At 40.9% G+C, this 62,379-nt stretch overlaps 2 protein-coding genes across 7 annotated transcripts; one reads left to right on the top strand and one right to left on the bottom strand.

The window, feature by feature from the left end:
* Positions 1-7,341: 7,341 nt before the first annotated feature.
* On the top strand, positions 7,342-12,127 carry LOC104247786 (uncharacterized). 6 transcript variants are annotated; one of them, XM_070167853.1, is made up of 9 exons: positions 7,342-7,703; positions 8,419-8,572; positions 8,991-9,144; positions 9,243-9,672; positions 10,386-10,462; positions 10,556-10,592; positions 10,799-11,006; positions 11,237-11,555; positions 11,681-12,127. In XM_070167853.1, exons 4-9 carry the CDS (start codon positions 9,306-9,308, stop codon positions 11,867-11,869), a joined length of 1,197 nt encoding a protein of 398 aa, XP_070023954.1. In that variant the 5' UTR covers positions 7,342-7,703; positions 8,419-8,572; positions 8,991-9,144; positions 9,243-9,305; the 3' UTR covers positions 11,870-12,127. The 6 variants fall into 6 exon arrangements, with proteins under 6 accessions (XP_070023954.1, XP_009802187.1, XP_009802189.1 ...); XM_009803885.2 differs by having other exon boundaries at positions 8,988-9,144; XM_009803887.2 differs by lacking the exon at positions 8,419-8,572.
* Positions 12,128-14,882: 2,755 nt separating this feature from the next.
* Positions 14,883-15,316, bottom strand: LOC138884490 (uncharacterized mitochondrial protein AtMg01250-like). Its single transcript, XM_070165626.1, has 2 exons — positions 15,311-15,316; positions 14,883-15,251 (listed from the first exon to the last, which is right to left on the bottom strand). The coding sequence occupies exons 1-2, from the start codon at positions 15,314-15,316 to the stop codon at positions 14,883-14,885; spliced, it is 375 nt and encodes a 124-aa protein (XP_070021727.1).
* Between the last annotated feature and the right edge of the window lie 47,063 nt (positions 15,317-62,379).

The following is a 62,379-nucleotide window of genomic DNA, read 5'->3' as shown; positions in this document are numbered from 1 at the left end:
AATAGCAGAAATAGATATTCAGAGGCAAAGCAATACTTATGTTTCATGTTCTATTTTTAGGAAACGACATGTCCTCAGCAGGAACCAGGTCCGAAGTCTTTATTCGGACAAACCGACCCATTGAACCACAATCTCGAGTCTCGTCTATGCTCGAGAATGGAAGTTTGGTGGCTCTGCGGTAAAGCTTGATCATGCCCACACGATAAAGTCGGGGGCCGTAGAGGCGCTTGAGATGCGAGGGTAAAAAGATGTCCCTCAATCTTGCTTGCAAAAAATCGAAGGAGGATCACAATCCTCCAGAACGACGGAAAAATTTGGCCTAGAGTGAAATTGTACATCTTGCAAAAGGCAACGATGATAGGGTCTAAGGGACCTATCGTGAAGGGGTAAGTATAAACACTCAAATACCCCTCTACATGAGTTGTGATGAATTCCTCGGGGGTAGGAACTACTACATCTTTGCCTATCCAGTTGCACTCCTCTTTTACCTTTTTGAGGAGATCTTTCGTAATCGCACATATGTACCTCGACATCGGTTAACATCGACCCGGAGTCAAGGGTGTATTCTCCACCTTAAAATCAGCAGCAGTGGTGCCCTTTTTAGGAACAAAGTCCTCTAGAGGAGGATCCGCCACCGGTTGCTCGCCGACCGGCCCAGAGGAAGAAATATTTTCTTTCTGTGGAACAGTTTTAGATGTTTTGGCTATTTTTATAAGCAAGGGAGGGTAAAGATTGAAATTTTGGTGATTTGAAAAGAATAAGCAAGAAATTCAGAGATCCAAAAATATAAAGCTCTGAAAAAGGCAAAGATTTTGGAAATTAGAGGGAAGAGAATTTGTAAGTAAAGTTTGAAAGATGAAGAAAGATGCATTTATAGGTTGAAGGCGACGGTTCAGTACCGGTGGTGGCCGACCATCGACTGACAAGCATTAAATTCCTAGAGAACTGTACCGACAAGACGTTTTAGTCACCTCTATTATTTACGTCACGATGCCTACGTCATGATAAATCGAGGGGTAGCTCGAAAACTCAATTCATTTCTTGTCATTGCACTCCAAAAAATGAGGGGACTATCTGTATTTGGTCAAAATCGAGCTTGCCTAATTTTGTATGACTAACCAAAATCGGGGTGGCAGATTGAGGCTCGGCCTCGGTTATATCGGACCATGGTACGGAGATGGATTTGTAAGCTTGTAGATCAATGGCTGATCAAGATTGAGACCAACCGTGCTCGAGACCGAAGCGAGAAAGAGATGGAGCAAGATCGAATAACAAAAGCGAAGATATCCGTGATTGGGCAAGAATTGTGGCGGAAATCTCGGCATGTGTCAAGTCAAGACCGGACATTTATCCAATCATGGGATTTCCTTCTGTAATTAGAATTATACCACAAATAGGATTCCTCTACTATATAAAAAAGGTCCTAATCATTTTGTAATCATATATTCACACATAACCAAGCAATACATTACATTTTTTCTCTCGCAAGCTCTGTTGTTCGGTTCATACTTTTCGATAGCATACTCAATTAGTTCGAGGGCGGTTTAGATCGAGGATTATAGTTGTTTATCACATTGGTTTGCTTTATTTTACTATTAATCTCTAACATTAATTCTCATATTTATCAGTTTGTGCCAAGTGAAATCACATATCCTTAAAACTACATATAAGTTTAATTGTTATCCAATTTTAAGGGTAGACAAAAGGGTTTATGGAAATAAGTCACGTGACCTGCACTATAGGAGAAGAAAGAATTGTTATTTGTTTAATTAAGTCGGTTAGTGATAGTTAGTTTTAACAGTAAGATGACAAATGTCATAGGAGTTAGTTTTTATTGTATATATGTAGCTAAGATGTAAAGATACATATTCGGTACATTCTATACAAAATATGTTTTCTCTCTGAAAAGTTCTCTTCTTTGCTCCTTCATCTTTAATGGCAAATTCTGTTTAAGCTCAAATCTTCACATCGTATCAGAGCTATCAACTGCATTTGCGAGTTAGCTTTGTAGATTTTAAGAAGATTTTGCTTCACTTATTTCGATTTCCAATTGAGTCGCAGAATTGGAAAATTCAACAATGGCGAAAACATATTTAGATCACAATCATCCATTATTCCTTCATCCCTCGAACACAACTGGAGCTCCGATAATATCGATTCAATTGACCGGCTTAGAGAATTATACCACCTGGAGTCGAGCGATGGAAATCCAACTGCTTGGGAAAAATAAGCTAGGGTTAGTCGACGGAACTCTAAAAAAGGAGATTTTGATATAAAGATAGGTCACTAGTGGGATCGATGTAACGCAATAGTTTTAGGGTGGATTATGAGCTCGGTGTCGAGGGATTTGATAATAGGGATACTATATGCGAAGAATGCTAGGGTAGCTTGGAAAGATTTGAGAGAAAAGTTTGATGAAGTGAATACTTGACGAGTGTATCAATTGCACAAAGCAATAACAACAATTACATAGGGAAATTGCACAAAGCAATAACAACAATTACATAGGGAAATGATATTGTGTCAGTGTATTTCTCAAAGCTTAAGAACCTATGTGATGAATTTGATAACATGGTTCCACCACCCTGTGACTGTGCTAAATCGAAAAAGTTTATAGAGTTCATGGAATTTCAAAAGGTTCTGCATTTTCTGATGGGATTGAATGAAAGCTAGGAACAAGCTATAAGACATATTCTAATGACTAGCCCTACACCAAGTATAAACAAGGCATATTCAATGCTTGTTGAAAGAGAGAGTCAAAGATCTGTTGTGAATTCCTCTATCATTGGAGAAGGAAGTGAACCAACATCTCTGTTAGCTGGAAAAGCAGTTGGCTATCACCAAAGAAAAACTGGAACTACAATGTGATTTCTGCAAGATAAAAGGTCACACTAAACAAGGATGCTACAAGATAATTGGATACCCACAACACTTTAAAGGAAGAAGGAAAGGGCCTATGAATACAGCTTACAATGCTCAGACTGAAAACATGAATCCAAATTTGGTAGGAAATAATACAAGAAAGAATGAGACACGGGAGAAAGTAGGAGCTGTGCCTATTCCTATGGCACCACAGCTTATTGCAGAATAATACAATCAAATCATTAGGCTGCTCAATCAAGGATCACCACAGACACAAGATTTCATGGCAAATGTAGCAAGTATAGTACATTTCTTTCTAGCTTGCATAGAAGAGGGAAACTGGATAATTGATACAGGAGCTACCAGTCATATGGTAGCAAATCTAAACATATTGACTAATGTAAAGATAGTGAGTTCTGATTGTAGCAGCAAAGTACACTTGCCAAATAGAAATGTCACTAGTGTATCACACATTGGCAGCTATAAGCTCACATAAACAGGGGAGATAAAAATGTGTTGTTTGTCCCGAATTTTCAATATAACCTTCTGTACATTTCAAAGGTAACTAGAGAGTGTCACTGTTTTATAGCCTTTTATCCTAACTTCTGTTTATTCTAGGACCTCTCCAGTGGGAAGGTGAAGGAGATTGGTAGAAGAAAGAAAGGCTTCTAACTACTAGTCCCACAAGCCACTATTAGGTCTGGAAGTGAGAAGAGGATAATAGCTAAAGGTTTTGTTGTGGAAGAAGGAGATGGGCATGTCTCATTGTGGCATAAGAGACTAGCACATGCCTCAGGAAACTCACTAAAGGGATTGCTTGGATATAAAGTTGAAAGTTCCAAGAATGTAATAGATAGTTGTGACATTTGTCCGTTAGCTAAGCATACTAGATTACCTCTTCCTTCTAGTACAAATAAATCAAGAAGAATTTTTTAAATTGCTTCACTTGGATTTATGGGGACCATATAACACACAGACTTTTGATGGCATAGATTATTCTTGACTGTTGTAGATGATTTCTCTCGAGTAATATGGATATTCTTGTTGAAATTTAAGAGTGATGTGTTCTTTGTGCTCAAAAATTTCTTCAAAATGATACATACTCAATTTGGTGCCATAGTGCAAACTATAAGAACTGATAATGGTGGTAAACTAGTAAGTTCGGATATGTAGGATTTAGTCAAGGATTAGGAAATGTGCATCAGACAACTTGTGTATACACACCTCAGCATAATGGAGTGGCTGAGAGGAATCACAGACATCTCCTTGAGGCTGCTAGAGCAATCAGGTTTCAAGGGCATATACAAATCCAGTTCTGGGGTCACTGTGTTCTGGGGGCAACATACATCATCAATAGATTACCATCTGCAGTGTTAAATGGGAAATCTCTCTATGAGATGTCCTTAAAAAAAAGCCTAATATCAAGCATTTAAGAACAATTGGATGCTTATGCTATGCTAGCACACTACCGAGACTTAACAAATTTGACAACATGTCCATCAAGTCAGTCTTTATGGGATACTCAATAGTCACCAAGGGGTATGTTCTATATGACTTAACAAAGTAGAAATTCTTTGTCAATCGAGATGTGATATTTAAGGGAAATATTTTTCCTTTTAAAGACATTCAGGAGCAAACATTACAACATGAGGATCAGTGATCACCTTTCCTTTTTACAGATATTCCATTACCTTCTAATGAGGTAGATCCTAATTCTTCTAGTCTTGTGGATTATTTTTTAAAGGAAGATTTAGCAGGACATGCTGAACCTGCAGAGGATAATAATCCTTCTTTAATTCTTGAAGCAATTGTAGCTGACACTTCCTTAGAGTCACCACCGGATATACTTGATACTACAGATGTCCCAAGCTCTTCAGCAACACCAGAAGTTTCTCTAAGGAAGTCTCAAAGGCAGACCAAAGAGCCTATTTGGCTATCTGATTATGTTACACCTCATAGAAAGACTCATGTAGCACTGTATCCTATTGAGAACTACTTGTCCTATGCAAAATTATCTGCAACCTATCAAGCTTACCTGGGAGATTTTTCTTCTATTGTTGAACCAAGTTCTTTTCAAGAGGCATGCAAGGATCCCAGACGGGTAGAAACTATGAAAGCTGAAATCCAAGCACTACAGGATAACAAGACTTGGGAATTAGTCAAGGTGCACATGGAAAGTCTATAATTAGCTGTAGATGTGTATACAAGGTGAAGTTGAAAGCTAATGGGAGGTTGAAGGTTCAAGACAAGGTTGGAAGCCAAAGGCTACAACCAGAAAGAAGGCCTTAACAATCAAGAAACCTTTTCTCCAGTAGTTAAAGTAGCAATTATCAGGACTGTGCTTTCACTAGCAGCAGGGCATAACTGGATCATACTTTAACTAGATGTATACAATGCTTTCTTACAAAGGGACCTTCTTGATGAAGTGTACATGGAACTTCCTTTGGGATTTCGAGTCAGGGGGAGAATCCTATGGTTTACAGACTTATCAAATGCCTTTATAGGTTGAAACAAGCTGGCAGACAGTGGAATCTAAAATTGATAGAGGCACTCTTATAGTATGGTTTTACCCAAAGTAGTCTAGATCATTCCCTATTCATCAAACAACAGGATAAGGACATTGTCATTCTATTAGTCTATGTAGATGATATGTTGATGACAGTAAACAACTTGATATTGATTTAGGAAACCAAAAATTCATTACACAAAGCATTCAAGATCAAAGATTTGGGTGACTTAAAGTTTTTTCTGGGAATGGAGTTCAGCAAGTCAAAGAAGGAGATTGTAGTTAATCAAAGAAAATATGTTTTGGAGATAATTTCAGAACTAGGCCTAGGAAGTGCAAAGCCAACATGGACACCTCTTGAGGCAAATGTCAAACTAATAGTTTCAGAATATGACAAGCTAATTGGCAGAGAGGATGATCAGCTCTTAGAAGATAAAGGACAGTATCAAAGGTTAGTAGGAAAGTTATTATACCTTACATTGACAAGGCCAGATATTGCATTCTCAGTACAGACTCTTAGCCAATTCCTGCAAGAACCAAAAAAATCTCATTCGGAAGCTGCAGTGAGAGTTGTGAAGTATGTCAAGAGGGGACCAGGTTTAGGGATCATGCTAAGTAGAACCAAATCAAACAATTTGAGTGTCTTCTGTGATGTAGACTGGGCAATGTGTCCCAACACAAGGAAGTCAGTGTCTGGTTTTCTAATCAAATATGAAGAGTCATTGATTTTATGGAAATCAAAGAAACAAAGTATTGTGTCTAAAAGCTCAACTGAGGTAGAGTATAGGAGCATGGCAAGTGATATATCAGAATTGGTATGGGTTGCAGCACTGTTGAAGGAATAAGGAGCAGAAGTTACATTACTAGTTGATGTATACAGTGACAGTAAAACAGCAATACAAATAGCAGCAAATCTTGTATTCCATGAGAGGACGAAGCATATAGAGATAGATTGTCATTTCATTCGGCAAAAAATTCAAGAAGGACTGGTGAAAACTCATCATATAGGCACGAGGGATCAAGAAGCATATATTCAAACAAAGGGGTTACCAAGAGCTCAGCATGGACATCTAGTTGGCAAGCTGGGAGTGTTGAATATCTTTGCACCCACCAGGTTGAGGGAGAGTGTGGAAATAGGAGTCACGTGACCTGCACTGTATAGAAGAAGAAAGAATTGTTATTTATTTAAATAAGTCGATTAGTGATAGTTAGTTTTAATAGTAAGACGACAACTGTCATAGGAGTTAGTTTTTACTGTATACATGTAACTAAGATGTAAAAATACATATTCGATACATTCTATACAGAGTACTTTTTCTCTCTGAAAAGTTTTCTTCTATGCTCCTTCGTCTCTAATGGCGGATTCTATTTAAGCTCAAATCTTCACAGGATTAATGTAGTAAGTCTGAATTCTTAGAGTTCGCAGGAGGATGATGAACACACACAAGAGACACCCATTATGTCCAAAAAATACCCATTATAATTTTTGGACAATGGCCATATGAATAAGACTTTTGGTTACGGCCGACTCCTTTGGATTTTATTATCATTAAAAAAGAAGAAGATTTATTTATTATATATACATGATACATCAATGGGAAAGTCTTCAACAAAGGTCAAAGTATAAGATAATCACATGAGAAAGGAAGAATGAGGTAAAGAAGGTTGGGGGTGGGATGGGACAACTGTCAAAAAAATAGATGGAAAATTGGTTTTACAGAGGTTAAAATTACATTTCGGGTAAGTCACATGATACTAAAATTCAACCAAAAGGAGGACCAGTCTCATCATCTGTATCCTCAATAATGCTAGAATTATTACATTATAATGAGCACCAAGTGGACTGTCTGACCATATATTGTTCACTTTGTAATTTTCCTGTTAAAATAAATGTTTCCTTTAATCTAAGTCTAGAAAAAAAAAAAAGAATTCCATAGAAAAGTCATATCAACATTTGCATTGAAAATAAATTCCATTGTTGAATGAAATAAAAACATCCCAACGCCCAAAGGAAAAACAGCACCACCTTCTCCTTTACCCTTTCCTCTCTCACTCCCCCCACCCTCAACCAAAAGGAAATTCTTTTTTCTTCTCATATACTATTTTCAATCTGAATTTTGTGCGGGCATAGAGAGTAATGATTCATAAAGGGAACTCTTTCGATGCTTGGAATTGAGACGTAGCTATTGTTGTTGTAAATATTCAAGCCAAATTATGTGTGTTTGAGTCATCTGCAGCAAGTGATCGTCTATAGAAGGTCTGGACTAAGCAAAGCAGCTGATACTTTTGATACAAATTCTTGAAAGAAGAAGCACAGAGGAGTTTACTGATCATGGTTTGTATTTAGAAAAACAAACCATGCTTTTTAACTTCTTTATATTCTTTCAGTTTTAAAAACTTTTGTTTTTACATGAATATAGATGATCCAATAATAGAATCCTCTATTATTTTTTTTCTTTTCTTTTTTCTTAATTTCCAGCTAGGAACAAATAGTTTGGTTTTTCTTATTTCCCCTTCTCCCTTTTTCTTTCTTTTGAACAAATTTTTCTTTACTTGTTATCTTGGACTAAGTAGGATGTTAAGACCATTTTCCAATGAATATTTCTTTTTATTTTCAGACTACTTGATGCAAGAGATATATGGTCTTATAAAGATGTTGTTAGGGTCTTCCAAAATTTTCAGTATCCATTATTAAATCTATCAGTTTTACAGAATTTCCAGGAACGAGATTTTATTTTATGGAGTATTATATATGGTTCTCCCCGTACCTAATCAAGTTTTTTTTCTTCTTGGCGTTTTAAAGAAAAATGAAGTACACACTACACAGTAAAGTTTCGTACTAGTAGAGGACATAAAACAAGAATAAATGTTGCAGGATTTTAAATCAAGAAAACTTCTGCAATTTTTGTTACTCCCATCTTTATACCTGCCAGCTTCAACAGTCTTTATTTGACTATTAACATTTCTTTAAGTCATATATCTACTTACATTTATATTGGAGTAGGAAAATGATAAACCACGCACTAAGAATTACCATTAAATTCCAACAGACTTGTGCCGGTTACAATTAGTTTCTCCCATCTGGCTTCTGCAAATTCCCGACTAGCAGCTGATACTGTCAGAAATGTTTTTTCGTACCATTAAGGGCAGGAGAATACAATGTTAATGCTGCAGGCAGAACAACAGACTGTAACTAAGTACATGGTAAAACTGAATTTGTGTTAGGGTTTGCCCTGATTATCTAATTAAAATTGCTCTTTCATATTTTACTAATTCTTTTCTTGGAAGAATTTTTTTTGTACTTTTATAAATTAAGGATATTTCCTTCATGCAACATAACAATAGCATTTATCTATAATCTGGTCCTTATGAAAATCTTGTTTAGGAGGAGAATTTATTCTCTAAATAAGCTTTTTTAATATGTATTAAAGTAGTTTTCTTATATGTAGGTCAATTGACCAAATCATATTAAATAGTATACATCTTTTAGTATATTTTCTTTTGTATTCTGACTTATCGTCATTCAAGGTTTGCTTGTTAATTTTCACTGGTTCTTTGTTATTTTGATTCCAACAATATATATATATATATATGTTGATTCCATAGTTGTTATATGTAGAAGTGTTGTGGCATCTTGTACATAAGTTACCATTAGAGGGTTAGAACAAGATCAAGAAAAAGCTTTACAAGGTAGCTACTAGCTAGTTATGTGCCCTCACACTAATGGCTTTGGGCACACAAGTTGAGAGACTCAATGGTTCACGGGATTCTGCATGGTAGCCAATTCAATTATCTATTTTACCATGAATAATCTCTTTAGTTCTATTCTCTTCAAGTCTAATTTTATTAACTTATTTATTCATACACAATCCAGGCTTGTTTCTTTCACTGAAGACCTCTTTGCCTGCCTAACTTGCTCAGAAAGTTAGAGGTAGCCATGACAGAAAATTCAATGAAACAAGCCAATGAAGAGATGATGACAAATACTATGGAATACATTATGGAAAAAACATCTTCAGATTCTTCCTCTCAAAGCAAATTGGTCTCATTCGTTGATCTGAACGAAGACAACAAAGGGGAAAGTGATGAAGAAGAAGAAGTCATTGAGATAAGTGTGGAAAACAGTAGTGAGAAAACAACGGATGAAGGAAACTCAGAAAATAATAACAATAGCTCCGGCAATGGACGTGTTGAAAAGAAAAACGTAAGGCATTATGTTCGATCAAAAATGCCAAGGCTCCGTTGGACTCCTGAACTCCATCGCTCCTTTGTTCATGCCATTGAAAGGCTAGGTGGTCAAGAAAGTAAGTCTCTACCTAATGCTTGAAGATCAAGTTCTATTCACATTTACTCAACATGTATTTTATTGAGTTTAACTTCAGCACAATAACAATGTAAAAGTATTCTTACACTATATATCTTTTACATTGTAAAATAATTACATGTAATAATAACTAAAAAGTAAGATTTATATATAATCCTGAATATAATGATTACTACATAATAAAATAAATAACTGAGTGTTCTCTTTAACGATATAAGACTTTAGATAATACGATCACACAATCCATTTATAAAGCAAGTTATCTACTTCAATATATTAAAAAATACAATAGTGGAAAAGTTATTTATTGTACCTATGTGTATAAGTTACCTCCTTATTTTATGAAGGGCTTTTAAGAGTCAAGGAATTATTGAATTAGATGCTTTCCTTTATTAACTAGCTATAAATGGAGATATTGTCGCAAGTATGTTTAAAAATTTGACCATTGTGTATCTTCCCCCCTACAGATGTCAAACTTTATTATAAACTGGTAAAAGAAAAATAACAAAAAATATATATACTATCCGTTTTAATTACATTTCTTTAGGTGACCTCGTCTGTTTCTTAGTTTATGTACATTGTTATAACAAAAATTATTGTTGCCACATTTGTTGTTTATGATATTGTAAAATAAGATTCTTCCTAGTTTCCAGAAATATTTGTTTAATGTTTAAGGTCAACATGGGTTGGCAGGAGCCACACCAAAGTTGGTGCTCCAGCTGATGAACGTGAGAGGTCTCAGTATTGCCCATGTAAAAAGTCATTTGCAGGTATTGTGAGTTGAAATACTTATATTCATCAAGTATGTTTGTTAATAATTTTTTCTTAATAATGAGTTAACTCATTACTTTTATTTGATCCAGATGTATCGAAGCAAGAAACTTGATGAATCTGGACAAGGTACTTATATCATCAAATTTGAAACTTCTTTCCTTTCAACCAAGTATACATGTTAATTATGATCATTTATCCTCCTTAAGTTACCAGTTAATTGTCCTTATCTACAATTGGCATGTAACTTTAGGCTGACAAAATGCTCTTAACCCATTTTCTTCATGTGTTATACTAACTATGAATATTGATGGTGCTTCATTTTGGTATTATAGTGTTAGGTCGTAATTATAGAGCAATGCAAGGAAGAAGCTATTTCTATGGAAACGTAGGCCAACGATATAACCCTCGACAAGATTTCAAGATGAAGAATGGTGCCATTGTGTTAGCAAGGAATTTTAATTATGATCATGACCATGTTAAAGGCCATTTTCGAAATTCCTTTTCGAGACCCCCATATCAGGCCAAAGACATCTTTTCCAGGTACAATTTCACCTAGTCAATGATAAGCTTCTACTTGACTTGCTTAACTATTCTTAATAATTTGTGATTTCACATATATACAGGTAATGGTCTACATTGTTTCCTAGGTTACTAATCCCACTTTTTTTTTGAATATTACCTACAGTTATCTTTTAATAACGACATGATACAGTAACAAAAAACCTATATTTTCATTATTTGGAAATTAAACTCAATAAACAAATGTACAGGTACTTGCAGTGGTCTTCCAATCAGGGAAGCGTACTTAACACCACTCGAGAAAAGCTATGTACACCAAGACAATTTCAGAAAAATGGAGGCCATGAAATTGGCCCCGTCAGGTCAAGCCAATTTCTTGAAGAGAAAAGGTGGCCTCCGAGTGAATTCACTGCCAATCAGTTGGAGGAGAAAATTGCTGATTTTTCCAATATTTGTTCAGCTAAAAACTCCCAATATTTGCTTCAACAAAATGTAGCGCAACCATATTCCAAATGGAATTGCAGATACAATACCCTTGAGCAAAATTTGGAGACACCAACAAGGCTTGAGGTAAATATATACAAGCACACACATATATATATAGCTCCTCATATGGAGTACTATTATTTATTGGGATTTCATCTTTCCTTGTTTCCTTGTTGTTGCATTACTTCATTGGTAATTTGACTTTGCAGATGAAAGAAGACAAAAGTTTCATGACCGGAAAAGATTGGTTACCTGATTTGCAACTAAGATTGAGCAGAAGCACAGAAAACAAGAATGAGAAGAATACTCATCATCATAGCAAGAGGATGGATCATCAGTCAGAAATTAACACAATGCTTTCTCTTTCTCTGCCTACTTATTCATTAAGTGAAACCTAAGAGAAAGTAGAGTTTTAAACCATACAAAAGTTTTATATTAGCTTGTTACTTTAATATGTTCAGACATAGTAGAACCGCCTATGTACGTAGGGGGTGAGTACTTGAGATCTGACCATGCAATTAGCATAGCAGGAAATTAATGCATTGGAGTGAGATCTCCTAAGTACTTGCCTTATATGCCGTAAACATACCGTTTGAGTTGCCACTTATCCCTCTTATTGTTATTTTTCTTTGTTTAAGAAAGCCAATTTTTAGTTTTGTCTATGAGTATACTGCAACTATATTTTGGATAGACTGGTACAACTATTTAAAGATTACCTTGTTATTTGTATTTAGTCTTAGTTGGATATTCCCTTAATTTCTTAGGATATAAGACAAATTTTTGCTCTTTGTTCTGGACCCCTCCAGAACAAATCATGTCAATTTCATTAGCAGCAGGTCATTAAGACAAAATGAGAATATAAAGATAAAAATTTTTAAATATAGTAAGTGGTAATTTTTTCGACGTAAAAAATAATAGTGTTTGTAAAGATGGCATTTGGGCCTAACTCAATTTTAGGGGTGGCAAATGAGCGGGTTGGGCTGAATTTGGGAGGGTCCAAATGGGTTGAGTCATTAAATGGGTTATTGCCCAACCCAGCCCAAAATATATTTGGGCTAAGATGGGCTGGGTCAAGATGAGCTAAACAATGGGTCATAGCCCAACCCGCCTAACTTGACCCATATTTTAAAACTATGCTCTATCTTGCATAAAGCCTTTTACCTTTTGTACACCTATGTTTTTTTTTAACTAAAATTTCCAGACAGAGGTCTAGGTTGTGTTGTATTCAAAAAAACGCAAGAAGGGGACTAGACCTTACCTCAGAAAATACAACAACGATGATTCCATCACCCTAAAAATAACAGGAAAGGAGGTTCATATATAAGCCCTCCTTCCTGAGAATCTATGAACATATTTTTCGTACTTCGTCCTTATACTAGGAAGTTGTCATTTATCTAAAAGGAAAGGTCCTTTAACACTATTAGGCAGTTTTTGGAATGAGTGGAACACTCTCCTCTAATTTTTGGTAGTAGCCAACTTTGCAAGACAATCTGCTACCTGGTTACCTTCTCTAAAGCAATGCTTGACATAAATTCTAGCATGTTGAACAATGTTGGAGGTTCTATCAATCGCCATCTTGATCTTCAAGTTGTTAGTATCTCTTTCTGTAAGCACCTCAGCAATAATCATAGAGTCAAGTTCAAGAGAAAAATTAGTGTATCCATTTTGGCTACACCATTTCCCTCCAAACTCAGTCGCTTTTGCCTCTGCCATATTGTTACTATCACACTTGATGGGAAAAGAAAAGGCCATAATGAGATTACCATGACAGTCCCTGACCATCCCACAAATGCTTGCTTTTTCACTTTTCTTGCTAAAGCTACCATCAGTATTAACCTTGATAGTTCCCAGTAAAGGAGGTTCCCATATAACTTGCATCCATTTTTGTGATGGACTGAGTCTCTCAATTTTTTCACATAATGAAGGCCAATCTAGTTGAGTAAAGTCACCTGGTATGTATTTGGAGATTGCTGCTTTTAAGGTCCAAATGCTTTGATGTCTCATGATATTTAGTTGAAACTTCTTTTGCTTTCCATATCTACACGTATTTCTCTGCTTCAAAAGTTCCCAACATATGACCATGGGAGCTATCTGAAGGATTTGTTTATGCACTTTATTATTGGCGCTTGTCTCCCATTATCTCTTGAAGGTACACATGTTTTTGTTGGTGTTTGATTCCAAGTGCATTTTCAATAGAATTCCAAATGAAGTTGGCTACATCACTATTGTCAAAAACATGTTGCATTATCTCCCACCTGCGCAGAAAAATAACAGGAACATTTTGAAATGATATTAGTGCCAAATCTGCCTATAACATCATCAAAAGGCAATCTAATTTTAAAAAGTCTCCAAGTGATAAAAGAAATTTTAAAGGGGATAGAGCTATGCCAGATTTTATTTATAAAATCATTTTTTTTAAATCTAATAGATTGCTATGCTGAATTAGAAGAGAAATGTCCATTATTAGAATATTCCAAATAGGAAAGTCTTCTTCATTAGGATCACCAATATCCAATTGAACAATGAAGTCAATAAGATGACCAGGGAGAACTTCACTAAGCTTGTCGATATTCCATCCTCCATTATGCAAAAACTGCTTCACTTGTACTTTAGCAGACCTACCACCACCTTGTAAGAGATTGGTTAAGGCACTTTTACCGGTCCAATTGTCCCACCAGAAGCTACAGTTACCTTTTTGAACTTCCCATCTAATGTTATGCTCTGCATTGTCTCTAATCTTTAACATACTTTTCCATATATGAGAATCAGCTGGACTGAATCTTTTGTTCACCGAATGAGCATTTTTGCAGTATTTATTCTTGATGAAAGTGGCCTAAAGGGAAGGTTGAGTTCTGAATCTCCACCACCTTTTGATGCTAAGTGTGTCAATGATGTCCTCCATTTTCCTGACATCAACTCCTCCCTCATCTTTAGGGAGACAAAGATTGTTCCATGAAGGCTAATGATATTTATTTCTACCTTCGTTGGAGCCCCAAAAGAAATTAGCAAAGTATTTCTCCATGAGCTTAGTAATTCCTGTGAATGCTATTCTGATCTAAGTGGTCTTATTCTTTGTCCCCTGCTAGGAAGCATTACTCCTCTTTTCATTCAAATTCAAGAATATGACCGATACAATTAATTGGTCTGTGCGCCTCTCTTATTACTTTTTTGTATCCCCCTGTTTTTCGGACATAGCAGATAATATATAAGTGAAAAAAGACTGCATGACATGTTTGATCAAGATCATTCTCCCCCAGTAGACATCATATTGGCCTTCCATCCATTGAGCTTTTTGATAATTTTGGAGAGCATACCATCAAAGAGATTGCTTGTCTTTCTCCCATAATATATAGGGCATCCCAGGTAAGTAAATGGGAAAGATTTATCCATAAAACCAGTGGCATTTCTAATTCAGTTGATTCTATTGGCACAAGTGTGAGGAGCTATGATAAAGAAATTCTTGTCATTGTTAACTTTCTGCCCAGATGCCTTTTCATATTTGTCAATAACCTTCTTGATGAGCCTGATGGTGATATTGTTACGTCTACAAATAATAACAATACCATCCACATAAGCTAGATGGTTAATGATTGTCCCTCTGTGATCCATACTAAAAGGAGTAAAGCTAATAAAGTCATTCAGCTCATTGAGAGATCTGGAAAGAACCTCAGCTCCAATAACAAACAAAGAAGGGGATAACGGGTCCCCTTGTTTGAGGCCCTGTGTAGATGTGAAGAAACTAGTTCTTGCCCCATTGATAATGATGGAGTACCAGACTCCCTGTAGAAACCCCAGATAAGGTCAATCCAATTTTTAGAGAAGCCAAACTTCCTCATTACTGCCATTAGGAGGTCCATGAAATTCTGTCATAGGCTTTTTCCATGCCAAGCTTTATAATAGCATTGTGTCCTTTGTTCTTCTTGTTCACACCTTGTGTAATCTTTTGTGCTAGAAGGATGTTTTCAGTGATCAATCTTCCTTTGACAAAGTCACTCTGATTCTCAGAGATGAGCTTCTCTAGAATAAGATTCAGTCTTCTAGATGGGATTTTGAAAATAATCTTGGTCGTAAAGTTACTCAAACTAATAGGTCTCAAATTCGAGAAACTACTAGGAGAGTCCACTTTAGGTATAAGAGCAAGGCAGGTATGAGAGAAGAACTTAGTAAGTCTTCTACCATTGAAGACATCTTGAAAAAATTATGTAATGTCATCCTTAATGATATCCCAGCATGTTTGAAAGAATTTCCCATTATAACCATCCGACTCAGCTGTACTAGTAGGGCTCATGCTGAATACAACATCTTTAATCTCTTCAATATCAAGAATGACTGTAAGAATTTCATTATCATCATCATTAATACACTGAGGGATATAATTGATGATATCTTGATCCCTAAAATGATGTTTGATATTAAAGAACTGTTGAAAGTGGTGAACAGTTGCTTTGCCAATGTTAGCATCTCCTTCAATACACTTACCTTTGTGGTCCTTAATTCTATGAAGTTACAGTCTTCTCCTTCTACCTCTAATGGTGCTATGAAAATATTTAGTGTTGGAGTCACCTTCTTCAAACCAATTCATCTTAGCTTTCTGCCTGAGAATGGCATCATGCATCCCCATTCATTTAATGTATTCTGCTTGGCCTCTGTTCAATTTAGCCCTAGAATGATCATTACTGTTATTGAGATTGATTTTCTCAAGGTCTTGCATTTTGTTTTTCCAAAACTGGACTTGATCAAAGACATTGCCAATGTCTTCTTCAGACCATTGAGTCAGCCTTCTACTAAGCATTTTAAGCTTTTGTTGTAACCTCCACAAAGGGTTGCCATGAACTTGATTACTCCATACTTCTTCTACTACTTGCAAAAAATATGGTTGATTAGTCCAGAAATCAAGAAACTTAAAATAGTTAATCCCCTGTTGATTAAGATCATGACATTGAATTAGAATAGGCCTATGATCAGACCCAATTCTAGCCAAGTGATTGACTAAATTATTTTGAAAAATCTGAGACCATCAATCATTAATAAACATTCTGTTGAGCCTCTTTCAGATTCTTCTTCTAGGTTCCCAATTGTTACACAATGTATATTTTGTCCCAACAAACCCCAAATCCATCACACCATAGTTATTCATACAAGTATTGAATTCAAGACTTTTATTCATTTTATGAGGTCTGTCACATTTTTTCTCGTCGGGGCCTAGAATGATAAATCACCGCCGACGCACCACGGACCATTCACCTGGAGATGAGTGCTCTCTAAGCTACTTCATAAATCTCTCCTTTCTTCAGGAGTGCACTTAGCATAAACTATTGTGAGATAGAGATCACTATTAGCAGTCCCATAATGCAATTTAATAGTGATTTGCTGATCATTGTTGTTCAAAATAGTGGCCATATTGTTACCTGACCACATGATCCAAATCTGACCATTAGTATTGGAGATACAGTGTTGATAGCCAAGGAATTTCCTGTACCTCTCAATTTGATTGATGCTGGCAAAAGGTTCCAAAATTGCAACAAGTTCCACCTTATAAATGGTAATCAGTTTTTTTAAACCTTGGTAAGGCTTTTTTGGTATTGACTCCTCTAATGTTCTAGAAAGTCGCACTTATCATGAAAAAATAAGAGAATTAGAATGTGTTTCCTCCTTTAGGAGGTATAGTATCTTTGTTTTTGTTCCGTTTTCCTATTTTCTTCCCATTTTCTTTGCCTCCTATGACCTAAAAAGAACCCTCTTTCGATTATGTTTGTAGTTGGTCATCCAGAATCATGACTATCACCCTATTAGGGGAAGTCACTTAAATTTGTTGCTTGTAACATGTTTGTCCTCTTTTAAATTGGATTCAACATTGAGATCGACTACCACATCAATCATAGGGAGGTTTCTAATCTCAGAAGGTATGTTGGTTGATTCATTGACGTAGTCTTTCAATATAAGAGCTTTCTTTACTGCTTGTCTTTCCTCTTGATCCCCATTTTCATTTTGATCTCCATTTTCTTGTATAGATTCCTGATAGTCTTCTTTGGCTTCACTATAATTTGGAGATCTAGTGCCTTCATTATTGCTTCAATTTCTGACTAATTGATCCTGACTATGAGCTTCCCCCTCTCTATTGTTGCTCTGATGACTCTGTTTATCCTTGGTCTTAACATGTTCACTTCTCTGATCAAGATCTTGTAAAGCCATTGTTATCTCTTTGTTGCTCTTCTTGCCCTTAGTTGTGACTTCTGAAGGATTGATCATAGGTTTGAAGATGACTTTAGCCTTCTTCTTGGGAAGTTTCTTCTGCTTGCATTTCTTAACCTTTCTGCTAGTTCTATCTTTGATATTGCTTGATGGACTTTGAGTGGCATTCTCCGGCTCAACATAATTCTTTTGGTACGACTAATTCTTTGCCGTATTTGCACTAGTTTGAGCATTATCAATGGTAATACCATTTTCTGATACATCCAGCTTGTTGTCTTTTTCATTTCATTTTGCTTTTTCATTCTGATTTTCTATAGCTTTTTGAGCTTCTAATTCTCTAACTTCCGCAGCTTTCTTCCTTTCTAAAGCTCTACAATTGATCATATTGTTCCCCAACTTCCTACAAAACTTACAGTATTTTGGAACACCTTCAAATTTCAATTTTTGAACAAAACCTTTTTGAGGAGCATTCTCGTTTATTTGCCCCACATAAATAGAGTCTGGTTGGTCTTTAGGAGGTCGATTTCAACTCTAACTTTTGCCATGCTTGGCCTAAACCTTCCTCTAGTAGCCAAGTCCATTACAAGGGGTGTATCAATTGCACTCACCACTTATTTAATATAATTCTAGGTGTGCATATGAAAAGGTAGACCAGGAAGAAGGACCCATACTGGAGCAATAGGCAGGTCCTCTTCAAGTTTGAAATCAGGGGACCATTTTTGCAACCACATCTGTTGGCCCTCAATTTCAATAACCCTTCTAAAACAAATTGTATTGAAGTCTTCTTCGTTGGTGAAGTTCAGAAAAACATTATAGTTGTCGTAAACCCCAATTTTTGTTGATCCCTTAATCGAAATCAATTTCTTGAATTTTGACCTAATTTTGTCAATTTTGGGGCGTGGTTTGAGAAATCGCCCAACAATGGTAAGTTTACATTCTTCTGCCATAGTGTCATAGTATTCTGATGCCTTGAAGAGTACCGACGACATCCCATTATGAGTGGTGTGATTAGCAACAACTGGTCTACCATGGCGATTTGGGGAATCGACACATTCGAGGAAGTGATGACTTTTGTAGCAGAAGATAACTTTTCATTTGTAAACTCGGTAGGCTGGTTCGCCGTTAGATTTGGGGTAGATTGGCCTTCCAGACGTGCCAGAGCGGCACCATCCGGCGGGTCTGATCAAGGCCTACTCTGCACTACTATTAAGTAGCGAAAGAGGGTCAAAAAGCTTTTACCCGATTTAGGGTCGGGATCGATTTCCACAGAGAGCTAGAATTTGGAGTCGGGTATCTATCTAGTTTAGAGTTGCGTACGTGTCCCAAATTACACTTCTATATATTTTTATGGTTTTTGTTTTACTTCTACTTTTATCAAACTACAACGGTAAATGAAATTAGATTAAACTAAGATTTAAACTAAAACGGGTTGTTCAAATGGTTTACAAGGCACTAGGGTAGTGACTTTCGCCTAGGTGGTCAATTAATGAATACTTGAGTTTATGGCATGATTGACATGTTTGGGGAGTATGATATAACCGTTGCACGATTTTACCCACTCTACACCTCTCGGTGGTTCGAGTGATTTTTCCCGAATTGACTTTCTCAAGACCAATTGGGTATGCAACTTTGCACAAGCAATCAAGGTTCAAGTCAGGTATTACTCTCTCGAGGTTTAACCCTTTAATTGGGGCTGTCAATCTCTTGAGTACGCCCCAATTCCTTGTTGGATCTATTTCGGAGACTTAGGCTCTCTTTCTCAAGAAGAGCTCAAGTCAACTAAACACAAACTAGTGTTTGCAACCATTAATTTAGCCGTAAAACATAAAATTGGCTCAAATATCAAACATCCATAGTCAATCTAACACTAAAATACAAGACCTATCAATTACCCACACTAGGGTTGAGCCACAACCCTAGATTATTGGTCTAGCTACTCATAATTAAAGAAGAAAAGCAAGAAATAGATAAAGAAAAACTCATATTAATTAATTACCAAGATAAACAAGAAGATTCAATGTTGAAATGTAGATAAAATTGCCCAAAATAGCTAAAATATTCGAACCCGAGCGCAACTCTCAGCTAAAACTATCTAATGACCTAAAAATGGGAAAAGAAGCTATTTATACTAAGCTGAAAAATATGGACAAAAATACTCCTGCGTGGCTAGTGCGGACCGCACAAAATAATGTGCGGCCGCACTAATGCTCTGAACTTGAAAATTCATGTCTCTAAACTCTGGCAATGCGGACCGCACATAATGGAGTGCGGCCGGGGAGGCTTCTAGTGCGGTCCGCATGAAATGGAGTGCTAACCGCATTGGCTTGAAACTTGGAATTGGTAACTCTCTGATCTTTCTCACTGCGGACCGCACTAAATCGAGTGTGGACGCGTTGATCCCAGTGCGGACCACACAAAACCTAGTGCAACCGCATTGCCTGTTTGCCTGAATGTCATGCTCTCTGAACCTCTCTCATGCGGACCGCACAGAATGATGTGCGGCCGCATTGAGCCTGTTTTGCCTGAGCTTTGTCTTGTCTTGGTACTTGTGCAAGTTTCACTCCTTTTTGAGCTAATCTTTGACATCATGTCACTTTGTTGATCAAACCTGCAATCAAGCACAACTTGTGAGCCTTTTAGGACTATTTTGTATAAATTCCTAATCAAAACATAAGCAAGAAGGAGTATAAAATGCATCAAAAACCCCTAGTTATCAACTACCCCGAACGTAAGCTTTTACTTGTCCCCAAGCAAACAAAATAAGACCCACCCCTTAAGGGAAAATCCGAGAAAATTCAGTTGTCCTAAAGTAACCTCATCTAGCATCAATTTGGGACTAACAATTGCCCTCAATACAAATGAATCATTAACAACATTTACTCTTTTAAACACCATGGATTAAGTGTGACACAAGAGCATCAAGAGTTAACTCAACACATCAAATAACTCTTTCTATTACTTTGGTTATTGTGGAACCCAAACTCACACATCCTCAACTCTCCCTAAGCAACTCTCACCTTTATAATAGTGGCACTCAGAACGAGGTCAATGGAAGTTTGCTCATCTCTCTCAAGAAAAAGTCACAAGTCCGGCTCTAAGTACCATATGCTTGCCCCTTATGTGAGTCACCACTAATGTAAGCTACATTCAACTCAAGATCATATAGGACTTTTGTGGAGACATGGTGAAGGCTTTTGGTTCAGGGTAGGAAATGTTTGGTCTAAGTAGGTTCCATCTTCCCTTAAGCACTTCTTTTGTTTCATTTGGCACACATTCTCTTGACTCTTGGTGTCATTTTACTTCTTTCTAAGGGGTTAGAGAGACACATTGTCACTCTTTCTTATACATTTCAAATCTTTTCTACTTTTTCAACTTTCCACACCTTTCATTTTTTGCTTTTCTTGAATCCCTTTTTTATTCTTCTTCTTCACATTGAACATTCTTTTTTTTCATTGCCTTTCCTTTTCTTCATTTTTGTGCCTTTTTACCACTTTGTTGCAATCCTCGCCTCTCCTCCCAAACTTATACTTTTACCATGTGCTACAGGAAAGATCGGGTGTCAAGAGAGGGTCTCTTTTAGAATGGGTATAGGCTTGTATCATGGTTCTTGAAGGAAAAAGGTCTAAGGCTCAAAAGGGTTGACTAGGGATCTTCTCATTGGTAGGTTATGGAAGTGTTCAAGCTATCATTTGGAACAAGGAGAGCCTATAATCATGTCTCAAGTCAAAATTCACTTAGGATTTTGCCTCAACAAACATTCAGGGCAGGTTCTAGACCAATGGATCGGGACTTGGACTTGCTATGCAATTTCTCAACACACAAGCTATGGGATCGCTAAAGACATAGAGTCAGGGGCCCACAACGACCTTAGATAAGATTTGAGCACAAAATGGTCCCAAAAAACCACTTGATGATTATTGGTCAACACAAGAGTCTCCAAGTCACGACTTTTACCATCCTAAACACAACAATTTGTTTTTGACCATAAGATCAAAGGCAAATGTGCTAGGCCCAAGTGAAGCTTTGCTTGAGGCACCCTTAACCACTAAATACTAACTACTAAAAACAAAAAAACGGACTCAAACCCTTAAGAAGGTTGTCACGCCATCCATCATTGGGAAGAGCCACCCAGTTCACGCAGACTCCACCTTTGGAAAGAACCGTGACATTAAGAAACCAAAGGCTTATTGCAAACTTTCAAAAGAAGAAGCTACGAACATAAAATAAGAAGCTAAGAACGAAAAATTGCAGAAAGTAAAATGAATATATACAAGAGGGAATTAGTCAAATATATAATAGATGGGATGAATATGTACAATGTCACATAACTTTATATATAGACCCAAAGTAAAATAAAAGTACGCAAAATGTAACGAAATGTTAAAATTATATACAAACTAAAGATGAAAAATAAAGAAAGCCTAAAAACTGTCAAATATATACAATAATCCAATCTATAAAAGTAGGGCCTACCCCCTCAAACGAAAGCTGGCATTGTCCTTAATGCCAACTAAACTAAATACGAACCAAAAAGAAAAGGGAAAGGGATATAGAGACTCCATATGGCCCGTCTGCCTGCATGGGCTCCTGAGTGGTCCCTGGGTCCTCACTATGCTCGTATACCTCAGACTGGTTCCTTATGGCCTACTGCTCTGCTGCTGGGACCTGGGCCTGGACCTGGACAGGCTCCTGAGGTGTATTCTGTGGCTGACTGGAGGAGGCCTCCGGTGGGTCTGCCAACTGAATGACTGCATCGTCCGCTCTGGAAATCATCCTTTTCCTCTTGGGAGGCCTTTAGGACTGCTCGGGCTGGGGATGAGCTGATGGTACTGGGTCCTGTAGCAATAAGTCCAAAGGTAGATGATTTGCCTTCATCCTGTCAACATTAACCCTCAGCGCCTTTACGGACTCATTGGAAGCCCTTCCTCAACTTTTTGTGCTCTTTAGCAATCTCCTTGAGAGCCTTGTTGTATGAATCAACTGCATATGTGAGCACCTTCTGAGTGTCGAGGATTTTCTTTTGGTTGGCCAGAATCTCCTTGAGGGAATCCTCTATGGACTGTGGGACCTGTGGAGGCGGAGGTGCCGACTGAGCCTTAACTGTAGTAGCGAGGATAGACAACTTAGATGAAGTTATCTGCATACAGTTGTTGATACTGAGGAGAGCCTGGCTCAGTCGGTGTGCAATCACTGGATACGCTCGGGAAGAGGGTATCTCTAGGTCAGCTGAAGCGGATGTGCTAGGAGGAATGTCTGTGGAGGTGGAGGCAGGCTGAGTAGGAGTCACTATCACAACTGGCTCTCAGACTGGCCAGTTGGAGAAGTAGCTGTTCTCTTAAAGTTCTTGCTCTTTGGGTTGTCATCCCCTTTCATGCTATACCACGAGAATGGGGCCTTCGTCTTGACCTTTATATCAAACGGCCTCTTTTCAACTTTGAGGTCCCGGAAGTACATAGTCAAGAAGCTGGGGAAAGGGTAGTTTTTGTCATTCTCACTGCCCACAAGTGTGATTACCCTAGACATTACATTTCCTACATTTATCGGGTACCCCGCCATGATTGAAGCCACCAAAATTGCCCGGTGCAGAGGGAGGGAGTTGTCATGAGTAGTGGGGTCCAGTCTGCTGCACACAAGTATTTCCCACCCCCTTGCCTCGAAGTTCAAACTTCTTCTCAGAATCTTGAAGCCCGCATTCAACCAATCGGGGGTGGTACCTGGGATTGCCAGATACTGTGCTAACCAGGGACGGACCTCCTCGCCCATTTCCATCTTCGCCATATATAGGGTCTCATCCTCCTCATCAAAGCCAAGGTAGTCATTTATTGTTTTCCCATCAAATAGCACCTTCAGATTTTGCACCTTGGTCACTTTTGTGCCCTTTTTTATGTAGGCAACGTTGGTGTAGAATTCATTGACCAAGTGCTCGTTGACATATACACATTCACCCAAAAAGTATTCCTAATTAATTCTCTCTCTAAACTGCCTCCTCACATTGGGGTTGTGAGGTAGCAAGTCTCTATCCACAAAAATCCTCTCCGGGATCAACTTCCTTACCAGCCACCATTCCCGAAATTTATGATACGCTACCTCACTCACGAACCGATCTTGCCACACCTCCGATTTCCTAGTTCTAGCAACACCCCCCCCCCCACTTGAGGTTCACCCCTTCTCCAGCTACTTATTCTCCTCCTACTTCCTCCTCATATCCTACTGCACCTTCTTCGGATAATGAAGCTGTGGGAGAGGTGGAGTATTCATCCCCACCGCCTTCATCTGAGGCCTCAGACGACCCAGAAGATACATTTACTGACGCTTGGGCAGCGGGGGAAGTGGGAGGAGTGTCTCTTAGTCTGTTTCTCTCCGGCCAGTCAGGGATGTACTCTGGGATTGAGTCTGAAGATATCTCCCAGGAGGGCTCGTACTCACTCCCAGACATGTCAATGGCCATATCAGCAGCTTTAATCATCTTCCTCATGTTTTTAATATTTTGTCGGGCTTGAATAGTCAATCTTACCATTTTCTGTTTCCCTCCTTAGGAGGATTCTCCTCTGCCTGGTTGTTTAGAGCTTTTACCTCATTGTTTCACCATTGTCTACAAACACAATCCAATAAGCTTGTTAGTATTATTAGAAACAATTAAAAGCAGAGTTGTAGAAAGAATTACAGACAGTTACAGAAGATATGCAGTGCGGACCTCACAGAATGGTGTATGGATCACACAGAATGGTGTGCGGCCCGCACGAAATAGCAATGCGGTCTGCATAGAGGTGGGGTTAAGACTACCCACTCTTTGTATCCAGGTGGTGCGGACCGCACAAAATATATTGCGGACGTACAGGGACTAGTGCGATCTGTACAAAATGTAGTGCGACTGCATTCCCTAAAGTTTAGCTTTCAAAACCTTCAACAATGCGGTCTGCACAAAATGTTACTGCAAACCTCACAAGGGCACCGTAGACCGCATAGAATCTAACGCGGTCTGCACTGAGTGCCCTGTTGCGGCAGTAACTTAGGGTTCAAAATAATTTGATTCTAAGCCCAATTTTTCACCTAAGTAGTGTCCCTACATGTTTGTCCAGTGTATTTAGCTATCTAAGTCTACTTTAATCAAGAGATTAACCACCCTAACCTAACCAATGGAAGAAATTAAAGGAAGAAAAGAGTAATAGACAAGGAAAACAAAAAGGAAAAGAAAATAACGAAATTAAAGCAATTAAAAAGAAGTAAAGGTACCAGATGTGAGATTTACAGATGATTAATGAGTCCTAGCAGCTAGTTACGAGAAGATGTGATGAACAATGCTTTTTTTATGAGGTTTGAGAGTTAGAGGATCGAAAAGTTTAAACGTTGGGCCTCAGGTATTATTTATAGAAAAAGTCCTAGGACCCAGCTTACCTACCCCAATGCGGACTGCACAAAATGGACTGCGGTCCGCATCACACAATACTTTTGAAGATTGGTAAGGCAACCTACTGCGGTCCGCACAAAATGACATGCGGACGCAGTGGTCTACCGCGAACCGCACAAAATGTAGTGAGGCCGCAGTGTCAAACTTCAGAGAGTTGGGCATTTCACCTTTCATCAGTGCGGTCTGCACTGAATGTAGTGTGGCCGCATTGACAACTTCAGAGACCTGAACACTTTTTCCACTATGTCTTGTAGTGCATCAACACAACCCTGTAGCATATCACAACCAGTTAGCCCAATCAACCCTATACTACAATGAAAATCAAATAAAAACAAGAAGAAAAACACATGGGTTGCCTCCCAAGAAGCGCCTGATTTAACGTCGCGGCACGACGCAGGTTACTATCACATCATTTGAGATGAAGAAGTGCCACCACGTGACTGTCATCAATTTTTCCCAAGTAGTGTTTGATCCTATGCCCATTCACTCTGAAAACTTCACCATTTTTGTTCTTTAAATCAAGAGCACCAAACGGGGTCACACACACCACTTCAAAAGATACACTCCATTTTGACTTGAGCATTCCCATAAACAGACATAGCCGGGAGTTGAACAAGAGAACCAAATCTCCCACTTTGAACTCCTTGCTACGAGCATATTTATCATGAAGGTACTTCATTTTTTCCTTGTACAAGGACGAACTGGAGTAAGCATGGAATCAGAATTCATCAAGTTCATTAAGCTGCTCCACACGAAGATTGGCTGCGACATCCCATTCAAGATTTAGCTTCCTCAAAGCCCACATGGCATTGTGCTCTAACTCAACTGGTAGATGGCAAGATTTCCTAAACACCAACCTATATGGAGACATACCAATAAGAGTCTTGTAAGCAGTCCTATAAGCCCATAGAGCGTCATCCAACTTCTTTGACCAATCGGTCTTATTTGCATTGACCGTCTTTGACAATATGCTTTTGATTTCCATGTTGGAGACTTCAACTTGACCACTTGCTTAAGGATGATAGGGAGTAGAAACTTTATGATTGACACCATACTTTGAAAGCAAAGTGTCAAAAGCTCTATTGTAAAAATGAGACCCCCCATCACCTATGATTGCACGAGGAGTACCAAACCTTGTAAAGATGCTCTTCTTGAGAAATGCAACAACACTCCGGGCCTCATTTTTGGGTAAATACACGGCTTCAACCCACTTTGAAAGATAGTCCACCGCCACAAGTATGTATGTGTTACCACATGAGCTAACAAACGGGCCCATAAAGTCAGTGCCCCACACATCAAAAATATCAACCTCAAGAATGGTAATGAGAGGCATCTTATCTTTCTTCAAAATTCCACTCGCTCTTTGACATTCATCACACCTCTTCACAAGTTCACTTGCATCTTTGTACAAAGTTGGCCAATAAAACCCATAGCTAAGAACTTTGGAAGCCGTCCTCGCCTCGCCATGATGGCCACCATAGGGAGAGGAATGGCAAGCCTCCAAGATATTCAATTGCTCTTCCTCCGGGACATACCTTTAGATCACACCATTCGTGCAAATCTTGAACAAGTATGGCTCATCCCAATAGAAATCCAAACTATGCCGCTTGAGCTTCTTCCTTTGGTTAGAAGAGAGCTCACACGGGATTATACCAGTCACAAGGAAATTAGCAACATCGGCAAACCATGGCATATCATTCATCGACATCGAAAGGAGTTGTTCGTTGAGAAATGAATCATTGATCTCTAGGCCGTCACGAGGCCTCCCCTCCTCCTCCAAGCGGGACAAGTGGTTCGCCACTTAGTTCTCACTACCCTTCCGGTCCACAATCTCCAAATCAAACTCTTAAAGTAACAAGACCCATCGCATCAGTCTAGATTTGGAATCCTTCTTCATCATCAAGTACCGGAGTGTGGCATGGTCGGTATGAATAATAACCTTAGCACCCATAAGATACGGCCAGAATTTATTCATTGCGAACACAATAGCCAAAAGTTCTTTCTTGGTCACCGTGTAGTTCACTTAAGCATTATTCAATGTCTTGCTCGCATAGTACACCGGATGAAACATTTTGTTCACTCTTTGACCCAAAACTGTCCCAACCGCAACATCTCTCACATCACACATGAGCTCAAAGGGTAAGCTCCAATTAGGCGCGGTAATGATAGTAGTGGTGGTCAACTCATGCTTGAGAAGTTCAAAAGCTTGCATACACTTTTCATCAAACACGAATTTAGCATTTTTTTCCAACAACTTGCACAAAGGATTAACTACCTTCGAAAAGTCTTTGATAAATCTCCAGTAGAACCCCGCATTCCCAAGAAAACTTCGAACTCCCTTGACCGATGTAGGGGAGGGAGCCTTGAAATTACATCGATCTTTACTTTATCTACCTCAATACCATGCTTCGAAATTTTATACCCAAGAACTATTCCTTCTTACACCATAAAACGACATTTCTCCCAATTGAGGACAAGATTGGTTTCTTCACAACGGGCCAAAACTCTATCAATATTCTTCAAGCACCCATCAAATGAATCTCCCACAACACTAAAATTGTCCATGAACACCTCCAAAATATCTTCCACCATATCGGTGAAAATGGCCATCATACACCGCTGAAATGTAGCCGGTGCATTACACAACCCAAAAGGCATCCTAGAAAAGGCAAAGGTGACATATGGACAAGTGAATGTGGTCTTCTCCTGATCTTCTAGAGCAATCAAGATTTGGTTGTACCCAGAATACCCATCCAAGAAATAGTAGGGCACGCCCAGCAAGTCGATCCAACATCTTATCAAGAAAAGGAAAAGGAAAGTGATCCTTACAGGTCACTTTATTCAACTTGCGGTAGTCCATGCATACCCTCCAACTAGTAACAGTTCTTGTAGGAATCAACTCATTTTGTGAATTTGTAACCACGGTCAGGCCACCCTTCTTCGGTATGCATTGCACCGGTGAAGTCCAAGAGCTATCAAAGATGGGGTACACAACCCCGGAATCCAACCACTTGATCACCTCATTTTTCACAACTTCTTGCATTGCCTCGTTCGACCTCCTTTGATGCTCCAAGGAGGGCTTTGCATCATCTTCCAAAAAACTCTTGTGCATATGCGGGGCTTATTCCCCGAATATCAGCTAAAGTCCATCCAATTGCCTTTTTCTGCTTTTGAAGCACCGCCAATGTGGCAACAACCTGCATGTTAGTAAGGCAAGAAGAAAGAATAACTGGCAAAGTAGAATTTCAGCCTAAGAACTCATACCTGAGATTTGGAGGTAGCGGTATCAACTCCAACACCGGAGGCTCCTCAATTGAAGGTTTTGTTGATGGAGTCTTTTTATTCTCGAGGTCCAAAGATAATTTCTTAGGCTCATAAGAGTAAGATCCCATTCCATGTAAAGCATTCACGCACTCCACTCGTCTTGCATCCTCATTGACATCAAGATTCAATAATACGGCCTCCAAGGGGTCCTCCACATTGATCATTGCACTAGTGTCATCAATTATTATTGCTGTAACGAGGTCTACAAAAGAGCACACCTCGGTAGTGTTGGGTTGCTTCATTGATTTGCGCACATGAAAGACCACTTTCTCGTCACCCAACCGGAAGGTGAGTTCCCCTGCTTCCACATCAACTAAGGCCTTCCCCGTAGCAAGGAAAGGTCTCCCCAAAATGATAGGAACTTCATAATCTACCTCACAATCCAAGATCACAAAGTCAGCTGGCAAGATAAATTTGTCCACCCGGACAAGCACATCATCAATAATACCCAATGGTCTCTTCATCGTTCTATTTTCCATTTGTAATATCATGGAAGTCGACCTCGGCTGCCTAATACCCAAAGTCTTGAAACGGAATAGGGCATCAAATTGATACTAGCCCCCAAATCATATAGAGCTTTAACAAAATCCGCACTCCCAATGGTGCAAGGAATGGTAAAAGCACCGTGATCTTCAAGCTTCGGGACCATTGAATGCACTATTGCACTAACTTGGTGAGTCATCTTTATAGTTTCACAATCCATAGACCATTTCTTTGTTACCAAGTCCTTCATGAATTTAGCATAGCCCGACATTTGTTCAAGAGCCTCCACCAAAGGCACATTGATGGATAAGCTCTTCATCATGTCAATGAAATTTTTAAACTTATTATCAATTTTCTACTTCGCGAGCCTTTGGGGATAAGGCAGAGGTGGCCTTAGCAAAGGAGCATTGGCTTTAGGCATAACTGGCTCCGGCATGTCTATTATGTGATCCCTAGACGGGTTCACATCATTTTGATTTTCCACCTCGACATCTTTAATATCAATCCTCACTTCTTCATTCACATTTTCATCAATCACATTTTCAACCACCAAAGGAATTTCATCTTCTTGCAACTCAACATCATCATCCACAATTTGCTTTTGGTTGGAGGCATGCACATCACCGCCTTTCCCACTTCTTGTTGTTACCGCCATAACATGATTGTTCCCACCCTTCGGGTTCACTACTGTATCACTTGGTAGAGAACCCTTAGGGCAAGTATTTAAAGACTGTGAGATTTGGCCTAATTGCACCTCCAAGTTTCTGATTGAGGTATTGTGGGAAGCCAAATGCGCATCAGAATTCGAATTCTTCTTCATCATCTGTTCGAACATCATTTCAATTCTACCCATATCATTGCTAGAAGACCTAGGACCTTGAGATGGAAATGGAGGTGGATTGTTCGGTTGTTGGTACATTGGGGTCCTTTGAAAGCCTTGCCCCCGATTTCCTAGGTCTCCATTGTTCCATCCACCTTGATTGTTATTACCACCCCAATTGTTGTTATTACCATTCCAAATTCCTTGGTTGTTTTGATTGTTGTTCTGATTGCCCCAGTTGTTGTTTTGGTTGTTGTTCCCTCAATTACCATTGCCTTGTTATTGATTGCCCCAATTGCCTTGGGGTCTCCATTGTTGTTGGTTGGAAGAATTGTCTCTTTGGACTTTATAATTATTCACTTATTGCATCTCTTCACTTTGTTCATCATAGCCATCATTTTGAAATCCACCACAATCATTGTCAAATTGCTCCGAATTCCCTTGATTCTGTTGCCCTCTTTGTCTTATTTTGTTGACAAGCATGTTGACACCTCCATGGTATTCACTTAGCGAGTATTTTGAACTTGTTGCAACTGTTCCTTCGCTAATTGGTTCATCGAGGTTGTCAACTCAGCTATAGACTGCCCATGATCATGTAACTCCTTATGCAAATGAATAACCGTAGGGTCACCCTAGGGCACATTGGCTCTACTTTGCCAAGCAGAAGAAGTGTCAGCCATCTCATCAAGAATGTCACAAGCCTCATTATACGACAACTTCATGAAGTTGCCCCCAGCAAGTTGGTTCACTATGCATTGGTTTGTTGTATTAATGCCCCGGTAGAAGGTTTGTTGGATCATCGCCTCAGTCATATCATTGTTGGGGCATTCCTTCACCATTGTTCTATAACGCTCACAAATCTCATGCAAAGGTTCCGTGGGCTCTTGCTTTAAAGCTAATATCTCATCTTGCAGTGCCGCCATATGCCCCAGTGAGAAGAATTTTGCAATGAACTTGTCTACCAACTCATCCCAAGTAGTGATGGAATGGTTGGAAAGTCACTCGAGCCAATCCAATGCCTTCCCTCTAAGTGAGAATGGGAAGAGTCTCAACCTAAGAGAATCCTCGGACACATTAGTCTGCTTGCTCCCCCAACATGTATCCATGAACCCCTTGAGATATTTGTAAGCATTTTGATTTGCAGCACCCATAAAGTACCTGCGTTGCTCTAGTAAGGTCAATATCACATTGGTTATTTGAAAATTTCCCGCCCAAATTCGGGGTGGGACAATAGCACTTGCATAGCCTTGGTTTGAAAGAACTCTAGGAGCCACTCTTGGAGGTTGCAAAGGAGGGTCTAGAATATTGTCATTAACATTAGCATTAGCCTGGCGGCCTCTACGTTGTCCTTGAGGTACAAGAGGCACCTCATCATCTCCGACATCATCTACCTCCTCCCCCGCAATCACATTTCTAAGAGGGTCATTTGCATTGTTCGCTGCCATTTGGTACATGATGTGAGCACATAATTTTTACTTCACGGAAACTACTCCAAAAGAAATGGAAAAAGAAATAAAACAAGTTACCTTCGGGTATAATTTTGAGAATTTGCATGACGTTTTGATAATTATTCTGTCCGTAAATGTTCGCCTTGCTATAGTTAAAAATACAAAAATACATGTTGTAAGCACGTGATTTTTGCTTCACGGACAGTCACTCCAAAAGAAATAGTAACAAAGGACCTCGCTGTACAATTTTCAATTTTCCGTAACGTGTGCTGCTAGTCATGTGTGGGTCTGTCCATTTTGTCCATTTTTTACATTATTAAACAAAGTACAAAATGTGTATGATCTGGTAATTAGACCATAATTCATTCAGTAAAAGAAAAATTCACAAAAATATTCTAGGGTGCGATTTAACCTATTTAAATATTTTGATAATTATGTTTGTTTGAATTTCATTTTATTTTTAGTTTTAAGATTAGAAAAAAAGAAGAAAAGAAAAAAGAAAAAAGAAAGGGAGAAAAGAATGAAGAAAACGGTTTGGGCCAAGGAAATAAACCAAAAATAGGCCCAAACCAATTCGATCAGGTCCAGTCCAAAACCGGCTACCCAGGCATCTCCTGAAACGACGTCGTTTCAGGCAAATCAATCTGAGCCGTCCGTCCCAGCCGATCCAACGGTTCAGGACCTCTTTCAGCGACCCATGTTCAAACCCGACCCAAATAACCAGCCTGACCCAACCCCTCACTTAAACCAAACGACCCCGTTTAACTACCAAACGACCCCGTCTCATTTCTCAGCATCAGATCCAAGCCGTTGAGATCATCTGATCTAACGGCTCAGATCCAATCCCATAGACCATATATAAACCTTCCCTTATACCCACGCCCCCTATACCAACACCCCACCCCTTCGTCCCCAAGTCGAACCCGGACCTCCCATTAGAAACCCTAGCCGCCCTCGTCTCCCTCGCCATTAAAGCCGGCGGCACGAACGCCGGTGACCACCTCCTGAACACCCTAAGACCCCCTCACTCTCCTGAACATGGATCTGTTACCCTCTTGCCTCGAATCACCTTCCCTCGTCTCGAATCTTCGTTTGAAGATTTGAGTCGAACCCGGACCTATGCCAAACCACCCCATCTTCATACCAGACATTCCCCTGACCTTCCTCGTGACCAAACCAAGCTTGGTTTGGTCCGAATCTACCCACAACTCCTAAAAATCCAGATCTGGAAATCCAGAACTTGAAACACATGCACCTGGGGAACCCGGCCAGTTTTGACAAGGGTTTGAGGTCTAATAGACCTTAATCAAGGTGTTCTCATGTGAGAACACCCTGATTAAAGTTTGTTCGGCCTCAAAAGTTCGAAGATGAATCAGATTTGGGTCTGTTTGATTTAAACATTTTCGGTACGTTTTCCTTTCTTTTGTGTTAGTTTTAATTAAGTGGTCAGCATGTTTCGTTGGGTTTGTTTGTTATTTTTGTTATTTTTTCATTCGGATTTCTTTCATCTCTTTAAAGACCTTTTATTTGGTCAATTGTTTTCTGTGTATGATTTGAATGTATTCTGTGATGAACATGTTCGATTAGATTAGTCGTCAAATGAATAAACTTATATAGGTTCCCAGTAATTGAACACAAAATTGTCTGATGCCCTTTAGGTCCCTGAACATATTGTTTATGTGAGCGACTGATTATTACCTGCTATAATTAGTATAGTCGACTCGATAAATGTCGTTGATTAGTTTCTATAACTAATGAATCAAACGAGCTAATAATGTCGCATGACTAATTGAACTTTGCCACTGATTGAAGGCCCCAGCATTGTTTGAAATAGTTTGTTTGCATTGAAAAATGACTGAAAGGTTCAGTCTAGGCAGTCCTGAATTTGAAACTTTCATCAGTTCAAAAATGCCCTGATGCGGCAAAGGGTCAAGACAGTGGTAACCAGGGTTTAACAGGGGTAGTCTGGGGTTTGCAAAGAACAAAAATGATTAGTTTAAATGAGCTGACAAGTAGGGTACTAATTTGGGATTAAATTAATGCCAATGGGGAACAAGACATAAGAGTATGGGACTTAAATTGAATAAAAAATGATGCCCATAACTCCTGATTAAACAAAACCAGGCGTGGGAATAAAGGGGGCTGACACCAAAAGATGCTTAGGCATGGGCTTTAAAGAGTATGGGCAGGCTGCAAAGTTGAGGATGCAGGCAGCTTAGCTGCACTAGGTGGATTAGCTTATAAATAAGCTGTTTTAGAACATAAGAGTGGGCTGGAGTTTTGAGTCTTAGGCTGGAACTTTTAGTCTTCAGAGAAAAAAAACTTTAGTCTGAAGAGAGGTCTAGTGAGTCCCAAATCACAATAGCGTAAACACAAGGTAGTTTCCAATAGACATTGTAACCAAACACTGCCTGAAAGTTGTACAAGAGTGCATATTGGTCAAAGCTGTCTTGGCCAAGTTCTGTTGCTTGCATTGGCTGAGTTGTTTGTGGTTGTTGAACTGTTAGTCTTACTGCATTTGAACCCTCAGTTACTGCTGTTATTTCCTTACTCTTTCCTGGGATTGCTGGCTTGGTTTCGACTATCTGCTAGTCCTTGTATTCTGGGAGATATTGTTGGTTATCTGTGGCTGTGGAAAACACTTGGTTTAGTTGGTTGTTGCTGTGTTGTTGCTGTGTGTCTGCTGCTGCTGTATGTACTGCATACTGCCCAGCTGATCATTCCTTTCTTCTTCTGTTCCTCTATACCAGGTACACACCTAAGACACTGTCAGATGTAGCTGGAAATTTGAGCATGAATGTAAAGGAAAGACCTGAAGAATGTTTTTTTTAGATATAGATTGTTACATTAAATATTCATGCAATGTGTAATAGTTTTACATTTTTGTTCTGGGTGCTAGAGTTAGTCTCATGCCTATAAATGTCAATGTATGGTAGTTGAATGCTAGAATGTGCATATAGGTTGGTGATGAGAGTATGCCCAAGGCAGTAGTTTGTATCTCATATTTAGTTCAAAAGTGTAGTATAAGCCTGTAATGTATGCCAAGCATGAAATTCGTACACTAACTAAGTTCTTTCCTTTCCAATAAATTGCTATATATGACTCTTAAAACCATGTTTTAAGATCCGGAATACAAATTCAGGGCCTCAACCTCACAAAGGTCGAGTTCAGGCCAAAACAGGCCAAGCCAGCCTGCTTCGAACAAGTAGTGGCCCAGGTCTGGCCGATCACGCTTGGGCTGGATTTGGGCCCGTGATTATTTGTTCGGACAACCTCGTGTTTTTGATTTTAGGCGTTTCTGAATGTTGTTACAAACAACTTGCAAAGCATATAATTAATTAGGACTATCTACTGTTTTCAACTGATAAGGACAAACGCGATAAGAAACGTAGTTGCTATAGGATGTCCTTTTAAAATAAGAACGAGATGAGCCTCGATGAAAATAAACAAAATGCGCAGATGCGGGGCCCTTGTTTAAATGTGCATTATCAAAGCATCTAGGTTCCAGGACGGGTTGTTTAGCAAATCTCACAACTCTCCTAAAAATAACAATACGTTAGACTCTTTAGGACGCGCCTTAATAAATCTTACCTTCTTAAACTCGGGTGCACATTTATGTGACCCAAATCCAATTCTCAACGGAGTCGAAATGTGTTTCTAATCACGGGTACATTGATTGTGACGTGGTTCGAGATGCGTGTCCATGACGTTGCAAATTCATTTAAAAAAATAAGAATGAGATGAGCCTCGCCAAATAAAATACAAATTGCGGGGCCCTCAGTAAATATTTGCTTTAAAAATTGTTTAGACTTCGGGATGGACCGTTTAGTAAAATTCCACGGTCCTACCCAAAATAAATACGCTAGTCGCTTTAGGCGCGCCTTTAATAATTTAATTTCCTTAAACTCGGGTGCACATTGATGTGACCCAAATCCAAATCTCAACGGAGTCAAAGTGTGTCGACGACCACGGGTACATTGATTGTAACGTGGTTCGAGATACATTTTATAACGTTGCAATTCTTGATAAAAATAACAGTAAATGGTAAAAGCGGTTGAAAGATAAAATTTGCACATAAGTTCATATTGTATTTAAAATCAGATAAATAAGCCAAATATAACAGTTGAGCGACCGTGCTAGAACCATGGAACTCGGGAATGCCTAACACCTTCTCCCGGGTTAACAGAATTCCTTATCCGGATTTCTGGTACGCAGACTGTAATATGGAGTCATTCATTTCCTCGATTCGGGATTAAAATTGGTGACTTGGGACACCCTAAATCTCCCAAGTGGCGACTCTGAAATTAATAAACCACCCCCGTTTCGATTGTCCTTTAATTGGAAAAACTCCCCTGTGCCCCTCGGGCGCGGAAAAAGGAGGTGTGACAGCTCTGGCGACTCTGCTGGGGATTGGAAAAACCCAGAACCACTGGTTCAGGGTTAAGAATTCGAGCTTAGAATAATTGTTACTATTTGGTTTTATTTATTATCTGATTTTATTACATGTTTTGAGCCTAATGTGCTAAGTGTTGCTTTTACCGCCTTGATATTATTTGGACTGTATATATAAACTGTGCCGAAACCCTTCTCTTCTCTCTTGAGGAGCGCACGCTGGTCGTGGCTTCTTTCTGTTAGTGTCATATGCCAAAATAGAACGAGGATTCGGAGGAGTTGCAAAGTCGGATGGCCTTTTGGTTACCGGTACACAGCTCCCATCCTCGGCTCGAGTTGTCCGCTCGGGTAAGCCAGGTCTAGAACAAGCACCTAGGTTTTACAGCTTAGCATAACATAACTTCATGCCGGATCCCTAGTAGGAACGCTTATTTGCATCATGTGCATTTGACTTAGGGGACTCAGCACAGGGGCTGGGTCCGTCTAGGACAGGCAACCTGAGAATAAAGACCATCCTGCTACATCCTGTTTGCTTTATGCATTTACTTGTTTCAAGGCTTGCATGCTGACCGGTTTCTGAATATCGGGAATGTTTGGAAAAGGAAGAGGAATAACGGTTAAGGGGTTACTTATTTATTCTTGAAAAGTCACAAAAATGGTCAAAGCTCTGCCAGAATTTTGAAAAAATGTGTGTCTTATTAATTTGTTTAAAAAAAAGAAAAAAAAGGGAGTCTTTGATTCATTTTTAAGAAAAATAGGGTGTCCCCAAAATTCGATTTATGCCCGAACTACGTCAGTTTGATTCTCGCATGGTGCGGGATACGTAGGCAACCCCCATCGGGCTCAACTTGTTTTTCAAAATATAGGTACAATCCAAAGAACGAAAGTTCTTAAGGTAACATCATGCTTTTTCGAAAAACAACCAAATTTCATTTTTTTTCTTTTAGAAGTGTGTCAATTTGGTATTTGAGTCTAATGAGTCTGGATCTTTGCTTAATCACCCCAATGCTCATGCAGAATGAGTATGAGTCCAAGTTTGCCGGTAACAGTTAGAAGCAAAATCCCCCTGGAAGTGCGATTATGGTGGGAGGATTTGGAAAGGTCAGAGCAAGACAAGATCAAACTGCACCTGGGAGGTTTGGTTGATTTGTTGAAAGTTAGGCCTCGGTGCGACATCATAAAGGCTTTGGTTACATTTTGGGATCCGGCCCACAACGTGTTCCGTTTCTCAGATTTTGAACTCACCCCAACCTTAGAAGAAATGGCGGGTTACATGGACGTCACTGAAGGTTTGAGACACAAATACCTGATCGCTCCAAGGGCTGTGAATTCACACAAATTCATGGATCTGTTGAAGATAAGCAAAGGAGTCCCATACGCTGAACTGGATAGAGGTTTTTCTACCCTACAATTCATATACCAGAGGTACGGGAGCAAAGGAGGATTTAATGATCCAGAAAGTGGTATTTGTAGCAGGGGAAATCTGGTAAAATGGAATGAGCATAGGCGGTTCGCTTTTATGGTGGCATTTTTGGGCCTTGTGGTGTTTCCCCGAAAAGATAGAAATATCGATCTAAAGGTGGCTGGAATCGTCAAAATCTTGATTACCAACGATAAAAGCATCCTTGCTCCCATGATAATGTCAGAAATATACCGAGCCCTCACAGCTTGTAAAGCTGGAGCAGACTTCTTCGAAGGGTGCAACTTGTTGTTACAGATGTGGATGATCGAACACTTGTGTCACCATCCTCAGTATATGCACTACATGTCTACAAATGGGGGCTGCATCGAGGGTTATAGCCTAAGGGTTTCAGGTTTTCGATCACCGGGAGGGTTTGAAGAATGGATATCCTATCTCCGGATCATCACCGCAGACCAAGTAAACTGGACTTTGGGTTGGCTTTCTGTGGAAGAAATCATATACATGCCCGCCACTGGTCCTCACTTCCTCTTGATGGGACTCAGGGGTATTCAACCTTATGCCCCTTACAGGGTAATGAGACAGTTGGGAAGATGTCAAGTACTACACCCGGACGAAGATCTCAGCACTTATGCAGTCGAGGTCAGCAGTGACGGCCAATTTCCTGAAAAGACAGTTCGTTGCATATGGAGTGAATGCCAGTACTTAACGGCAAATACCCGGGTAAATGATGTGTCTAGAGGTGAAGTCTCGCCGGCCTATCTCACTTGGCAGAACAAGAAGAGCATCGTGAAACGACCAACCAAACGGCCTCACCTCCGAAGTTTTGTTGAGTCATCGCAAGAACAATGGGATTGGCTCGCAAAAGAGGAAGGTTACCTGGTTGAAATTAGGAAGTTGAAGCGACAAATTGAAAGGATGGTATTCGAAAACAACGTGCAAGTCGCCCAAGAGCAGGCTGAAAAAGACAAGTTAGCCCAAGAGAACCAAACCCTGAGGGCCCGCCTTCGCCGAGCCAGTAAGAATAACATCGACCAACAGAAGCGCTGCTCCGACGAAAGATTGGTAGCCAGTTTGAGAAATCAGGTCATCCAGAGCCAAGATGAATTAGACCAATCAGAGGCTTGCATAGCAAGGATGAGGGTCAAATGGGCAGAAGGTACAATGGCCCGGAGGAAACGCCTACAGCAGGTCATGAGGAATTGTGAACTGAGCGTCAAAGCAGCAAAGGAAACGAATTCCGCCCTGCAAGAGCGGATCTTCAAGCAAACACAAGATGCCCAAGCCGACCGAACACGCTATTACAATGCAATGACAAGGATGGAAAGGCAAATGGATATGTTCCAGGATCAGCTCGCCACCAATGCACAAACGCTAGGATTAAAGAGCCGACAGATAAGGCAGTTGTTCGCAGAAAGGGACAACATTCGAGCAAGAATTGACGAAATCGGGCATTACATCTACCTAAAATGTTTGGCATGCGAGCAAACACCTCGGGAAACCCTCATTGCTTCCATCATGGGCTGCGTCCACCGGATTATGAACGAGTTGAAGAGCCTGCAAAGAGACCTTACACCTAGGGCCGCGAAAGGGCCGAAAGATGCCTCGTGGGTCCCTAAGTTGGAAAATTAGTTGTTGATCGAGTCCTGATCGTTTTGTTTGTTGTTTCCCCATATGTTGTTTTCTTTTCCTCAAACCAAGTTTAAAACCCTGGAGTCTGTACTATTGCTATTTTGTTTGAAATAATGTGTAATAGCAAATTTTGATAATGAAATTAAGTGACTCCGGAAGAATTTCTATGTGTCTTTGCTTTGAGGCAGAACTACGCCTGGTCTGATTCACGCGGGGACGTGATACGTAGGCAATCCCCATAAGATTCGACCGCTTTTAATAAATAAAGAAAAAATGTAAATAAAATAAAACGCGGGGTTTCGCTAAATACTTTAAAAAGAAATGAATGAACAAACCGGGATGACGCATGTGGTTTGAAGCAAAGCATGTAGAAACGGTTAACTGCCTAGGTGCATTGCATCCTGTATGTGTTATGATCAAATCTGTTAAGCTCTAACACTAACAAAGTTTGTTGTTGTCTGATACCAGACAGTTAGTTGTTAAAGAATTCTGGCAACACATTCATACCAAACCAGATCCAAAGGACCGGTAGCAACAAGCATGACTACTTCTGAGAATAGTAATGAGGAAGAAAGGCCGATGAGCCAGTTGCTAAAAGAGGCAATGGAAAAGATTGAAAGGATGGGACTAGAGATGCATGCAATGCAGCTAGCCCTGGCCAAAACGCAAAAGAGCCCTGAGACACTGGGACACGTGCCGGAGTACCCTCACTCTGGCCCTTCCACAAGCCGCCCAAATCCCCTCTATCATCAAGAAAGAAGCCCTCATGATTCCCAAGCTCCACCACCCCATCAACCTCTCCCAACACCCAATATTCCCATTTTTGTGGGACCTGCATCAGCCCCTTTGCAGCGAACGACCAGTGAGCCATTGTTTCAGGCTCACGATACACAATACTATCCCCCTGAGCCTACATTCCATGCACCCGAACCACAGGCTTACAATCCCCATTTGGAAGTTCCGGCAGAGGTTGAGAAGCCGGTTAAGGCCCCTGAACAGGATGAAGTGTTGAGAAAGTTCAAAAGCCTGGAGCAATCCTTCAGGAACTTACACGGGCTGGGCAACCAAGTCAGCGTGGCATACAAAGATCTGTGCCCTTTCCCAGATGTCCAACTCCCGGCAGGGTTCAAGATGCCCAAGTTTGATTTATATGAAGGGCACGGTGATCCCATGGCACATTTGCGGGGATTCTGTAGCAAAATGAGAGGGGCAGGAGGCAAGGATGAGCTGTTGATAGCTTATTTCGGCCAAAGTCTGAGCGGATCTGCACTGGAATGGTATACCAGGCAGGATTTCAGCAGGTGGTACACGTGGGATGATCTGGCACAGGCTTTTGCAGGTCATTTCCAGTACAATCTAGAGATAGTCCCTGACCGTCTCACGTTATTGAGAACTGGGAAGAAACCCGGGGAAAGTTTTCGCGAGTTCGGATTCCGCTGGAGAGAACAAGCAGCTAGAGTCGATCCTCCCATGAGAGAGGGAGAAATGGTAGACTACTTTTTGCAGACATTGGATCCAACCTACTTTGGTCACTTGGTGACAACGGTTGGAAAATCTTTCAACGAGGTGGTCAAAATAGGGGTCATGATAGAAGAAGGTTTGAGGTCGGACAAGATCTTAAACTATTCGGCACTTAAGGCCACAACCCAGGCTATTCAAAGCGGCACGGGAGGTGCGTTAAGAAGAAAGAAAGAAGAGGTTGCCACGATCGAGGCAGGCAGTTGGTCCAGGGCTGGCAGGCCACACTACAACCAACCCAGGCCTCACAGGTCAAACTACCCATACAACCCACCACAAAATTTCTATCCACCTCGAGAACCACATTGTTCCGTACACCAAGCCCAGGTATACACTCAGCCTCCGGTTCGCCCACAATGGCGCGCACCGGCTCCCCAGAACATATGTGCACCACCACAAAACACTTACCCTCCACCAAGGGCATATAGAAATCCTTCAGGGGCAGGTTTCCGGGGAAATCCAGATGCTAGGAATGACAGGTTGCGGAAGCAAAGAACCTTCACCGAATTGGGAGAAACCTACACCGCTGTGTTCCACAAGCTGCGGCAATTGGGTTTGGTTAGTCCTGTCCATACTCGGGAACCAAATCCCCCGCCTCAGAATTTGGATCGTTCAATCAGTTGTGAATACTGTTCAGGGATGCTCGGGCACGATACCGAGAAGTGCTGGAAGTTAAGGCATGCCATACAGGATCTTATTGACACCAATAAGATCGAGGTCCAGACACCAGAGGCTCCTAACATCAACCAAAACCCACTGCCAGCGCACCACGAAACTCACATGATTGAGTTGGTGTGTGAGGGAGGAGAATTAAGAAAACCCTCACAAACAGTGATGATGATCCAAGCTGCCCCAAAAGAAGTCGTAACCAGTGGAGAAACAAATGTACAGTCGCAGGGAGAAGGCGTCAAGCCGGTAGTAATATGGGGGAAGAGCCCGTCCGTCATAGCAAGCAAACCCGAGCCAAGCAAGTTGGTAATACCAGGGATCCTGCCCACACCGGCAGTCATGTTGAAAGGGGTATGTAGAGAACGGGTGACCATAAAGCCGGTGGTCCAACTGCCAATGCTTGACAGCAGGGCTGTGCCCTGGAAATATGAAAAAGCAGTGGTGACATACCAAGGAAAACAGGTGGAAGAAGTCAGTTGTGAAGCGCAAGGGCTGACTCGATCAGGTCGATGCTTTGCTCCGGTGGAGTTAAGTTCAAACCAACCGCAGCAGACAGGAAGCAAGCGCGAAAAATGAAGAAGAGGGTCTGGTTTCTGCCTAAACCAGTGCCACGCCTCTCAAGGTCTTTTGTTAAAGCAAGTGCCAAGGGGTCAGCGATCCCAAAGATTCGAGGACCTTTGATCGGTATAAATGAAGACCTGAATCAGAGTTTTGAGAGGCTATTTGCGGATGTCAGTATGGTGGAAGCTGGAGAAGGTCCCAGCTGAGCAGAGATACAATTTGTGGGGCCTGAGGCCAAGACCAACAATTGGACGGTTACTCCTCTTCCTGTCCGAGGGGAGTCTTGGTAGTAGGCTTTGATTAATGTTTTGTTTGTTTGTTTGTTTGATCGGATTATTCAAGGGTGTAATCCCAATTTTACTTTCGTTTTGTAAAAGTGTGAACCCTTTTTATCCTGCAAATTTAATAAAGTTCTTTTCTTTTGTCCCGTTTTGATTTCTTGTTTTGTTCTTTTTCTTTCTGAACAGTTCTCTTTTTACTGGTCCTAATGACATGGCATGCACAGCGGATCTTCGACCTAGTCTAATAAATCAATCTGAAACCGACTCAATGATGCAAAAGGTCGTTTGTGACGATGAATCTGAATGTGACGAAGGGGAAGCCTTCGAAGAAATAAATCGAGAACTGTGCCAATTTTAAGAGAAACCCAAGCCTAACCTAAATGACACTGAGGCCGTGAACCTAGGAGACGCTGATAACATCCAAGAGACCAAAATTAGCATCCACATTGAGCCGAATGTCAAAGCAGAATTGATCGAAACTCTCAGGGAATTCAAAGATGTTTTTGCATGGTCCTATGATGATATGCCTGGATTGAGCACCAATTTAGTGGTTCACAAACTACCCACTGACCCGGCATACCCTCCGGTCAAGCAAAAACTAAGGAAATTTAAAACAGAAATGAGTGTAAAAATCAAAGAAGAAGTGATCAAGCAGTTGCAATCGAAGGTCATTCGGGTCACTCGATATCCCGAGTGGTTGGCCAATGTGGTACCAGTCCCAAAGAAGGATGGAAAAATCAGGGTGTGCGTTGACTACCGCAACCTCAACAAAGCAAGTCCCAAGGACAATTTCCCGTTACCCAACATTCATATCCTGATCGATAATTGCGCTGGGCGCGAGATCGGATCCTTTGTGGATTGCTATGCGGGTTATCATCAGATCCTAATGGACGAAGAGGATGCTGAGAAGACAGCGTTTATTACGCCATGGGGAACCTACTGCTATCGGGTAATGCCGTTCGGGTTAAAGAACGCCGGGGCAACGTACATGCGAGCAATGACTGCGGTGTTTCATGACATGATACACAAGGAAATTGAGGTGTACGTCGATGATGTGATCATCAAATCTTGGCGTCAGGAGGACCATGTAGCAGACCTAAGGAGATTTTTCCAAAGACTCCGGAGGTATGATATCAAGCTTAACCCGGCCAAATGCGCATTCGGGGTTCCATCAGGAAAGTTGCTAGGCTTCATCGTCAGTCGACGGGGGATTGAGTTAGACCCATCCAAAATTGAATCCATCCGAGACTTGCCACCGCCAAGGAACAAAACAGAGGTAATGAGTTTGCTGGGTAGACTCAATTACATCAGCAGGTTCATCGCTCAACTCACAGCAACTTGTGAGCCCATATTTCGGCTACTGAGAAAGGATGCTGCAGTAGGTTGGACGGCAGAGTGTCAGGAGGCTTTCGACCAAATCAAAGGGTATCTGTCTAATCCACCCGTATTGGTCCCGCCTAAGCCCGGGAAACCTCTAATCCTTTACCTGACGGTTTTAGAAAATTCATTTGGTTGTGTACTGGGGCAACATGATGACACAGGAAGGAAGGAGCAGGCCATCTACTATCTTAGCAAGAAATTCACAGTGCATGAGGTCAAGTACACTCAACTCGAGAAAACGTGTTGCGCCCTAACTTGGGTAGCTCAGAAATTGAAGCACTACCTGTCTTCGTATACTACTTATCTCATATCCCGTTTGGACCCGTTGAAGTATATCTTTCAGAAACCTATGCCCACGGGAAGGTTGGCAAAATGGCAAATTCTGCTCACAGAATTTGATATCATCTACGTAACGAGGACGGCCATGAAAGCCCAGGCACTAGCAGACCATTTGGCAGAGAATCCCGTTGATGAAAAATACGAGCCCTTAAGAACGTATTTTCCTGACGAAGAGGTGATGCATACGAATGAGTTGGAATTACCTGAGGAACCGGGTTGGAAGCTTTTCTTCGATGGAGCTGCGAACGCAAAAGGGGTTGGAATAGGAGCAGTACTCATTTCTGAAACAGGACGGCATTATCCTGTTACGGCTCAACTGCGCTTCTATTGCACCAACAATATGGCCGAATATGAGGCTTGCATTCTGGGTCTGCGCCTGGCTGCCGACATGGATGTCCAAGACGTCTTGGTCTTGGGAGACTCGGACCTCTTGGTACATCAAATTCAGGGTGAATGGGAAACACGAGATCTAAAGCTCATACCATACCGACAATGCTTGCATGATCTTGAGCAAGCAATTTCGATCGGTGAAGTTCAAACACATCCTGAGAGTTCACAATGAGGTTGCGGATGCCTTAGCCACCTTAGCATCAATGCTGCACCACCCTGACAAAATGTATGTTGATCCTCTACACATCCAGGTCCGTGATCAGCACGCCTACTGCAATGCCATAGAAGAAGAAGCAGATGGCGAACCCTGGTTTCATGATATTAAGGAATACCTCAGAATGGGAATATACCCGGAACATGCCTCTGGAGACCAAAAAAGAGCCCTTAGGCGTTTGTCGAATGGCTTCTTCTTCAGTGGAGGAGTATTGTACAAAAGAACCCCGGATCTGGGATTGTTGAGATGCATAGATGCCAGGCAGGCAACAACGGTTATAGCAGAAGTACATGCTGGAGTTTGTGGGCCACACATGAGTGGATATGTATTGGCAAGAAATATCCTTCGAACAGGGTGTTATTGGCTAACCATGGAACACGACTGTATCACTTTCGTGAGGAAATGCCATCAGTGCCAGATACATGGAGACTTGATTCACTCTCCGCCAACAGAGTTACATACGATGTCAGCACCCTGGCCGTTTGTAGCATGGGGCATGGATGTCATTGGGCCCATCGAGCCAGCAGCGTCCAACGGTCATAGGTTCATTCTAGTGACCATTGATTACTTCACCAAATGGGTTGAGGCTAAAACCTTCAAATCAGTAACTAAGAAGGCAGTGGTGGACTTTGTTCACTCCCATATCATCTGTAGATTTGGGATCCCAAAAGTGATCATCACGGATAACGGTGCGAATCTTAATAGCAGCCTGATGAGAGAGGTATGCCAACAATTCAAGATTATACACCGCAACTCCACCCCATATCGTCCCAAGGCGAATGGAGCAGTCGAAGCAGCCAATAAGAATATCAAGAAGATACTGCGAAAAATGGTGGAAGGGTCCAGACAATGGCACGAGAAATTACCCTTTGCTTTGTTGGGTTACCGCACTACCGTCCGGACTTCCATAGGCACAACTCCTTATTTGTTGGTGTATGGAACTGAGGCCGTGATACCAGCGGAGGTCGAAATTCCGTCCCTCCGAATTGTCGCTGAAGCCGGAATTGATGATGATGAATGGATCAAAGCTCGCTTGGAACAGTTGAGCCTGATAGATGAGAAAAGATTGGCAGCAGTGTGCCATGGTCAGCTGTACCAGAAGAGAATGGCAAGAGCGTATAATAAAAAGGTGCGCCCCAGGAAGTTTGAAGTAGGGCAGCAGGTATTAAAGAAGATCCTCCCACATCAGGTCGAGGCAAAAGGCAAATTCGCCCCAAATTGGCAAGGGCCTTATATCGTGACCAGAATATTGTCCAACGGTGCTTTGTGTTTGACAGATGTCGAAGGTAGATGTGTCGACATGGCTATCAATTCAGATGCAGTCAAGAGATATTATGCGTAATTTCTTTAAGTATGGCAATTATTCGGTTTGTTTGTTTGTATTTGGCATTTATTGGATAATGAGATGACGGAGGCAATTCTTTCTTCTACCCAAACACTGTTTAACCCTTGCTTCCCCCTTTGAGCCTTAAGCAAATTCTTTCAATACCCCTCTTTTGGAATCACTAATGAGAAAGATATGAAAAGAGAAAGGAAAAGAAAAAGAAAAAGAAAAGAAAAAGACATGGAAAAAATGAGAAGAAGAAAAAGAAGAAGAAAAAGAAGATGAAATCATAAAGAAATACAAAACCGTGGGAACTACGTTTGACCTGATTCCTCAAAGAGGATACGTAGGCGCCTCACGGCTCGGTCATAGTATGCATCATAATAAATATAGGATGCATAATGTACATAGTGTGCATAATAGACACAGCGTGCGTAACGCACGTAGCACAACATAAGAGTAAAAAATAAATAAAAAATAAATTCCCCAAGCAAGAAAACTGGGGCAGAAGTTATGTTTTAAAATTCCAACAAAGGTTTGATTCCAAAAGTTGTAGCACATCACCCATCAAATTATTTTCATTTTTCATAGCCTTTCTTTAACTCCACACCAGAACCAACATCAACATCCAAAAGACCTCCCGATCAATGTTCGAGAGATGCCAAATCCGGCAAATAAGGCCGAGAGTAATACACTGATCCCCAGCAAAGAAGAGGATCGTAAGACTAGGAATGAGTTGATAGTCAAAGGAATCCCCGGAAGAGAGGGTCGTATCTACAACACCCCGGATCCTCGAAAGAAATAAAATGAGAGAGCCTTATCGGTGAAAACCTTCCCAGGCACCGAGAGGCGATGTAAGATGAGGGATATGAAATGAGAGAGTCTTATTGGTGAAAACCTTCACAGGCACCATAAGGCGCCGGGAGATGAGAGAAAAGAGAGAGTCTCATTAGTGAAAACCCCTCGAAGGGCACTATGAGGCGACAAGACAGATCAGCAAAGCTACCACATTCGAAACGAAATGAACACTCCTTTATCATCCCCAGCAAGTCAAACCATCGAGCAGATCAATTGATACAAATAGACTGGGTCGGAATCTATGGTGCACGCCATGATCACGGGGACCAGTTGTGTCCTCCAGATAAGTTCTTTGGATTGTCTCCTCCCACAAAATATTGGTTCAGAAAGTTTTTCTCTTTTCCATATCTTTATTTCTTTTCCTAAAATGTGTCTTGAAAGGATTTTTCAAAGCTTACTACCAGAAACCGAAGGGGAATTCATCCCAATGCAGGATAATACAAACAGTCTTAAGGGCCGGTCCCAGGCAATGCAGTGATTGTGCCCGGAAATGTTGGAAGAAGTAAGCTCCAAAAGGGAGTGGTTTCGGGAGTTAGAAGCAGACTCCCACATCATGTGTTTAAAAAGAAAGCAGAAAAGGGGATAAATTGAAAACCAATCCCCAGCAGGCTAGAGACCCCCAACAGGCAACTTTGCCCGCCAACCAATTATGGGGACAAAGAGCAAGAAAAGAGGAAGAGAGAAAAATTGCTCGCCAGAAAGGCACCCTCTACCACCACGATAAAAACTAATTAAATCCTTTTGTCTGTTGCAGGGGAACAGAGGATTGATGAGGGCAGCAAGATGCAATGCCATGGAAGTCACCAAAAACCGGGTCGAAAATTTTCTCGGAAGAACGGGGAAACAATTTCAATACTTTTAAGTTCTAGGTCGCCCACCAGTATAATGCGGGAATACATTTAAGTTCTAGGTCGCCCACCAGTATAATGCGGGAATACTTTTAAGTTCTAGGTCGCCCACCAGTATAATGCGGGAATACTTTTAAGTTCTAGGTCGCCCACCAGTATAATGCGGGAATACATTTAAGTTCTAGGTCGCCCACCAGTATAATGCGGGAATACTTTTAAGTTCTAGGTCGCCCACCAGTATAATGCGGGAATACATTTAAGTTCTAGGTCGCCCACCAGTATAATGCGGGAATACTTTTAAGTTCTAGGTCGCCCACCAGTATAATGCGGGAATACTTTTAAGTTCTAGGTCGCCCACCAGTATAATGCGGGAATACTTTAAGTTCTAGGTCGCCCACCAGTATAATGCGGGAATACTTTTAAGTTCTAGGTCGCCCACCAGTATAATGCGGGAATACTTTTAAGTTCTAGGTCGCCCACCAGTATAATGCGGGAATACATTTAAGTTCTAGGTCGCCCACCAGTATAATGCGGGAATACTTTAAGTTCTAGGTCGCCCACCAGTATAATGCGGGAATACTTTTAAGTTCTAGGTCGCCCACCAGTATAATGCGGGAATACTTTTAAGTTCTAGGTCGCCCACCAGTATAATGCGGGAATACTTTTAAGTTCTAGGTCACCCACCAGTATAATGCGGGAATACATTTAAGTTCTAGGTCGCCCACCAGTATAATGCGGGAATACTTTTAAGTTCTAGGTCGCCCACCAGTATAATGCGGGAATACCTTTTAAGTTCTAGGTCGCCCACCAGTATAATGCGGGAGTACTTTTAAGTTCTAGGTCGCCCACCAGTATAATGCGGGACTACCTTTTAAGTTCTAGGTCGCCCACCAGTATAATGCGGGAATACTTTCAAGTTCTAGGTCGCCCACCAGTATAATGCGGGAATACTTTCAAGTTGTAGGTCGCCCACCAGTATAATGCCGGAATACATTTAAGTTCTAGGTCGCCCACCAGTATAATGCGGGAATACTTTTTAAGTTCTAGGTCGCCCACCAGTATAATGCGGGAATACTTTCAAGTTGTAGGTCGCCCACCAGTATAATGCGGGAATACTTTCAAGTTCTAGGTCGCCCACCAGTATAATGCGGGAATACTTTTTAAGTTCTAGGTCGCCCACCAGTATAATGCGGGAATACTTTCAAGTTCTAGGTCGCCCACCAGTATAATGCGGGAATACTTTCAAGTTCTAGGTCGCCCACCAGTATAATGCGGGAATACATTTAAGTTCTAGGTCGCCCACCAGTATAATGCAGGAATACTTTCAAGTTCTAGGTCGCCCACCAGTATAATGCGGGAATACATTTAAGTTCTAGGTCGCCCACCAGTATAATGCGGGAATACTTTTAAGTTCTAGGTCGCCCACCAGTATAATGCGGGAATACTTTTAAGTTCTAGGTCGCCCACCAGTATAATGCGGGAATACTTTCAAGTTCTAGGTCGCCCACCAGTATAATGCGGGAATACTTTTAAGTTCTAGGTCGCCCACCAGTATAATGCGGGAATACATTCAGCTCTAGATTGTGGAATCAGTCACCCCACCTGAAGACGGAAGGGTACAACAGAGGTCCCCAAATGGGAAACAATGAAATCCCAGCACCAAGAAGCAGACAACTGCAGAGGCAAGCGCACAATTCAAAAGGAAAAAGGAACGCGTCTCAAAAGAAGCAGTTTGGGAACGTTGTAGCGTGCCCAGTATAACGATGCTGATGAAGAAACATACCACTAAAGAAACCATTGGAAGATTTAAAGAAGAAAGCCATGTCCCCAGCAGATCAAGCAAAGTGATGAAAACTGGCGTTCAAACGTCAGCGAAGGACCATCGTCACCTCCCAAAGTCACAAGACAAAGGCATCGGAGGAAAGTATTAGCCGACAAGAAAGCAAGGCAACAAGAACAAGTTGAAGATGGATAAGATTTCAGGATCCCCAGTTTAGCTTAGCTTCTTGTTTTCCTTTTAAAGCAATGTAATAGGGAGATCGGTTGAGCAGTAGCATCCTACAGCAGCATACAACAGCGCACAACAACAGCAAGCAATACAGTCACACGGTAGTCCCAGCTACCAAAATTTCCCGAACTACATTGACCTGATTCCTGTTCAGCCCAGGATATGTAGGAAACCTCTGAAGCAAAGGTTCGGTCAAATCTCTTTCAAAAAATGCTTCACACGGAGTATTCGGACGGGCAAAAATCGCTCGCTTTATCTTTGCGCGAAAACCCTTCGTGTCTTCGTGCAAAGAGGGGCAGCTGTAAGCACGTGATTTTTGCTTCACGGACAGTCACTCCAAAAGAAATAGTAACAAAGGACCTCGCTGTACAATTTTCAATTTTCCGTAACGTGTGCTGCTAGTCATGTGTGGGTCTGTCCATTTTGTCCATTTTTTACATTATTAAACAAAGTACAAAATGTGTATGATCTGGTAATTAGACCATAATTCATTCAGTAAAAGAAAAATTCACAAAAATATTCTAGGGTGCGATTTAACCTATTTAAATATTTTGATAATTATGTTTGTTTGAATTTCATTTTATTTTTAGTTTTAAGATTAGAAAAAAAGAAGAAAAGAAAAAAGAAAAAAGAAAGGGAGAAAAGAATGAAGAAAACGGTTTGGGCCAAAGAAATAAACCAAAAATAGGCCCAAACCAAAACGATCTGACCCGGTCCAGACCAGGCCTGCCCAGGCACCTCCTGAAACGACGTCGTTTCAGGCAAATCAATCTGAGCCGTCCGTCCCAGCCGATCCAACGGTTCAGGACCTCTTTCAGCGACCCATGTTCAAACCCGACCCAAATAACCAGCCTGACCCAACCCCTCACTTAAACCAAACGACCCCGTTTAACTACCAAACGACCCCGTCTCATTTCTCAGCATCAGATCCAAGCCGTTGAGATCATCTGATCTAACGGCTCAGATCCAATCCCATAGACCATATATAAACCTTCCCTTATACCCACGCCCCCTATACCAACACCCCACCCCTTCGTCCCCAAGTCGAACCCGGACCTCCCATTAGAAACCCTAGCCGCCCTCGTCTCCCTCGCCATTAAAGCCGGCGGCACGAACGCCGGTGACCACCTCCTGAACACCCTAAGACCCCCTCACTCTCCTGAACATGGATCTGTTACCCTCTTGCCTCGAATCACCTTCCCTCGTCTCGAATCTTCGTTTGAAGATTTGAGTCGAACCCGGACCTATGCCAAACCACCCCATCTTCATACCAGACATTCCCCTGACCTTCCTCGTGACCAAACCAAGCTTGGTTTGGTCCGAATCTACCCACAACTCCTAAAAATCCAGATCTGGAAATCCAGAACTTGAAACACATGCACCTGGGGAACCCGGCCAGTTTTGACAAGGGTTTGAGGTCTAATAGACCTTAATCAAGGTGTTCTCATGTGAGAACACCCTGATTAAAGTTTGTTCGGCCTCAAAAGTTCGAAGATGAATCAGATTTGGGTCTGTTTGATTTAAACATTTTCGGTACGTTTTCCTTTCTTTTGTGTTAGTTTTAATTAAGTGGTCAGCATGTTTCGTTGGGTTTGTTTGTTATTTTTGTTATTTTTTCATTCGGATTTCTTTCATCTCTTTAAAGACCTTTTATTTGGTCAATTGTTTTCTGTGTATGATTTGAATGTATTCTGTGATGAACATGTTCGATTAGATTAGTCGTCAAATGAATAAACTTATATAGGTTCCCAGTAATTGAACACAAAATTGTCTGATGCCCTTTAGGTCCCTGAACATATTGTTTATGTGAGCGACTGATTATTACCTGCTATAATTAGTATAGTCGACTCGATAAATGTCGTTGATTAGTTTCTATAACTAATGAATCAAACGAGCTAATAATGTCGCATGACTAATTGAACTTTGCCACTGATTGAAGGCCCCAGCATTGTTTGAAATAGTTTGTTTGCATTGAAAAATGACTGAAAGGTTCAGTCTAGGCAGTCCTGAATTTGAACTTTCATCAGTTCAAAAATGCCCTGATGCGGCAAAGGGTCAAGACAGTGGTAACCAGGGTTTAACAGGGGTAGTCTGGGGTTTGCAAAGAACAAAAATGATTAGTTTAAATGAGTTGACAAGTAGGGTACTAATTTGGGATTAAATTAATGCCAATGGGGAACAAGACATAAGAGTATGAGATTTAAATTGAATAAAAAATGATGCCCATAACTCCTGATTAAACAAAACCAGGCGTGGGAACAAAGGGGCTGGCACCAAAGATGCTTAGGCATGGGCTTAATAGGGATGGGCAGACTGCAAAGTTGAGGATGCAGGCAGCTTAGCTGCACTAGGTGGATTAGCTTATAAATAAGCTGTTTTAGAACATAAGAGTGGGCTGGAGTTTTGAGTCTTAGGCTGGAACTTTTAGTCTTCAGAGAAAAAAAACTTTAGTCTGAAGAGAGGTCTAGTGAGTCCCAAATCACAATAGCGTAAACACAAGGTAGTTTCCAATAGACATTGTAACCAAACACTGCCTGAAAGTTGTACAAGAGTGCATATTGGTCAAAGCTGTCTTGGCCAAGTTCTGTTGCTTGCATTGGCTGAGTTGTTTGTGGTTGTTGAACTGTTAGTCTTACTGCATTTGAACCCTCAGTTACTGCTGTTATTTCCTTACTCTTTCCTGGGATTGCTGGCTTGGTTTCGACTATCTGCTAGTCCTTGTATTCTGGGAGATATTGTTGGTTATCTGTGGCTGTGGAAAACACTTGGTTTAGTTGGTTGTTGCTATGTTGTTGCTGTGTGTCTGCTGCTGCTGTATGTACTGCATACTGCCCAGCTGATCATTCCTTTCTTCTTCTGTTCCTCTATACCAGGTACACACCTAAGACACTGTCAGATGTAGTTGGAAATTTGAGCATGAATGTAAAGGAAAGACCTGAAGAATGTTTTTTTTTAGATATAGATTGTTACATTAAATATTCATGCAATGTGTAATAGTTTTACATTTTTGTTCTGGGTGCTAGAGTTAGTCTCATGCCTATAAATGTCAATGTATGGTAGTTGAATGCTAGAATGTGCATATAGGTTGGTGATGAGAGTATGCCCAAGGCAGTAGTTTGTATCTCATATTTAGTTCAAAAGTGTAGTATAAGCCTGTAATGTATGCCAAGCATGAAATTCGTACACTAACTAAGTTCTTTCCTTTCCAATAAATTGCTATATATGACTCTTAAAACCATGTTTTAAGATCCGGAACACAAATTCAGGGCCTCAACCTCACAAAGGTCGAGTTCAGGCCAAAACAGGCCAAGCCGGCCTGCTTCGAACAAGCAGTGGCCCAGGTCTGGCCGATCACGCTTGGGCTGGATTTGGGCCCGTGATTATTTGTTCGGACAACCTCGTTTTTTTTGATTTTAGGCGTTTCTGAATGTTGTTACAAACAACTTGCAAAGCATATAATTAATTAGGACTATCTACTGTTTTCAACTGATAAGGACAAACGCGATAAGAAACGTAGTTGCTATAGGATGTCCTTTTAAAATAAGAACGAGATGAGCCTCGATGAAAATAAACAAAACGCGCAGACGCGGGGCCCTTGTTTAAATGTGCATTATCAAAGCATCTAGGTTCCAGGACGGGTTGTTTAGCAAATCTCACAACTCTCCTAAAAATAACAATACGTTAGACTCTTTAGGACGCGCCTTAATAAATCTTACCTTCTTAAACTCGGGTGCACATTTATGTGACCCAAATCCAATTCTCAACGGAGTCGAAATGTGTTTCTAATCACGGGTACATTGATTGTGACGTGGTTCGAGATGCGTGTCCATGACGTTGCAAATTCATTTAAAAAAATAAGAATGAGATGAGCCTCGCCAAATAAAATACAAATTGCGGGGCCCTCAGTAAATATTTGCTTTAAAAATTGTTTAGACTTCGGGATGGACCGTTTAGTAAAATTCCACGGTCCTACCCAAAATAAATACGCTAGTCGCTTTAGGCGCGCCTTTAATAATTTAATTTCCTTAAACTCGGGTGCACATTGATGTGACCCAAATCCAAATCTCAACGGAGTCAAAGTGTGTCGACGACCACGGGTACATTGATTGTAACGTGGTTCGAGATACATTTTATAACGTTGCAATTCTTGATAAAAATAACAGTAAATGATAAAAGCGGTTGAAAGATAAAATTTGCACATAAGTTCATATTGTATTTAAAATCAGATAAATAAGCCAAATATAACAGTTGAGCGACCGTGCTAGAACCATGGAACTCGGGAATGCCTAACACCTTCTCCCGGGTTAACAGAATTCCTTATCCGGATTTCTGGTACGCAGACTGTAATATGGAGTCATTCATTTCCTCGATTCGGGATTAAAATTGGTGACTTGGGACACCCTAAATCTCCCAAGTGGCGACTCTGAAATTAATAAACCACCCTCGTTTCGATTGTCCTTTAATTGGAAAAACTCCCCTGCGCCCCTCGGGCGCGGAAAAAGGAGGTGTGACACATGTTGCATGCATTTAGGAATTAGTGGTGCATTTACGAATTAATTAACCATAATTTGGTTAAAAGAAAATCACAAAAATCATGCACGTGTATTTCTTGTCATTGTGTGATTTTATTTTTTAATATTGTGTGTTAATTATTATAGGTGTTAAATAATATGTGTGTAATTTTATTTTGATTTTTATAATTTATTTAGGATTTTTGTTTAATTTTGATAATTAAAAGAAAGAAGAAAAATGGGTGAAAATGAAGGAAATCGGGATTGGGCCACCCTAGGTGGACCCAAATCCAGGCCCAAAACAACCCCCCATGCCCGGTCCAATTTGTTCAAGCTTCAAGACGCCTCAAACGGCATCGTTTTGGTTCCTTTTAATCGGAGCCGTTGGATTAAATCAATCCAATGGCCAGGGTCTCATCTCCCTTACCCGTTCCCTAAACCCGACCCGTTGCCTGGTTCGAACCGACCCCCCTACTTAACCAAACGACGCCGTATTGGTTAACTCCCCTAATCCTGGCCATCGATCTTGATTGATCCAGCGGCCAGGATTAAACCACCCACCCCGTATATAAGGCCCAATCCATCACCCCACGCCCCAAGCCAAACCCCCTCGCCCACTGTTTATCTTCATCCCCAGAACCCCCCCCCCTCAAACCCTAGCCGCCTTAGGATTCCCCCACCATAAACCCGGCAACCACAACTCCGATGACTACCAAAATAACACCCCTGATGCACCCAACCACCCTGAACATGAATCCGTTAACCATTTACCTCGAATCACCCTACAGCTTCTCGAATCTTAAATCGAAGATTCGAGCAAAAACCAGATCTACACCCACCGACCCCAAACTCATACCACAACACCTCATGACCTTCCTCACCCCCTAATTGACCTTGGTTCCGTTCGAATCTAACCAGAAAGGATCGAACCCCTAATTCGAGCCCCAAGAACCCTAGAACTCAGATCTATGGGGGTCTGTCCAAATCAACAAAAGGATCGGGGTCTAATAGACTTTAACCGAGGTGTTCTCAGTTGAGAACACTTCGATTAAAGTCCATTCGACCCCAAAAATGGTCGATTCCAAGTTCGAGCCTGGGTCAGTTTTGATTTCAAATCCCTGAGGTAATATTTCCCTTTTCTTTTGTTCTCCTATGAATTCTATTTGTTTTTCATGTTTAGTTTGGTCTGTTTCTGATTTTCTGTCGAACTCTGTGAATCTTGAGGTAATGTTTTGTTTGTTTTGGTGTTTTAATGATTGCCTGTTGTATATTATAGCTTGTATAGTCGTTTAAATAAGTGTCGTCAATTAATTTATTTGAAATTAGAGGAAAACAGGACAGTAGCTCATTAATACCCTTCATGTATGTTTGTCCTACAGCAGCATACAACAGCGCACAACAACAGCAAGCAATACAGTCACATGGTAGTCCCAGCTACCAAAATTTCCCGAACTACATTGACCTGATTCCTGTTCAGCCCAGGATATGTAGGAAACCTCTGAAGCAAAGGTTCGGTCAAATCTTTTTCAAAAAATGCTTCACACGGAGTATTCGGACGGGCAAAAATCGCTCGCTTTATCTTTGCGCGAAAACCCTTCGTGTCTTCGTGCAAAGAGGGGCAGCTGTAAGCACGTGATTTTTGCTTCACGGACAGTCACTCCAAAAGAAATAGTAACAAAGGACCTCGCTGTACAATTTTCAATTTTCCGTAACGTGTGCTGCTAGTCATGTGTGGGTCTGTCCATTTTGTCCATTTTTACATTATTAAACAAAGTACAAAATGTGTATGATCTGGTAATTAGACCATAATTCATTCAGTAAAAGAAAAATTCACAAAAATATTCTAGGGTGCGATTTAACCTATTTAAATATTTTGATAATTATGTTTGTTTGAATTTCATTTTATTTTTAGTTTTAAGATTAGAAAAAAAGAGAAGAAAAGAAAAAGGAAAAAAAAGAAAGGGAGAAAAGAATGAAGAAAACGGTTTGGGCCAAGGAAATAAACCAAAAATAGGCCCAAACCAATTCGATCAGGTCCAGTCCAAAACCGGCTACCCAGGCACCTCCTGAAACGACGTCGTTTCAGGCAAATCAATCTGAGCCGTCTGTCCCAGCCGATCCAACGGTTCAGGACCTCTTTCAGCGACCCATGTTCAAACCCGACCCAAATAACCAGCCTGACCCAACCCCTCACTTAAACCAAACGACCCCGTCTCATTTCTCAGTATCAGATCTAAGCCGTTGAGATCATCTGATCTAACGGCTCAGATCCAATCAGCCTCCCCGTATATAAGCCTCCTATCGTACCCCGCACCCCCTATACCAACCCCACCCTTCAGTCATCTCCTTCCCCGAACCCTGAAACCCCCAAACCCTAACGCCGCCCTAGTTTCCCTTCCACCAAAAGCCGGCGGCACGAACGCCGGTGACCGCCTCCTGAACACCCTAGGACCACCTCACTGTCCTGAACACGAATCCACTAACCACGAGCCTCGAATCACTTTCGTTCGTCTCGAATCTTCATTTGAAGATTTGAGTCGAACCCGGATCTATGCCAAACCATCCCATCTTCATACCAGACACTCCCCTGACCTTCCTCGTGACCAAACCAAACTTGGTTTGGTCCGAATCTACCCACAACTCCCTAAAAATCAGATCTGGAAATCCAGACTTTAGAACACATGCACCTGGGGAATCCGGCCGGTTTGGACATGGGTTTGAGGTCTAATAGACCTTAATCAAGGCGTTCTCATGTGAGAACACCCTGATTAAAGTTTGTTCGGCCTCAAAAGTTCGAAGTTGAATCAGATTTGGGTCTGTTTGATTTAAACATTTTCGGTAAGTTTTCCTTTCTTTTGTGTTAGTTTTGATTAAGTGGTCAACATGTTTCATTGTGTTTGTTTGTTATTTTTTTTTGTTATTTTTTTTCATTCGGATTTCTTTCATCTCTGTAAAGACCTTTTATTTGGTCGATTGTGTTCTGTGTATGATTCTGAATGTGCTCTGTGATAAACATGATCGTCGATTAGTTTAATCGTCAGATAAGTTAACTCATATAGGCCCCAGTAATTGAACAAAAATTGGCTGATGCCCTTTAGGTCCCTAAATGTATTGTTTATGTGAGCGATTGATTATTACCTGCTATAATTAGTATAGTCGACTCGATAAATGTCGTCGATTAGTTTTCTATAACTAATGAATCGAACGAACTAATAATGTCGCGTGACTAATGAGCCTGTATTGTGGTTTGAATTGGGCATTGCCTATGAATATTAGTTTGTAACTACCTTGTAAACAATCAAAAAAGCCAGGCTGGGGCAATTCTGAAATCGAATGGTTAAAGCCCAAAGTGCCCTGATACTGCAATGGGCAGGGCAGTGATAATCAAGGGCTAGCAAGGGTAGTCTGGGGTTTGAAAAGAACAAAAATGATTAGTTTAAATGAGCTGACAAGTAGGGTACTAATTTGGGATTAAATTAATGCCAATGGGGAACAAGACATAAGAGCATGGGAATTTAAAATGAATACTAAAATGAACCCATAACTCTTGATTAAAGAAAGCCAGGCGTGGGGAACAAAAAGGGCTGGCATCAAAAGATGCTTAGGATGGGCTTAATAGGGATGGGCAGACTGCAAAGTTGAGGATGCAGGCAGCTTAGCTGCACTAGGTCGATTAGCTTATAAATAAGCTGTTTTAGAACATAAGAGAGGGCTGGAGTTTTGAGTCTTAGGCTGGACTTTTGAGTCTTCAGAAAGAAAAAAACTTTAGTCTGAAGAGAGGTCTAGTGAGTCCCAAATCACAATAGCGTAAACACAAGGTAGTTTCCAATAGACATTGTAACCAAACACTGCCTGAAAGTTGTACAAGAGTGCATATTGGTCAAAGCTGTCTTGGCCAAGTTCTGTTGCTTGCATTGGCTGAGTTGTTTGTTGGTTGTTGAACTGTTAGTTTTACTGCATTTGAACCCTCAGTTACTGCTGTTATTTCCTTACTCTTTCCTGGGAATTGCTGGCTTGGTTTCGACTATCTGCTAGTCCTTGTATTCTGGGAGATATTGTTGGTTATCTGTGGCTGTGGAAAACACTTGGTCTAGTTGGTTGTTGCTGTGTTGTTGCTGTGTGTCTGCTGCTGCTGTATTTACTGCATACTGCCCAGCTGATCATTTCCTTTTTTTGTTTCTCTATACCAGGTACATGACTAATACTCTGTCAAATGTAATTGGAAAGTTGAGCATGAATACAAAAGAAAAGACCTGAAGAGTGACTTTTATACATAGATTGTTACATTAGATATCATGTACTGTATAATAATTTTCATTCCTGTTTTGACAATGGAAGTAGCCTGTATGCCCAGTATATATCAATGTAGATTAGCTGAATGTTAGTTTATATATGTATGTTGTTAGGTGAAAATATTCCCAATATAATAGGTTGTATCTTAGACTTAGTTTAACTGTGTAGTATATTCTTTAATGTAGGCCAAGCATGAAAACTATCCACTACTAGTTAATTTCTTTCCCTTTAATAGGCGATCCCTTTATACCACGCCAATAGAACCCAGAACAAGTTCACGGCCTCAACCTCACAAGGGTCGAGCCCAGGTCGAAGACAGACCAGGCAGGCCCGCATCGAATGAGCAGTGGCCCAGGTCTGGCCAACCGCGCGTGGGCTGGATTTGGGCCCATGATTATTCGTTTGGCCGACTGTGCACGAAGCTTCGGTCCTGATTTTTAAGCATTTCCTAATTACATTACAAACAATTTGCAAGCATGTAATTAATTAGGACTATCTGCTGTTTTCAATTGATAGAGACGAACACGACAAGAAACGTAGTTGCTATAGGATATCCTTTAAAAATAAGAACGAGATGAGCCTCGACGAAAATAAACAAAACGCGCAGATGCGGGGCCCTTGTTAAATGTATATTATTGAAGCATTTAGTTTCCGGGACGGGTTGTTTAGCAAATCTCACAACCCTCCTAAAATAACAATACGTTAGTCTCTTTAGGATGCGCTTTAATAAGCCTTACCTTCTTAAAAACTCGGGTGCACATTTATGTGACCCAAATCCAAATCTCGACGGATTCGAAATGTATTTCTAATCACGGGTACATTGATTGTGACGTGATCCGAGAGGCATATCCATGACGTCGCTAATTCCTTTTAAAAGTAGAACGAGACGAGCCTCGTCAAAAATAAAAAATGTACACAGCTACGGGGCCCTCCAACTGTATATATATTAAAACACTTAGAATTCGGGACAGGTCATTTAGCGAATTTTACGGCCCTCCCCAAAACAACCATACGTTAGTTGCTTTAGGCGCGTCTTAAATAATTTATTTTTCTTAATTCGGGTGCACATTTATGTGACCCAAATCCAAATCTCAACCGAGTCGAGATATATCAATAACCACGGGTGCATTGATGTAACGTGGTTCGAGATATGTTTTCACGACGTTGCAAGTCCTATAAAAATAACAGTGAACGATAAAAGCGGATAAAAGATAAAATTGGCACATAGGTTCATAATTGTATTAAAAATCAGATAAATAAGCCGAATATAACAGTTGAGCGACCGTGCTAGAACCACGGAACTCGGGAATGCCTAACACCTTCTCCCGGGTTAACAGAATTCCTTATCCGGATTTCTGGTACGCAGACTGTAATATAGAGTCATTCTTTTCCTCGATTCGGGATTAAAATTGGTGACTTGGGACACCCTAAATCTCCCAAGTGGTGACTCTGAAATAAACAAATAAATCCCCTTTCGATTGTCCTTTAATTGGAAAAACTCCTTGCGCCCCGCGGGTGCGGAAAAAGGAGGTGTGACAGCTCTGGCGACTCTGCTGGGGAACAGTATTTACCCAGAACCATTGGTTCAGGGTTAAGAATTCGAGCTTAGAATAATTGTTATTATTTGGCTTTATTTATTATCTGATTATTACATGTCCTGAGCCTAATGTGCTAAATGCTGCTTTTACCGCTTTGATATTATTTGAACTGTATATAAACTGTGCCGAAACCTTTCTCTTCTTACCTCCGGGGATGTGCTCACTGGTTGAGACTCCCTATTCTGTTAGTGTCATACCCTAAATAAAAGAGGCTCGGAAAGTTTCTAAGCCGGCTGGCCTTTTGGTTCCCGGAAAGGAGCTCCTTCCTCAACTCGAGTTGTCCGCTCGGGTACACTGTCTAGAACACCGACCCAGGTTTTGAACATAGAATAACGTGACTTCATGCCGGATCCCTAGTAGGAACGCTTATTTGCATCATGTTGCATATGACTTAGGGGACTCAACACAGGGGTTGGGTCCGTCTAGGACTAGCAACCTGATATGAAAAGACCATTCTGATGCATCCTATTATTTTCCGTGCATTTATTTGTCTCATGCCCGCATGCTGACCGGTGTTTGAATATTTGGAATATTGTGAAAAAAAAAGGAAATAACGGTTAGGAATTGATTGTTTATTGTTGAAAAAAAAAGAAAAAACAAATACTGTCAAAACTCTGCCAAAATTTTGAAAAAGTCGTTGTTCTGTTTTCAAAAAATAAAATAATCAATAGAAATATAGAGTTTGTCTTGTCATAAAAATTAAAAAAAAAAGAGATCTTATTTTTAAAATGGTTTTTTTTTATGAAAATAATAATAAAAAAGGAGTCTTATGTTGTCTTTACTTTTATTATTTGTTGCAAATATATGTATATATATGAAAAATTCAAAAGTTTTTCTTTACTTCAAAATGTATATATATCTTTATTTGTGGCAAAAGTATTTGTCTTGCTGAAGGTCTAGAAAAGTCCTTTCAGGCTCCCAGTTTTCGAAACAAAAATCCAAAATATTTTTCGTTATTGACATCTTTAGAAAGTTTTTATATATATACGAAAATTCAAAATTCACAAAAATCGCATATATTTTTGTTTTTATCAGGATAAGTGTCGTTTGTTAAAATCTTATTAATAAATGTGCAGAATGAGCACGATTCCGACTGAACCCTTTTCAATCATGAATAAAATTCCCCTCCAATTGCGGCTCTGGTGGAATGATTTGGGCAAAGAAGGGCATGATGAAATCAAGAAGTATCTGAAAGGCCTCACGAGTTTGTTGGATATCAGGCCACGAGGAGATATCATAAGGGCACTAGTCCCCCACTGGGATCCTGCGCACAATGTCTTCCGTTTCTCAGATTTTGAACTTACCCCAACTTTAGAAGAAATAGCAGGGTATATCGGCAGCACTGAGACTCCTTTGAGGCACAAATATCTGATTGCTCCAAGAGCTGTAGCAATACACCGGTTCCTGGACTCCTTAAAGATAGTCAGAACAATTCATAACCCTGACTTGGCAAAAGGTTTTTGCAGCATGAGTTTCATATATCAAAGATATGGTCACATAGGAGGATTCGACAAGCCAGAAAACCAGTTGTGCAGCAAAGGTAATCGCCAAAAGTGGGAAGAACATAGACGAATTGCTTTCATGATAACTTTCTTAGGACTACTAGTATTCCCAAGAAAAGATGGGAATATTGACATAAAGATAGCAGGGGTCGTCAGTACGTTGCTCACACAGAGTGATAGTACGTTGGCGCCCATGATAGTATCTGATATATTCAGGGCACTCACTTCTTGCAAAGCCGGAGGAAGCTTTTTCGAGGGTTGCAATTTGTTGTTGCAAATGTGGATGACCGAACACCTATGTCACCGAGCCCAGTTTTTGAGCCATGGGTCCGCTGGAAAGACCTGCATAGAGGAGTTCTATACCAGAGTTGATGAAACCTACCTGCCAGAAGGAGTCACAGCATGGACCTCATGTTTCCATACCCTCAACGCCAGTCAAATACAGTGGACGCTAGGGTGGTTACCGATCGACGAAGTCATATACATGCCAGCAGCCAGGCCCCATTTTCTCTTGATGGGACTTAAGAGTATTCAACCATACGCGCCGCATCGGGTTTTAAGGCAACTTGGGAGGTATCAGATAGTGCCGAAAGACGAGGATCTGAGCATCCAGGTAATCGAGATCAGTCCCGACGGCCAGTTTCCTGAAGCAAGGGTTCGTCAAATTTGGAGCCAATGTCAATACTTAGAAGCAAATACTTGTGTAATGAATCGGGCAAAAGGGGAAGTTTCGCCCGGGTATCAGGCCTGGTACAAAGGGGAGACATCATCTGGAAGACCGACCAAAAGACCTCACCTGCAAGAATTTGCCAAATCTTCACAAGAACAGTGGGGCTGGTTGGCCAAAGAGCAGGAATATCTTGTCAAAGCAGGCAAACTGAAGCAACAAGTTCAGGATATGAAGTTTGAGTGCCAATTACAGTCTGCTGCCCACAAGGGAGAAAAGAACAAGTTAATCAGAGAAGGCGAGATCCTCAAAGCTCAGATCCGGAGAATGAAAAAAGAGGCTAATAGCCAGCTAAGAAGCCGGGCAGATAAAAGATTGATAGCAGGGTTAAAAGATCAGGTTGCGGAATGCCAGGAAGATTTGGAAAAAGCCAGGGCCAGCGCAGCAAAATTGCGAACCAAGTGGGCAAAGGGTGCGATGGCTCGGAGGCAGCGCCTGCAACAAGTCATAAGGGAGTATGAACTGAGCATCGGGACATTAAGGGAAACGAATGCCTCTCTTCGAGAAAGGATCCTCAAGCAAACACGAAATGCCCAAGCCGACAGAAGGCAATATTACGATGCAATGACCAGAATGGAAAGGCAAATGGAGATGTTCCAGGATCAGCTTGCCAACAATGCGCAAACACTGGGATTGAAGAACCAACAGATAAGGCATTTGTTCACAGAAAGGGACAACATCCGGGGAAAGATCGACGAGATTGGGCATTACATCTACATGAGATGCCTGGCATGCGAGCAAAAGCCTCGAAAGACCCTCCTTGTTTCC

The sequence above is a fragment of the Nicotiana sylvestris genome, chromosome 2, assembly GCF_000393655.2.
Source record: "Nicotiana sylvestris chromosome 2, ASM39365v2, whole genome shotgun sequence".
Taxonomy (NCBI): Eukaryota; Viridiplantae; Streptophyta; class Magnoliopsida; order Solanales; family Solanaceae; genus Nicotiana; species Nicotiana sylvestris.
This window is presented reverse-complemented; position numbering and strand designations above follow the sequence as displayed.

Bases quoted from the DNA above. Each gene is read 5' to 3' on its own strand.
- LOC104247786 (XM_009803889.2), top strand. From the start codon at position 9,306: ATGACAGAAAATTCAATGAAACAAGCCAATGAAGAGATGATGACAAAT. The intron at 10,463-10,555 runs GTATTGTGAGTT...TATTTGATCCAG, and splicing joins ATGTAAAAAGTCATTTGCAG to ATGTATCGAAGCAAGAAACT. The intron at 11,556-11,680 runs GTAAATATATAC...TTGACTTTGCAG, and splicing joins AGACACCAACAAGGCTTGAG to ATGAAAGAAGACAAAAGTTT.